The sequence below is a fragment of the Triticum dicoccoides genome, chromosome 3A, assembly GCF_002162155.2.
Source record: "Triticum dicoccoides isolate Atlit2015 ecotype Zavitan chromosome 3A, WEW_v2.0, whole genome shotgun sequence".
Taxonomy (NCBI): domain Eukaryota; kingdom Viridiplantae; phylum Streptophyta; class Magnoliopsida; order Poales; family Poaceae; genus Triticum; species Triticum dicoccoides.
This window is the reverse complement of record NC_041384.1, coordinates 191796170-191868258: the sequence shown is the minus strand read 5'-3', so window position 1 is coordinate 191868258 and position 72089 is coordinate 191796170.

The window sequence follows — 72089 nt, the reverse complement described above, 5'->3', positions numbered from 1 at the left end:
GAGTTTGTTAGCCCGTTCAACCTATCAGTTTGTTTGAGGGTGGTACATGTCGGCGTTCTGGCAATGGGGGTCCCCAGACTTGCTTGCCTGCGACCTGCGGCGTGGCTCAAAGGGGGGCCCATCACGGCCCATCTTCACCAACACAAACCCAAGACCCTCGCGAGGGGCCAAGCCTCGCGGGGCGGACGACGCGGAGCTTCCTCAGGCACGGCCTCGTCAGGCTGGCCCACGAGGAGGCGGAGAGATCAAGGCGGGGTACCTCACGAGGTGCCCGTGACGCAAGCCATGACAACTCAGCGCGCCAGGCGGGTGCCAGCCCGAGCAGCGTCCTCCTTTCCTCTTTGGTGCAAAGGGGGAAAGCGCAGCCGCGGAGTACCGAGGCATCAGGGAAAGGTTGCCACTACGGTGCAACGAGACCAGGACCAGGAGGACTACGAGATGGAGGTCACTGTGGAGCCCAAGACGGTGTCATCACCAGAGCTTTGCGCAGACGAAGACTACTTTTGTCAGGATAGCTGACACTTGCTGTCCCCCTTCAAATTAGCCCACCATTGTTGGCTCCCTTCCCACTCGATATTTGGGAAGAGGACCAGGGCCTCTATAAATAGAACCAGCCACCCACAGAGCAAGGCGTCGGCCGGGGGGAAAGTTGGAAGGAAGAGGCTCGTTAGAGAGGGTCTTGATCAGAGAGAGAGAGAGAGAGAGAGAGAGAGAGAGAGAGAGAGAGAGAGAGAGAGAGAAAGGTGACTGAACTCCTCCCAGCAGTTCATCGCCCCAGCCAAGAACAGACCCTCGCGAGGCTGTTCTTCCTTGTATTGTTCATCACCATCAGCCCAAGAGGCAATCCACCACACCACACACTGGAGTAGGGTATTACACCACAACGGTGGCCCGAACCAACCATGTGTCCCTTGTGGTGTTCTTTCGATAGTTTAGATCCTAGCCTGGCGGAGGGTGCAGGTAGGTAGGAGGCGAAATCTCCGCGCGCACCCCAGTGTTCGAACCTCAAGGGTCTGCCGAAACCCGAAATATGACAATTGGCGCGCCAAGTAGGGGTGCGCCGGAATTCGTCTTCCACCACCCTGTTCTCCTCCGACCATCGCGTCCATGTCTGACGCTCGTCGGGCCCGCGTGGAGCGCCGGGCCGCCCTTGCTTCCCGCGTCGCCCAGACGGCCCCTGTCGGTGGGCGTCCTCGCCGTTCCCCATCACCTGCCGTCAACGCTGCCACCGGCCCGGCGGGGGACGAGCAGCAAGCATCGTCCCAGCATCCGTCCGTGCGGCAAGACGGCCGCACCGCGACTCCCTCGCTCGCCCCAGCTGGATCTTCGTCCCGCGTGCTCCGCACGCCCATGGAGGCTCGAGCTGCGCTCATCGCGCCAAACGAGCTCCTGTGCTACCGTCCCGTCGACGACGTCTACGAAGAATGGCTCGACCGCGTCACCGAGCTCGTCCGCGCCGCAGGGGGCTCTTCCGCGCCATCCGTTCCGCTACACCGCACCCCGCCCCACGCGGGCGACGAGGCTCCGGCGGCACCCCGGTCGCCTACTCCTCAAGAAGACCCCATGGATCCAAGGCGCATGGCCCCTAGGCGGAACCCGCTCCGTCAGGCGCCAGCGCTGCAAGAACAGAGCTGCCAAGAAGTCCCTCGCCCGCAAGAAGCCGCCCGGGCGCTCCCTGCTCCAGCACGTCGCGACCATGCTCCCGCTCCCGTGCTTCAAGACCCCGCGCTGCTCTCAGCTGCAGCGCGTGGGGACATGCAAGACCAAGCTCTCCATCACCCAAGGCCTCCCGTGGCCACACCTGGCTCCAGGCACAATCTCCTCCTGGGAAGTGATGCGCACCCGCTTCATCGCCAACTTCCAAGGCACTCGCAACCGACCACCCGCCGTGAGCGACATGCGCCGCATCAAGCAACAACCCGGGGAGACCCTGCAGAAGTACATCCAGCGCTTCAACAACGCACGCCTCAAGATTCCCAAGGTGACTGAGGAGGCCCTCATCTCAGCCTTCTCCGACGGCGTGCGCAACGTCAAGATGAAGGAGGAGCTGGCGATGCATGAAGACCTATGCACTTCCTTGGAGCTGTTCAACTTGGCAAACAAGTGCACCAGGGCTGAGGAAGGGCGTCTCTCCCTCCTCGAGCTGCCTGCCGCAGACCTAGAAGAGAAGAAGCTCAAGGCCAAGGATGTGAAGCGCAAGGGGGCTGCCATGCTCGCGGCAGAACCAGACACCAAGCGGGGCAGAGATCAGCACGAACCTCCCAAGGGCAGCCGGTACTGTGTGTACCACGACCTCCACACCCACAACACCAACGAATGTCAAGAACTCCGAGCCGTGCGAGAAGGAAGGATCAGCCGTCGCCCCGACCGCGGTGACCGGGGCTACGATCGAGGAGGAGGAAGGAACACAGGACGCTGGGAGGACCGTGGCCCGCGCCAGGGGTGGCGCGATCAACCTCGCGAGGATCGCTGGCAAGACCCGCCTCACGAGGGAGGCTGGAGGGACCAGCCTCGCGAGGATCACCCGCAAGGCAACGCAGGCCTCCCACCGCTGCCGCCGCAGCCAAGGAGAAACGAGGACCGCCACCAGGACGAGGAGGCTGGGGGCTTCCAGGAGCCGTGCGCGATCGCCTGCATCCTGGGCAGAGCTCAAGCCCCAGCCTCTCAACGCGTCTTCAAGCAGTTCGCCCGCGAAGTGAACGCAGTCCTCCCCAGGCTCGAAGCCACGCGCCCTCTCAGGTGGTCGGCGTGCGCCATCACGTTCAGCTTAAGAGATCAGTTCAAGTGTGCGGCTACAGCCGGAGTCCTCCCGATGCTTTGTTCCGCAATTATCAGCAACATGGTAGTCACCAAGACCCTCATCGATGGCGGGGCAGGGCTCAACGTCCTGTCCGTGGAGACATTCAACAACCTCCAAGTGCCCTACACCCAGCTTCAGCCAACCAAGCCTTTCTCCGGGATCACCGACGGCTCCACGGTCCCGATCGGGCAGGTCCGCCTCCCTGTCACCTTCGGGGCACGCGACAACTACCGCACCGAGCTCATCGACTTCGACGTCGCTCACATTCGCCTAACATACAACGCCATCCTTGGGTACCCAGCGCTGGCCAAGTTCATGGCCGCAACCCACCACGGCTACAACGTCCTCAAGATGCCAGGAAGCGGCGGAGTCATCACGGTGCCCTGCGAAGAGAGGGATGCGGTGTGTTCCCTGGAGCGAGCCTTTCAGGCCGCATCACTAGAAGACCCGGATCGTGGAAGCAGGAGGCCTCCCGAGACCGCCCCTAAGAAGAAGAAGACATCGTCCGGCCTGGCCACTTAGGAGGCAGGCCCCTCTGGGCCCGTGCCTGCCCAGGGGGAACCTCCTTCCATCGCATAGGAAAGCGCGCCCGGCGCCCTCCTCAGCCAGGGCTCGGGGGCTCTCCCCTGGAGGGCCACCGACCTAGCTAGGGTCACGAGGGAGGCGCTTGGGCACCACCTGGAGGCGTGTTTCGAAGCACGTTTCCCTCAAGAAGGAGCAAGGCAAGGAGATCCAGACCCTCAGGAGTTCATCAGTAAGGCCATTCAGGAACTACAAGAGTCAAGAGTCATGAGAGGCGGCCGCCGCCTACCAGCAATGGCTCCCCATCCAGGCGAGGATGGCGGGCTGCGCATCTGCATCAACGTACCAAGGCTCAATCGAGTGGCCTCCCTGGAGCGCCTCTGGCCCTCGCGAGTGGGGCGCTGCGGAGGTCCACCCCACAGCCACGTTCGCATGCCTTACGGCTTGCCGAGCGCGGCTGACACGTACCAGCGCCTCATGAGGGGCACCACGGAGGCACAAGAGGCCAGGCGTTCCGCAGCCCTGGTGGAGATGGAGATGGTCCGTGAGGAGCCGCCAGCGCCTCCGGAGCCTCCCGAGACCCCATGGCCTGGGGGCTCATGAGGATCGGCTTCCGCAGCCCACCGAGTCTGCTACACCAACACCCCTTCATCTTCAGCGTCATCAGGTGACATCTTTCAAGTTTCACTTCCAGCTGGGACCGCCCCCAGGGCTGCATTATTCCCAGGCCGCATGGGTCCGTCCCTGCGGCGTGTACCCCTTTTTATTTCGCGTTGTTAGCTTACCTTGTTGGGGGCGCCCCTCGGGCTGCATGATCCCCAAGCCGCTCGGGCCAGGCCCAGTGGCATGTATCCCATTTGCGTTTATTTTCGGTTATGCGTTAGAACCACCATGCTTGATTATTTGATGCCGGCCCACAGCACCTCTTCTTCTCCATGCTGACCACTTGCACGTTAAAGGGGGGGTACCTGAGCATCACGACTCAGGGCTCTTACTGGCTCTCTAGCCCTCACCCTCTGGCCTTGACCACGGCATCACGACCTGGCATACCAGCGACGGCTGAGACCAGCTCGAGGGCTGGGACCCGAGGACGTAGAGTGCAGGCATCTAACCAAATTTGCAGGGACACATCACAAGATAAGGCCCAGTGCCAGGCGCAACCCGCCTAGAGGTAGGGCCCCGTGAGTCCAGCACTGGCTCACGGGTGCCCAGATACACCTCGCCAGGCCCTACCATGCTAACCACTTGTCAGGGCGGGGCTGTACACACCCCGAGTGCTCCTCCCAGAGGGGGCCCCCCTCCCACGTACCAGTGGAAGCACCATGCTCCGCGCTGGCTGACGACACTGCCGAGGAGCGGCTATGCCCGTACACATACGGAAGCGCTATGCTCCGCGCTGGTGATAAACAACTGAGGGTGGCCCCCGGGCCGCATCAACCTCAGGGACTCTAGAGTTCAGTGTCTAGCCTCACCGTAATGCCTCCCCTCGGGAGTGCCGTGCGAGGGGGCTGGGCACGGGGGCTGCGCCTGGGTCACACCCAGGCGCACGCCGCCCAGCCAGGCCCCCCCGGGCCTGGTTCGTCGCGCACCTCTCCCCGAGAGGAGCCAAGGTATGAAGGCTGTTTGAGCGTCAAGGGGGACTCCTGAGCATCGCGACTCAGGAGCCTAACTGGTCACGTAGCCCCTCACTCCTTGGTCCCGTCCTGGTTTCCGGTCGGGACTATTGCTGGGTGAGGTACGCCCGGGGCCGGGCTCTGCAGACGTAGAAAGGTGGATCCACCCCCATCATACCTCCTTACTTGCTGTTCATGCGCCAAGGGGGACTCCTGAGCATCGCGACTCATGAGCCTAACTTGTCACGTAGCCCCTCACTCCTTGGTCCCGTCCTGGTTTCCGGTCGGGACTATTGCTGGGTGAGGTACGCGCGGGGCCGGGCTCTGTCGGCGTAGAACATAAGCAATTAGGAAGGAAAAGCGCAAATTCATGAAATTCAAAAGCAAATATTACAGTCCACACTGTTATCCCAATACCAAACGCAAGTTTAAACGCCTCCCCGAGGCATGATACATGTGCAGTAATTAAAAGCAGGACAGGAGTCACGACGGAGTCACTTGGCGGCGGGGGAGCAGCGCGGAGTGGGTTCGCTTCACGGAGCAGCGGGGTCGGCAGCGCCTTGCTCCAGCTTGGTACTGAAGGTCCGGAACTTCCCCAGCAGAGCTTCTGCACGACCCTTCGCAGCCTCGGCAGCGGCAGCGACACGCTCGCCGCTCACTGGCTCCAGCAGGGTGTCGAGGTCGACACCGGGATCGCGAAGGAAGATGTGGGTGAGGACCCGCGTCAGCGCTGTAGAAGACAGGACACGCGCCTCAGCCTCGGCCGTGGGGCCAAGGCCAAGGGCGACATCTTCAAGAGCATGAACCAGGAAGGGAAGCAGCTTGGCGGGGCCGTCCTCGGCGCCAGCCAGCGGACTCTCCAGGCGCTGTCATAAAGCATCCTCAGCGAGGAGCGAGCCTTCGCCTCCAACTCCGTGAAGGTCGCGCGGTCCTCGGCAAGAACCAGGGCCTTGTCATCCAGCTCGGCCTTCCTCGCCCCCAACTCCTGCTCCAGCGTGCCCAGGCGGTCGCGGCGCTTCTTGAGCTTGGCCTCCCGGCCCTCGACAGCCGCCTCGCGAGCCTTCACGCCTTCTTCCTGCTCTTGGCGAAGGCGGACCTCTCTCGCGAGCTGATCCCGCAGGCCTTGCAGCTCGTCCTCCAGCGCCTTGCAGCGACCACGGACGTCGACCACCTCCCCCAGGGTTGCATCACGAGCAGCCTTCGCCTCAAGGATGGCCTGCTTTTCCTCGTCGCATGCTGTCGAGGCCTGGACCAACGCCGCCCGAATCAAAGCGTCGGAGCGAACCCATCCTGAAGCCAACTACAAACGCCCGGCCACCAAGCGGGGGTCGGCGCCAAGAAGATCCTGCCGCAGTCAGTCCAGCTTAGCAGCCGCACGATCTAGAACAGCAGAAGGAGTCGGAGAGACAGCAGCCGGTGGAGTAGGAGGAGAAGGCGGCGGCACGGCCGCAGCATCCTGAGGCGGAGTCTGCCGCGCCCCGACAGCCGTAGTGGCAGCGGCAGGTGAGAGCACCTCGGGAGCCACTTGGGCCGTGGGGGCTGAGCTCGCCCCAGCCGGCTCAGCCAGGCCTCGCGAGCACGACTGGGCATGAGAAGCCTGTGCGTCGCGGTCACCCTCCTTCGCAGGCAGGGGCGCCGCCACGGATGGAACCTTAGGAGCCCCCTTCGGCTTCTTTGCTGCGGGCGCCAGCCTATCCAAGAGATGCGGACGTCAAGCCTCGGAAGCAGAGCAAGAAATAAAGACAAGAATCGAACACTTACGGGTCGCTGCCAGTGAGCTCAAGCGGCCTCCGGCCAAATTTGAAGCCTGAAAGCCGGTTGGAAGGATCAACCTCGGGAAGCTTGGAGGCGGAAGGTGCGTCTGCGGTTAGCCCCGGGGCCGGGGTAGACCCGCGGGTGATCAGCCCGGTCCTGTCCTTCTTCAGGATCGGGGGCGAGCTCCCTCCGTCCTGCTCATCGTTGTCTTCGTTGTCATCCTCGTCGTCATCGCTCGGAGAGAGCTGGAGAACACGGGACCTGCGCCGGGGGAGGGGAGCCCTCGACTCTCCGTCAGTCGCCTCGGAGTCAGGCCCTTTTCCCCGCTCCCCTCCTTCCTCCTCTTCGCTGGAGTCGTTGGAGGGCACGTCCACCGGTTCCTCGGGAGTCTCCATGGGCACGGGCCCATCCCCGTTGAAGACGGGCATGGACTTCACTACCCACTCCCAGTCGTCGTGAAGGAACAAGGGCGTAGGAGCGCCCTCCAACATCGACCAGAGATTGGAGAACCGCAGCCAGGTCTCCATCGGCCAAGGCCGCGGGGCTCGGACGGGGCCTCCATATTGGAAGTGAGTACTGCCGAAGCGGAGCCAGCTGGTGCTCCAGGAACTCCCTCAGCAGCGACGCGCTGGTCAGCTTCGCCGCCGCCATGTCGGTCGGCCTCAGATCCGCGTCCATCTTCTCCAACACCATCTTCGCGCGGGGATCCGCGAGCTCCGCTCGACCCCAGTCGCTGGAGCTCGTGGGCTGCTCCGTGGGCAAGATCAGCCGAGGGTGGATGCGCCCACCATCCACCAAGATCCACTTGCTCCTGAAGCCCTCAATCCTCTTCCCAGGGTTCGAGATGGCAATGGCGCCACCATACACGAGGAAGCTCGTGCACGCGGAAGCAGGACCGCGAGAGGTCCGGAGGTAGAGGTAGTGGCGCAACAAGGCCACTGAGGGTTGCACCCCAACGTGGGCCTCGCAATAATAAGCAAAGATTGCGAGGATAAGGATGGAGTTGGGATGGAGATGCAGAGCCTGTAGCTTGTAATGGCGGAGGACAGAGAAGAAGAACTCGGAGAAGGGAGGCACCAGGCCAGCAACAATGGCACTTACAAAAAGCGGATAGAAGGTGCTCCTCTGACCCTCAGGGGTGGCGGAGCCGGCCCTGAACACCTTCGCCTCGTCAATGCCCCGCGGCTTCGCCATCCGGCACAACCGGGCAAGGCTCGCCTCCGACACGTTCGGCGGGTCCAGGGCAGACGAGAACCAAGCTGCGGCCGGGGGCTGGCGAGGCACCATGATTTCCTAGGTCGCATGGTCAGAGCAGATCTGGTGATTCCGGAGGAAGGAAGGAGAGGCGCAAGAAAGGGGATCTGAGCAGAAACCGGGGAAAGCAAGAAGCAGGACCTAGGCGGATGCCACTCCTTTATCAACTCGCGCGGTTGATAAGGCGCCCACGTCCAGTCAACCGCCACGCGGCGCCCAAGGCACTTCGCTCTTGCCCTTCCGCCTCCCTACACGGCCAAGTCGGCGTTCTAGGAATGGGGGTCCCCAGACTTGCTTGCCTGCGGCCTTTGGCGTGGCTCAAAGGGGGGCCCAGCACGGCCCATCTTCACCAACACAAACCCAAGACCCTCGCGAGGGGCCAAGCCTCGCGGGGCGGACGACGCGGAGCTTCCTCAGGCATGGCCTCGTCAGGCTGGCTCACGAGGAGGCGGAGAGATCAAGGCGGGGTACCTCACGAGGTGCCCGTGATGCAAGCCATGACGACTCAGGGCGCCAGGCGGGTGCCAGCCCGAGCAGCGTCCTCCTTTCCTCTTTGGTGCAAAGGGGGCAAGCGCAGCCGTGGAGTACCAAGGCATCAGGCAAAGGTTGCCACTTCGGTGCAACGAGACCAGGACCAGGAGGACTACGAGACGGAGGTCACTGTGGAGCCCAAGACAGCGTTATCACCAGAGCTTTGCGCAGACGAAGACTACTTTTGTCACGATAGCTGACACTTGTTGTCCCCCTTCAAATTAGCCCGCCATTGTTGGCTCCCTTCCCGCTCGATATTTGGGAAGAGGACCAGGGCCTCTATAAATAGGACCAGCCACCCACAGAGCAAGGCGTCGACCGGGGGGAAAGTTGGAAGGAAGAGGCTCGTTAGAGAGGGTCTCGATCAGAGAGAGAGAGAGAGAGAGAGAGAGAGAGAGAGAGAGAGAGAAAGGTGACTGAACTCCTCCCAGCAGTTCATCGCCCCAGCCAAGAACAGACCCTCGCGAGGCTGTTCTTCCTTCTATTGTTCATCATCATCAGCCCAAGAGGCAATCCACCACACCATACACTGGAGTAGGATATTACACCACAACGGTGGCCCGAACCAGTATAAACCCTATGTCCCTTGTGTTGTTCTTTCGATATTTAGATCCTAGCCTGGCGGAGGGGTGCAGGTAGGTAGGAGGCGAAATCTCCGCGCGCACCCCAGTGTTCGAACCTCAAGGGTCTGCCGGAACCCGAAATCCGACAGTACACGGATGCATAATCCATCTTGATGCCCAAGTTGGTGCACCAGTTTTTCACCTCATCGGCTGTAAAATTGGAGCCGTTATCAGTGACAATGTTGCGGGGCACACCATAATGGTGTACCACGCTGGATATAATGTCGATCATTGGCCTTGCCTTAGCCGTTTTTACCGGTTTGGCCTCTATCCACTTAGTGAATTTATCAACCATGACCAGTGAATACTTCTTCTTGGGGCTTCCCCCTTTAAGGGGTCTGACCATATCTAGCCCCCAGACCGCGAAAGGCCAAGTAATGGGGATTGTTCTTAAGGTAGTGGGAGGCATATGACTTTGATTGGCGAAAAGCTGACATCCCACACAGTGTTGCACAAGAGTTTGTGCGTCTGCTCGGACCGTTAGCCAAAAGAAACCTATACGGAAAGCCTTGCTTATGAGGGCCCAAGCTGCGGCATGATGGCGGCCTAGGCCAGCATGTATTTCGGCCAAGAGTTGTCGTCCCTCCTCTTCTGAGATGCACCTTTGGAGGACTCCAGTAGCGCTTTTCTTGTAAATCTCACCTTCATGAACTTTATAGGCTTTAGAATGCCGAACTATTCGACAGGCCTCATTTTGATCATCGGGAAGCTCCTGCTTATTAAGGTAGGACAGGAAGGGTTTGGTCCATGGAGCAATAACGGCCATGATTACATGGGTGGAGCATGTTATTTCGATACCCGAACCCCCGATGATATTTGTGTTGTGTTCGGCTGCTGGGGGTATGATCGGGACCGGAGTAGTATTTCCGCTCTCGTCCTACCATACCACGGATGGCTTAAAGAGCCTTTCCACAAAGGTGTTAGGCAAGACGGGATAGCGTTTGGTGTCAATTCGAGCAAGGATGTCCGCGGTCTGGTTACTGTCTCGAGAAACATGATGGAACTCGAGCCCCTTGAACCGAGCCGATATTTTGAGTATGGTGTTTCGATACACCGACATTTTAGGATCTTTTGCATCGAACTCTCTGTTTATTTGGGATATTGCGAGGTTTGAATCACTGCACACCTCTAGGCGTACTATGCCCATGGAGACAGCCATTCGGAGACCATGCATAAGTGCCTCGTATTCGGCTGCGTTAATAGAGTTTGTATAAATGCTTTGCAGTATGTAGCGGACTGTGTCCCCCATAGGGGATGTCAAAATGACACTAGTCCCCAGTCCGGCTATCATTTTAGAGCCATCAAAGCACATGATCTAGTTGGAGTATGTACTGTACTCTTTAGGGAGCTCGGCTTCCAACCATTCAGCGACAAAGTCGGCCAGCACATGAGATTTAATAGCTCGGCGCGGCTTGTATGTTATTTGAAATGATAAGAGCTCAGTGGCCCATTTGGCTATGCGGCCGATGGCATCCCGATTATTTATTATGGCATTGAGTGGTACTTCGGATGCCACCATGATCGAACACTCTTGAAAATAGTGCCGCAGCTTTCAGGATGCCATAAATACTGCATAAGCTATCTTATGATAGTGAGGGTATCGGGATTTGCATGGTGTGAGGACCTCCGATACATAGTATCTGGTTTCTGGCTGGGGAATTTGTGTCCCTCTTCCTCTCGGTCAACGACGAGTACGGCGCTCACTACCTGGTGAGTCACAGATATATAGAGCAACATAGGCTCTCTAACACCTAGGGCGGCTAGGATTGGTTTGCCTACTAACAAGGTTTTTCTTTCTTCCAATCCGACTATACCTGCATCCGTCCATATGAAATGGTCAGTGCGTCGAAGCAGTCGATAAAGTGGTAACGCCTTTTTTCCCAATCTGGAGATGAAGCGGCTCAAGGCTGCCATGCACCCAGTTTGTTTTTGGACCTTCGTTAGGTCTATTGGCATGGCCAATTGTGACAAGGCTCGGATTTTGGCCGGGTTTGCTTCGATTCCTCTATTGGAAATAGTGAACCCGGGCAGTTTTCCGGCTGGAACACCGAAAACACATTTTTCCGGATTAAGTCGTATATCATATGTTCGGAGGTTGTCAAATGTGAGGTGGAGATCGTCCACAAATGATTCGACATGTTTAGTCTTGATGACCACGTCGTCCACATATGCTTCCACTATCTTGCCGATTTGTTTTTCCAAACATGTTTGAATCATGCGTTGGTAAGTGGCACCAGCGTTTTTAAGACCGAAGGGCATAGTGTTGAAACAAAAAGGCCCGTACGGGGTAATAAATGCCGTTGCGGCCTAGTCGGACTCCTTCATCTTAATCTAATGGTATCCGGAGTAAGCATCAAGGAAACACAATGAATCGTGTCCCGCGGTTGCGTCGATAATTTGGTCGATGCGGGGCAGCGGGAAAGGGTCCTTAGGGCACGCTTTATTGAGGTTTTTGAAATCGACACAAAGGCGCCAGGATTTATCCTTCTTCGGCACCATGACCAAGTTGGCTAGCCAGTCCGGGTGCTTGATTTCTCTAATGAACCTGGCCTCGAGTAGTTTGGCTAGCTCCTCTCCCATAGGTTGTCATTTGGGTTCGGAAAATCGCCGTAGCGTTTTCTTGACTGGTTTAAACCCCTTGATTATGTTGAGGCTATGTTCGGCCAGTTTGCGTGGGATCCCGGGCATGTCCGAAGGGTGCCAGGCAAACATGTCCCAATTTTTGCGCAAGAATGCTCGTAGGGCAGCATCGACCGTCGGATCCAGCTGTGCTCCAATGGATGTTGTTTTGTTAGGATCTGTCGGGTGCACTTGAAATTTAACTATTTCGTCTGCTAGTTTGAAAGAGGTGGATTTTTTCCTCTTATCGAGGATCACATCGTCTTTCTCCTTGATATGTCTGCAATGTATTTATAATTTTTGATTATTCCATGCTATTATATTATCCATCTTGGATGTTTTACATGCATTTATATGCTATTTTATATGATTTTTGGGACTAACCTATTAACCTAGAGCCCAGTGCTAGTTTCTGTTTTTCCCTTGTTTTGAGTTTTACAGAAAAGGAATACCAAGCGGAGTCCAATTGACGTGCCAATTTTTGACGATTTTTTATGGACCAAAAGAAGCCCCCGAAGTAAAAGAGCTGGGCTAGAAGAGTCCCGAGCCATCCACGAGGGTGGAGGGCGCGCTCTTCCCCCTAGGATCGCCCCCCAATTCGTGGATGACTCGGAGACCCCCCTTGACGTGAGCCCGATGACAAAAAATCCTATAAATACAGAAACCCCCGAATAGAAATCTAGATCATGAGTTCCGCCGCCGCAATCCTCTATAGCCACCAAAAACCATTCAGGACCCTGTTCTGGCACCCTGCCGGAGGGGAGATCCATCACCGATGGCAATCTTCATCATCCCGGCACTCTCCATGACAAGGAGGGTGTAGTTCACCCTCGGGGCTGGGGTATGTACCAGTAGCTATGTGTTTTCTCTCTCTCTCTCTCTCGTGTTCTTGATTTGGCACGATCTTGATGTACCACGAGCTTTGCTATTATAGTTGGATCTTATTATGTTTCTCCCCCTCTATCTCCTTCTGATGAATTAAGTTTTCCCTTTGAAGTTATCTTATTGGATTGAGTCTTTAAGGATTTGGGAACACTTGATGTATGTCTTGCATGTGCTTATTTGTGCTCACAAATGGGATATCTACTTGATCCACTTGATGTATGTTTTGGTGATCAACTTGCGAGTTGTGTGACCTTCTAAACTTATGCATAGGGGTTGGCACACGTTTTCGTCTTGACTCTCTGGTAGAAACTTTTGGGCACTCTTTGAAGTTCTTTGTGTTGGTCGAATAGATGAATCTGAGATTGTGTGATGCATATCGTATAATCATACCCACGGATACTTGAGGTGACATTGGAGTATCTAGGTGACATTAGGGTTTTGATTGATTTGTGTCTTAAGGTGTTATTTTACTATGAACTCTAGGGCTGTTTGTGACACTTATAGGAATAGCCCAATGGATTGATCGGAAAGAATAACTTTGAGGTGGTTTCATACCCTACAATAATCTCTTCGTTTGTTCTCCGCTATTAGTGACTTTGGAGTGACTCTTTCTTGCATGTTGAGGGATTGTTATATGATCCAATTATGTTATTATTGTTGAGAGAACTTGCACTAGTGAAAGTATGAACTCTAGGCCTTGTTTCGAAGCATTGCAATACCATTTGTGCTCACTTTTATCATTAGTTACCTTGCTGTTTTTATATTTTCGTATTACAAAAACCTATATCTACCATCCGTATTGCACTTGTATCACCATCTCTTCGCTGAACTAGTGTACCTATACAATTTACCATTGTATTGGGTGTGTTGGGGACACAAGAGACTTTTTGCTATTTGGTTGCAGGGTTGTTTGAGAGAGACCATCTTTATCCTACGCCTCCCACGGATTGATAAACCTTAGGTCATCCACTTGAGGGAAATTTGTTACTGTCCTACAAACCTCTGCACTTGGAGGCCCAACAACGTCTACAAGAATAAGATTGTGTAGTAGACATCAAGCTCTTTTCTGGCGCCGTTGCCGGGGAGGTTAGCGCTTGAAGGTATATATTTAGATCTTGCAATCGAATCTTTTAGTTTCTTGTTTTATCACTAGTCTAGTCTATAAAAGAAAACTACAAAAAATGGAATTGAGGTTGCCTCATATGCTTCATCTTTTTAATGTCTTACATGAAAATAAGGATTCCGATGATTGTGCCAAAGTGTTAGAAGAAGAATGCATTAAAATGTTTGGCACTAAATATTTGAATGGTGAGCATGATTGCAATGTTGTTAGTATGAATTCTTTGAATATCCATGATGATATGCAAAGCCACAAGCTTGGGGATGCTATGTTTGATGAAGATGATATTTTTTGTCCCTCTAGTTTTGATGAGCACATTTATTATGATGAAAGCATCCCTCTTATCTATGATGATTATTGTGATTACACGTATGCTATAAAGAATAATGATATCCATGAAACTTGTCATCATGATTTTAACTTTCAATTGGATTATGCCTCACATGATAGTTATTTCATTGAGTTTGCTCCCACTACTATTGATGAAAATAGATTTTTAACAGAAGCGTGATAAAATACTGATTCTTTTCGCAGCAGATTAATGAACAAATTTCTCAGGCTCTCCTAATTTTTCAGAATTTTTAGAGTTACAGAAGTATTCGAGAGTTACAGATTACTACAGACTGTTCTGTTTTTGACAGATTCTGTTTTCTATGTGTTGTTTGCCTATTTTGATGAATCTATGAGTAGTATCGGAGGGTATGAGCCATAGAGAGGTTGGAATATAGTAGATATTACACCAATATAAATAAAGAATGAGTTCATGACAGTACCTAAGTGGTGATTTGCTTTCTTATACTAACAGAGCTTGTGAGTTTTCTGTTAAGTTTTGTGTTGTGAAGTTTTCAAGTTTTGGGTAAGGATTCGATGGACTACGGAATAAGGAATGGCAAGAGCCTAAGCATGGCGATGCCCAAGGCACCCCCAAGGTAATATTCAAGGACAACCAAGAGCCTAAGCTTGGGGATGCCCCGGAAGGCATCCCCTCTTTCGTCTTCGTTCATCGGTAACCTTACTTGGAGCTATATTTTTATTCTACACTGTAACATCCCAAAATTCTAAATTTTGGAATGTTATATTAAATAGATAGATTTGATTGATTGTTTGATTGATTGACTGAAAGTGAGTGAATTCGAACTTTTTGAAAGTTAAATGAGAGGGAATAAAAGGACTTTCCCAAACTTCCATTTTTGCATTTATGATCTCCGTGAATTCAAATTCTTTTCATCATAAAACCCTGGAGAGAAGAGGACATGACTTCTTCCATTTAAATAAATGAAAAGGGTTTTTGAAATATTTGAATTCCATTTGGAAATATTTCCAATTCTGAAACTTTAAGCGACTCAATGATTTTCACGAGAGAAGATAAAATGACTTCTTCAAAACATATGAAATATGAGTTGGGAGTTTCAAAGAAACTCACATTTAAAATCCATTTGCAATTATTTTTCAATTTGGCTTATTTGTGTTTTATTCAAATTATTTTCCTTCAAAAATAAAATATATGGAAAATAGGGTAACATGATTCCCTACGTCAAAAAATTGGAGATAAATAAATTTGAATTCATTTTGGTATTTATAAAATGATTTTTATGAGGTTTTATTGCAACAGTAGCACTCTTTGCTTTATTTAAATTTGTGTGGATTTTATTTGACGTTAGAAAAATGTTCATGTCCTATAAAATATTTTTCTGAAAATTTCGATATATAATATGCCTATATAAAATTTTTATTTTATTTCCGTTATTCAGTTTCCCCTTCTGTTTCTATTTTTTTAACTGTACATGCGGCCATAATTATTTGTCGCCCACGTGCGCCACGTAGTGACATCGGGCGCCCCATCATTTTAATTTTTCTTCTCTCCTACATGGGCAGGCCCAGCCAGCATTTTCATTTTTTTATTTTTTTTCTTAGGCCGAATTTTGTTATAAAAAAACTGCAGCCGCAGCGTGCACGCGCGGCCGGCCGAAGGCCTTTAGGCCCATGCGTGCCGCCTCTTTTCTTCTTTATTTCTTTTTTTTTCATCTATGTTTAGTCCCACATTGCCTAGCCTTTGACCTCTAAGCCTATTTTCCATCAATAAATATAGACCGATAGAGCCTTCAAAAATCATCCGATTCGGGTTAAATCAATATTTTGGTTTGACTTGATTCATTTAAGAAAAATATTTTTCTTCTCTCTGGCGCGACTTTTGGAAGTTGTCTCCTCTCTCCAAAGTTGTCTTTTCTCTGCCTTATAAAGGTATCTTTCTTTGTTTATTTTTCTTCTTATACTTCCATAGTTTATTATTTTTAGACTAATACGATAGAATAATTAAATTATTAGTTAGTCTACATATTTATACGTTAGACCTTAACCGTAGCTATTTTTCTTTCATAAAACAGCTTGACCAAATTTTTTCAAATAGCCATAACTTTTCACTCGTTATCCATATTAGATGAAAACAGCGCATATAGTTTCGTCTTGTTTTCACCTATCGAGTGAACCTGTCACATCAACTGTTCGAAATTTTCAAATTTCGAAATTTGTTTAGATTCATATTCAAACTTCTTTTGAACATAACTTGAGTTCCGTAACTCCGATTTAGTTGATTCTTTCTGATAAGGCCAAATTCACATAATTTGGTACTGTTAGAAATTGTTTTACGTAGCAAGAGTTATTTGCTTGGTTTGATGTTTTCCGAACTGTCTTCTTCGTTCTTCTCGATCTTCTGAGTGATTGATTATGTGTGGTTACTATTGCTTGCTCACGATAGATTGAACGGAGTGTGATGAGTAGAACTATCAAGAGTTATGAGTGCGAATCATCTTCATCAACATTGCAGGCAAGTTCACACTTTGATCATATCCCTTTCATACCCAGTTTTTATGCATTCGTTTCACCCTCAAACATTGCATGGTTAGAATTGATAACATGTGTGTATTGGGAAGTAGTTGATGAGGTAGGAACCTACTGCCCTGCATTCAAACCTTGGGAGTTACTTTTATGTTATGCTCATATTGCTATGCTATGCTCGTAGACGTGGATTGGTTTGAGAGAATTCATGACAGATGTGAGAGTTATTATTTAATGGTTAACTTAAGGTGGCTACTTTAATACACATCTGGGTGGATTGGTTGGAGCACCCAGTGGTTTGCCCGGGCACATGGAGAACCCAGTGTTTGCCCAAGGGGATCCCGGAGGACCCGTGTGATCACCCTATGGAATGCCACCCAGACTCAAAGGGATCATAAGATTATTCATGCTAGAAACTTCCGTCTGCAGCCACAAGCTATTATGGGCTCCAGCATAGTTGAGTAAGTTATGTGAAGCTCTTGAAGAGGTGGATTAACAGGTAGTGGGTTGTAGGTTTGGTATGGTCTGCCCGGAGTAGAGAGTTAATATTTCTGAAAGACTGTGTCTCGGTCATCCGTTTCTCAAACATCATGCAGTGCGAGAAATCCAACGGAGGCGATCGAGTCTTGTGGGGAAAAGTGCGCAAACCTCTGCAGAGTGTACAAACTAATCATGGTTAGCCGTGTCCCCGGTTATGGACATCTTGAGTATCTAGTACTTGGAGTATCTTAAGTATCTCATCATGTTACTTAAATAATTTGTTGGGTTATTGATGTTAATTTGGGATTGAGTTGGAGGAACATTCTCAATATTTTATCAACCAACTTTGTAGTTAAATAAAATATATTCCTTTTGTAGTAGGGAAAAATTGCTTTTCGCAAAAACTTTATAACCATAGAGCCTTTCCACCATCCATATATGCATGTAGTGATAGTTATTATTCATCATTATCCTATGGTGTGATTTTGCCAGTACATTCAATGTACTGACCCTTTGTGGCTGCAACGTCTCATGTTGCAGGATTATCTTACGACGAGTAAGTGGTACGTTAGGGTTACGATTTCTACACTCAACTTTGCCGTTGGTGTTTATGGGAATCCACAACCTTGTTGTTACTTCCGCTATTTGGATTGAGGTAATAGTATTTACGTTACTTTATACATGTGATTTACCTCTGTTATAAATCCTCGAGTATTGTGTGTGTCAGCATACCGATCCAGGGATGACACTTAAGCACAGAGACTTGACCGTGTGATGTCGGGTCGCTACAAGATGGTATTAGAGCACATGTTTACTGTAGGACGTGACCCCTAGAAACTGGCAAGCCCATAGCAAAGATTTTTCTCTACAACTTTCACTTTCAAAAAGATTTTTTACCTCTCTTCTCTTCTGAGATTATTCAAATATCCCGTTTTAGTGAGACCATACCCCCGTTTCCCTTTTGACCACACGAAGATTCGACTGATGAGACCACTCCAAGAAGTACAAGATATCAGACAACCAAGACCATTCGAAATGAAGAGGATTTTACCATCATTATGATAATGGAAACTACAACTTTTGAAGACTCTGAAGACTAGGAGAATTTGAAGACTCTAAAGAATTTCCCGATCAGTATGACTAGGAATACTACCCTTATGGAACTTGGCAGACTATGGAAACTATCAATACCCGAGATCAAGGTGTGTTGGAGAAAGACCGGAACATGAAGCATTAGAACTCAAAGTTTTTGTAAATAAAACCCCAAGCCAGGAGATATCAATTATGGAATAAAAGCTCATGGTAGTAACATGGGCATAGACACGGCTAACCATGGAGTTATGGCCGCTTATGCTATTATCACCGTGCCGAGTTAAGCATTCATTTCTTCAGAAGGATTGGATGGTAGAAGGCTGATGGAGCACCTATCAGCAAGAGAGGAAGTTTTAATCTTAGCTAGTGTATCACCAGGATCTAGAGTATTACATCAAGGATTTTAAGATGGACTTGCAGGAAGCCGTATTTGATGAGAAAGCATTTCGTGAAGAACTTAGGAGCAAGAAGCTGAAGTAGCCAAGCTAGCGAAATAAAACATTGAGATACAGGAGATTCGTCAGGAACTGAAGGACAGTAGGACCATGGTTCATGCCAAGGATGTTGAAACCCAGAAGTTTGGAACGCAACTCCAGAAATATTAAAGGACGTCACAAGAGACTTCGCGTCAATAGAGATGATCTGGCAAAAGAACTTGTGAAAGACAAGCATGATCGGAAGAAGCCATCGGAGACATGAACAAGACTTGAAGAGTTTGGCGATGTTGACTTTTAGAAGACCAAACCCCAGGTATATCCCTAAGTTAGATGTGACGATTGTGAGCTGTCATTTGTTTGATGTTTTTCCGACAGCCACAATAAAAATCTGTCTTTTCAAAACTTTTGTTTGTATTGTGTGTATCCCTCTCTCTCTTACCCCACCCAAAGCCCTGGACCCAATAGAGGATGAATGGAGATGAAACCATATTTTCTTGACCGATGAGTCAATTGGAGATAGACCGATGGATTCAAATCATGGAGGATCATATGGAGAATAACACTATGACCGGAAAGGATATGGCCCAGCATGCTCTTGAGTGCTTTGAAAGAGGTGCCACTACCCGGTAGAGGATGTACCAAACCATCAATGGATGACAAGGAGTAACCACTTGGAAGGAACTTAAGTGGACTTTGTTAAAGTCTTGGCTTGTGTTCCATAAATTGAGGCCTTATGGAAAGGATATGAAGAAACCATGTGCATACAAGCTTTGTGGAGAAATAGGACACAACCATAAAGAAAACAAGGACGAATACCCTCATAATGGGAGGATTTCCAAAGGAGTTAGCCGAGGATCTCAGGGAACTTCGGTTGGAGATTGTTCCCAAAGGTTTTTTTGCAGCAATGGAAGTTCAGTCTACATTGTTGGGAAAGATCTGTGAAGCTCAGAAGGATGACAAAGAGATTGCTGAGGTAAAAGAGAGGATGAGCAAAGGAAAGGCCAAAGGTTTTCGTAAGGATGAGCACGACACCTTATGGTTCGAGGACCGTGTATATGTGCCCAATAATGCAAAGATCAGCAAGTTAATACTTCAGGAGGCTCATGACTCACCATACTCGATTCGCCCTGGAAACACCAAGATGTATTTGGATTTGAAGGAGCGTTTCTGGTGGACTGGTATGAAGAAGGATATTGCAGAGTATGTAGTCATAGGTGATGTATGCCAGAGAGTAAAGGCAGAGCATCAGAAGCCAGCAGGATTACTACAGCCTATGTCGATACCCGAATGGAAGTGGGATAAGCTTGGCATGGGTTTCATTACCGGATTTCCCAGAACCCGATCGGGATATGATTCTGTCTGATTAGTAGCTGATTCGCTTGACCAAAGTGGCTCACTTTATCCCAGTGAAAACCACCTATACAAGTGTGAAGTTGGCCAAGATATATATGACCAGGATCGTATGTCTGCATGGAGTTCCGAGGACCATCATATCAGATAGAGGAACACGGTTTACCTCAAAGTTTTGGAATCAGCTGCACCAGACTTTGGGTACTAGGATAGAGTTCACTACAGCCTTTCATCCACAGACAGATGGATAGACCGAGAGAGTCAATCAGATTCTGGAGGACATGCTGAGAGCATGTGCGCTAAATTATAGATCTAGTAGGGATAATAATCTACCTTACGTAGAGTTCTCATACAACAACATTTACCAAGCCAGTTTGAAGATGGCCCCTTTTGAAGCTTTGTATGTGAGAAGGAGCCAGACACCGTTGAAGTGGGATGAAGTTGGAGACCGTCAGTTGTTTGGACCAAATGTGATCAAGGAGTCATGGCACTACCTCAGCCATTGCCCAAAAAGGAAACCTCGAGACTTGTCAGAAGTAATATGTTTCTGCTGTAATGAAGCAGGGCACTCTACCAGAGATTGTCCCAAAGAGATGGAGCCTTCAGCTAAATAGTTGAGTTTGCAAGAAAGAAATGTAGTAGTAGAAGTAGTGGGAACAACTCTTTTGTATTGAGGTGTTGAGTTGAGGCATGTAAATGAAATGCAGGAGATGATAATAAGTTGAGAATCAATAAATTTAGCACCATTAGTACTGATTTGTATTTTATGAGTTGTTACTCTATGAAGAAAGATTTTGACCATTTTTGAGGATATGAGAAATATGGTCTATGGAAGATTGAAGAATTTTAAGGGTGGTAGTACCCTGTGAGGAGATTTGAACCCTGGAAAGGATAATGATGTTCCACGGAGTGGACTTCATAAGTACGAGTTTTGTCTCGATATGTGGGGTATCCCCTGAAGTATGAAGAGATGAAGTGTTATTGGATATAAAGGAGATATGATGTTGGTATTACGGAATGATTATAACTCCAGGATGAGTCTGAGTAATCATGTCCTAGTTTGGAACCAATAGAAGGAAGGAAGACAGTACAATTGGATGGATTTAAGAATACTAGGAAGTTGAAAGTTGGAATAATGATCAGTTGCCCGATGATAAGTTCAAGGACTAAAGTGATGAGATGGGCCATAACCCACATGCCCCAGGACCTGCCAAGAAGCAAGCACATTCTTGCTGAAGGAAAAACCCTGGAAGAGGATATGCCTTTATCAATAGACGATCTTATAGGAGTTTACGCAAACCTAAGAGTTGTGAAGGAACGATAGATGTTTGTTTGGCTTGCAGAATCATGGAGTTATTCGAACTTAGTTCATCAACAAGAGAAATTCTGCAATGCTTGTCAGGATGACCGAGTGTTAGAATGCGAGATTTGCTAAACCATGTACAAGGTAATGATTTGGGTGCGGGATGGACTGATCACCATACCGACTTACTCTTATTATTCTCCTTGCTATATGGGATGGTAAATCGGAGTGACTTACCTATAGTAGAGAGACTATGATCAAAACCTTGTTTAAGCCCTAGAATGGTATATGTACTTTTCCCTTGTACAAAGCAGTTTTTGCCAACCGTAGGTTATACAGTGAGGATCAACCCAGACCCATTTCCTACAGGCGAAACCATAAATTGTTGACCGCCATGAGATATCGATAGTTTTTTTAGTATTGGCGCCAGACCCGTCAGCTATGAAGACCCAATCTCGGAATAACCTTACCAAGATGAAAGGACAGAAGAATTGTGGTAAAGGTTATGCCACTACCGGAAGAGCCCAGAGAAGGAATTATCCTGAAGATCTGAGAAGACCAACACTGTTAACAATATGGATGAAGTATATGAGTTTTGATGGAACCGTAACCATGCTTCTAAGGGTGGTAGCACCCCAGACCCCCTCCTGTGACAATCAATGGATTTTGAGGAGACCCCAAACCTAACCTATTTCTTTCTAGCCTCTCCGAATCTCGAGGACGAGATTCATTTTAAGGGTGGTAGGTTTGTAACATCCCAAAATTATAAATTTTGGAGTGTTAGATAGATTTGATTGATTGTTTGATTGATTGACTGAAAGTGAGTGAATTCGAACTTTTTGAAAGTTAAATGAGAGGGAATAAAAGGACTTTCCCAAACTTCCATTTTTGCATTTATGATCTTCGTGAATTCAAATTCTTTTCATCATAAAACCCATGGAGAGAAGATGACATGACTTCTTGCATTTAAATAAATGAAAAGGGTTTTTGAAATATTTGAATTCCATTTGGAAATATTTCCAATTCTGAAACTTTAAGCGAATCAATGATTTTCACGAGAGAAGATAAAATGACTTCTTCAAAACATATGAATATGAGTTGGGAGTTTCAAAGAAACTCAAAGTTAAAATCCATTTGAAATTATTTTTCAATTTGGGTTATTTGAGTTTTATTCAAATTATTTTTCTCCAAAAATAAAATATATGGAAAATAGGGTAACATGATTCCCTACGTCAGAAAATTGGAGATAAATAAATTTGAATTCATTTTGGTATTTTTAAAATGATTTTTATGAGGTTTTGTTGCAACAGTAGCACTCTTTGCTTTATTTGAATTTATGTGGATTTTATTTGACGTTAGAAAAATGTTCATGTCGTAGAAAATCTTTTTTTGAAAATTTTGATATATAATATGCCTATATAAAATTTTTATTTTATTTTCGTTATTCAGTTTCCCTTTCAGTTTCTATTTTTTTAAAAAAATTGTACGTGCGGCCATAATTATTTGTCGCCCACGTGCGCTGCATAGTGACATCGGGTGCCCCATCATTTTAGTTTTTCTTCTATCCCACATGGGCAGGCCCAGCCAGCCTTTTCATTTTTTTATTTTTTTTCGTAGGCCGAATTTTGTTAAAAAAACTGCAGCCTCAGCGTGCGCGCGCGGCCGGCCGAAGGTTTTTAGGCCCATGCGAGCCACCTCTTTTCTTCTCTGTTTCTTTTCTTTTTTTCTGACCAAAGAACAGTAGGGCAACAACCCTACTGTATGTCATTTTCATTTATAAAGGATAAAATAAAGAAGTCTTTACAATGGTTGTTGGGGGTACAACCAGAATAATGACAGAAATACAATAAGAAAAGAAGGGAAATCTAAATTATTGAGATTAAATGTTATCAATCCAAGATGACATGCCATCTTTCAGAGATGGTTTAGCTCTCATCATGGTAATTTTGAATGATCTGATGAAATCATACTTGCATTCATTAATTGAGCAAGGAATCCCCTCAAATATCCTTCCATTTCTTTGATTCCAAATGCTCCAACAGCCCACTATCATAATCTCCATAAAATGTTTGATTTTATATCTGTGATTGGCATCCATGATCATATTGTGAATGTCCAAATCTGAGTTCCATTCAATCCCAATATCCCACCAGAAACCTTGACTAAATGGGCAAGTGAATAGGAGATGCATTCTGTCTTCCATGTCTTCAGCATTGCATAATACACAAGTAGTGGAATCAAGATGCATGCTATTTCTAGTTAAAAGGTCACATGTGTTTATCCTGTCATTAAGCATAAGCCAGCAGAAAAATTTATGTTTAGGAAGGCAACATGATTTCCATATCCATTTAAATGTATCAGCAGCATCTTCACCCCTCATAAGGTGTTGATAAATCATCTTGGTCATGCTCTTGTTGCTGCTCCAATTGAAATTCCAACTGTCATGCTCTTGGATGTGCCTGATATTATTTAATTCATCAGAAAGTTGATGAAATTGTTGATGTGCTTGAATGGATAGGGGTAGCTGGAATAAACTATACAAATTATCCATATCCTTGGCATCCTTGACAGATATATTTTCTTTATAGGTAAAAGAATGTAATTTTGGAAACTTTATCTTCAAAATGTCATCATTCCATTCATCTTCCCATAGCATATTGGTATCCCCAGTTTTAATATCACATATGGTCATATCTTTAAAGTCATCATACATTTTCATGCAATCTCTCCACCAGAAAGATCCTTTGTTTCTGTTGGCATGAGGGACCTCATTATTCTGATAGTGAGCCTCCCAGATTAGTTTAACCCAGGGTACATCCATCTTGTTGTAAAATTTGTAAAGATGCTTAATAAGGAAAGCTTTGTTTTGTTCTCTCAGATTCAAAACACCAAGACCCCTTGATTTTTTGGCTTGCATATCATCTGCCAGTTTGCCAAACATTTGCCTCCTTTGTTAATATCATTTCCATACCATAAGAAATTTCTGCTTGATTTATCAACATGATCCAGAATGGTAATATGTACTTTGAGAGAGCACATGGCAAATATTGGCATCGAAGCAACAACAGAATTGATGTAAGTTAGTCTGCCAGAATAATTCATGAATCTAGCAACCCCAGATAATCTTTTGTCAATTCTGGATATGGCAGGGATGAGATCCTGTACTGTTGGCTTTGTGGTGCCCATGGGTAGACCTAGATAGGTGAAAGGAAGGCTTTCATCATTACATCCAAATACTGTGGCAAGTCTGGTGACCTCTTGATGATTAACATTGATGGGAATCATTGAGGATTTGCTAAAATTAACAAAGAGACCAGTGGACAGACTAAACAGATTCAGAAGGTATTTGAGATGATTTAACTTGTCTTCATTAGCAGGCATAATCAATAGAGTATCATCAGCATATTGAATGATTGGATAATCTTGCCCATATGCATGATTTATAGGAAGTGATAATTCCCCATTTGACCAGGCATCATTAATAACAGATTGTAAGAGATCAGCAGTAATAACATATAATAGAGGTGAATGAGGATCCCCTTGTCTGACCCCTCTTCTACAGATGATCTTTTTCCCAGCCACTCCATTAAGTAGGACAGAAGTAGATGCAGTTTGGAGAATATTTTCTACCCACTTGATCCATCTAGGCCCAAACCCTTTTGCTTTGAGCATAGCAGTAATGGTCTTGTACTCCACCTTATCAAATGCCTTTTCAAAGTCTAATTTTAGAATGATGATGGGTTCTTTGGATTGATGGCATAAATGGAGATATTCAAAAGCATAACCCAAACAATCTTGAATATTTCTACCTTTGATAAACCCATACTGATTCTGATGTATAACTGAGGTAATAATTTTCTGAGCTCTGTTATCCATAAGCTTAGTAATAATCTTTAAAGGAAGACTGACCAGAGAAATAGGTCTAAAATCCTTCATATTGGTAGGGTTTGATATCTTTGGAATAAGAGTAATGAAGGCAGTATTGATACTTTGAATGTCACTGTTCCCTTCAAAAAAATCCCAAATCATAGTGTAGATATCTTGTTTAATAATATCCCAGCATTTTTCTTGGAATGCACCATTGAAGCCATCAGGTCCTGGAGCTCTATCAGATGGTATATCCTTCATCACCTGGTCAATCTCCTCCATAGTGAAAGGGGCTTCAAGTGCAGATAGGTCAGATGGCTGAATAATTTCTTCCAGGTTAAATAACATATGAGGCTCAATTGACTTGCCTAGTCTGTCTTTGAAAGATTTCCATATGATAGCAGCCTTATGATCATGATTTTGGACAGGATTACCATCTTCATCATTGATAAAAGTAATGTAGTTTTTCCTGTAACTCTGGGTAGCCATGGCATGGAAATAATCAGTATTTTCATCATCCAGTTTCACACATCTCATTTTAAATCTTGTTTTCCAATATATTCTTTCCACTTCCATTAATTTGGAAATGTGCTTCCTCAATATAATCCTGAAGTTGGCTTCCATAGTGCTGAGTATTCTTTGATCTTCAATGCCATCCAGCATAGATAAAACATAATTACAAGCAGAAATGTTGGTATTGAGTTTGGACAAGTTCTTACTCCATTTCTTGAGACCCATTCTAAGACATTTGAATCTAGCAGCAACATCTTGAGCAGAATTTAACAACTCTTGGTTCTTATTCCAGCATTGTATGATAGTTTCATAAAAACCATCAAATTCGAACCAGTAGTTTTCAAACCTGAATATGGAAGATTTAGGAATATCACTGCCAATCTAAATGTGGATAGGAACATGATCTGATGTAACTCTGGCAAGTGGATGGGCCATAGTGTTTGGGAAAGATATTGTCCAGTTTGTAGAGGTAAATATCCAATCCAACTTTTCCAATAAAGGGTGATCTTGCATATTGCTCCATGTGAAATTTCTACCTTTGAGAGGGATCTCCACAAGATCCAATTGTTGGAGTAGGCTGTTAAACATGAGCATATTGTTTGTGTCCCCTCCAGGTCTATTTCTGTCATGAGGGCTTCTTATTAAATTAAAATCCCCAACCAACATCCAATGGTCCATCTGTGATGCATCCACATAGTGTAACCAATCAAAAAAATCCACTCTATCTTCATTTTGACATGGCCCGTATATATTACTGATATAAAAGATATGACCAGATAGGTTACAAGTTAATTTGACAGTGATTTGATAAGATGATTGGCTGATGACAAATCCACTGAATAAACTGCCATTCCATATAGTGATAAGTCCACCTGACAAACCAACTGAGGGATTAAATGCAAATTGGTTGAATCTTCTAGGTGAAAAGTTTCTGAGATATGCCTAGTCAAATGCCTCTCTTTTTGTTTCTTGAATGCAAATAACACCACAATTACTTTCCTCAATTATGGCTCTTAAATCATCCCATATGGTCCGTGAGTTTATACCTCTGACATTCCAGTTTAAAATATTCCAACTTCTATTCATTAAATTGATCATATGGTAGAAGGCCATAGGGACATGAATTAATCATATCCACATAAATACAGAAGTGTTCACTTGTGGGCAACAAGAATTGTAAACAGAATTTAAGATATGTGCAATTGCCCCATCTTAACAGCTCATAATATAACTGACCATTCAGCCAACTTAAAATGTGTAAAACTAAAATCATGCTACTCCAATCATAAAGCTGGCAACAAGTTTGCCCATCACGGAACTGATCATTCAGATAACTAAAAATGTAAAATAGATAAGTCTTGTTATTCCACCAACATAAGTAAATACTGGAGTTTAACTCCTTGCAAACCAAGTTCATAATTAAGGCATAAATAGCATTCCAAGACCAAGGAGAACTAAATAAAGGCCTAAGGCCAGATAGGGTCTTTTTACAGCAAGACCAACTGATATAAGAAGTAGACTTATTCATAGTCCACCGGGGCCTTCAGCTTCTCTCCAGAGACCTCCTCAAGGGGTATCTGACACTGCTTTGTGGCGATAGCTTGGATGGTGTCCAATGGCAACTCAGGTGGAGGCATGGCATTTGGGTCAACAACTTCATGTTCAAATTCTGCATTTAAGTTCTTCTGGCATATGTTTATGCTCTTCTTGGCCTTGATAGCAGCAGCTTCATTCTTAAAACCAATGCTCAATCCAGCAAGACGATGACTGCGTCTGAGGTCATTTACATCCAAAGGAGCATTATTTTTCTTCTTCCTCTTATTGACAGCAGGAGAGATTATAGCCTCAGGCAGTGGATCAGTCATCACAGGAGGTGGCCCATGCATGTACAGGAGAGTTGTGATTACTAGCTATGAAATCCAGCATAGCTGGGGATGGAACTTGCTCAATTTCTGACATGACAATAGTCTCCGAGTATTCAGGTAGTTCAGAAAATTCAGAATGTTCAGGGAGTTCAAAAATCACCACTGAAGAAACAAAAGGCTCCTGCGGTGCAACAGTAGTCACAGTCATCAGGCACTTCTTAATAGGTCCATGCTCCTCATCCACACACAGTATCTGGCATCTGGTACTAACAACATCGTATTATGACAATTGATTGATCATGTCAGGAGCAGCAGCCATAATTTTGGACATCATGTTGTGCATTGCAATGAAGGCATCAGTGGCATCAACTGCAGGTTGATTTGGCTGGTGCTGTTCAGGGCTGAGTGGGGGAGTCTGAGCCATAGGTATATCCCCATTGTTATCATCTGGAGCATGATGAGCAGCTGGAGAAGCATGATGATGGTCTTGGTCATGGAAATCAGCGTGATGCCATATACCACCGAACGGGGCAAGGGGCATAGGGTGCAGCACACCATCAGGAGGGATCGGATCTTCATCTCCACCCATAGCACCAAGAAGATCAGACTTCAGAATGTACACAGCACTAGTCCAGGGTTGTCCATGGCCAAAGTCATCTAGACTTTCACAGATAACATGACTGAAAGGAATATCTAGCAAATCAGGAACTCTAACTTTGACCAAGATACGAGCTCTATTTGACATGTCCCTGTTCCAGACTAAAAACTTGGCAAAACCACTGACAGACTCCCTAACTTTATCCGGCCTCCAAGCCTCTAGGGGATAGTTCACCATCATGATGCAAGCATCATGCAAAAAAGTGCAATCTCTGTGATTAATACCTCTGTCATGACGAATAACTCTAAGGATCGATTCACCGACGAAGTAAGGACTGTTGGCGATGGCGGTGTCGATGTCGCAAGTGTGCTGAAACCTGACGAAAGCCGCCCCCATCCCGCATCGAGAGATCTCAGTAATGCGGAAACCACGCTCATGGTCAAGAAAATGATGAATGAGCATGGCATCCGTATCAAACTAGAGAGGATCAGGGGGCGGAGCAAGGGAGATGATGGCCCAGTCCCTGGACTGGACAAGGGGCTCACCGCCGAGGAAGTGGTAGGTACGTCGTCGACGATTTCCATCAGCCTTCATGATGGCAGTGCTAGGAGGGAGGAGAGGGATCAGGACTCAAGGGTAGGAGGCCACGGTGTTTGACGAAGGTGAGGAGGCGGTGGAGAACAATGGCGGAGCAGAGCAAGGATGAGCTGATGAATAGGGGGTTTGGCAGGCAGGGCGGTCGAATAGAGGAGGGGGGTGGGGTTTTGGCGAGACGAGTCATCAAGAGGGTTATTGGATTCTGGTAGAGGGTTGGTAGGTTGGTAGGATTTGACCCGATATATAGGAGGATGGCGTTTGGAGTTATAACAAAAACGAGATATATGGCCATATCGATAACAACTACGACAACGGAATTCATTATGGCAATCTGCACAAAGATGCTCATGAGATAAACATTTTCCACAATAAAGACTCTCCCGAGTCGGTTGAATATGATGAGAGATGATAGTCGGGGTGATATGGGCTAAATGGCTGGGTTGTGCCTGGGCTGAAAGATGCTGCTGGGCCGTGCACTGCAAGTTAGCGTCACCGTTGCGGGCTGGACTATTAGGTTGGTGGGCCAAGATAGATGAGCTAGAATTTTGAACTGTAACCAACGCGCCCGCGTTTGGCTCGTGATCCGAGATGGGAGCATGATAGTTGGCGATAGATGTGGAACGTCTCACCGGCGACGTAAGGGAAGGACAACGGCCTATCTGAACCGCGTTTGCACGGGTGAGCATGCGCTGAGGTGATCTAGAGACCGTAGTCCATTCGTGATCATGATCATAGATCCAAGAATTATACTCTCTAATGCAAGCTGGACCACCGAAGCCCCATAGGTAGAAATAACATGAGAAACTAGGGCATTTGAAAGATCTAAGTTGGTAGATCATAAATCCGACTACCTTAGAGATCACAGAAAATTTATAAACTTGTCCACGAAGGTGCTAGACATTGAGATGAGATGGTGATCCACCAACACAAGCCTCAAGCGCAAGACCAACATGCTCAACATTGAGAGGAAAGATGGAATGGCCAAAGGAGACGACAAGGTGAAAAGCATCACTAGGATTTAGACAATGAACAGGAGTAGAGAACCTAGCTCTGACCTTGTTGGCGAAGCCCACCCCTGGGGATAGATCCAGGAGGGGAGGAACCATCTTGGCCGGGGAAGTTCACCAGGAGGGAGGGCCATGGATCGCCGGTGGAGTCGCCCTTGGAGTCACCAGGCAGGAGGGGAGGGGTGGGAGAGCCATTATTGTTGTTTCATCATCTGTTTCTTTTCTTTTCATCTATGTTTAGTCCCACATTGCCTAGCCTTTGACCTCTAAGCCTCTTTTCCATCAATAAATATAGACTCATAGAGCCTTCAAAAATCATCCGATTTGGGTTAAATCAATATTTTGGTTTGACTTGATTCATTTAAGAAAAATATTTTTCTCCTCTCTCGCGCGACTTCTGGAAGTTGTCTCCTCTATCCAAAATTGTCTTTTCTTTGCCTTATAAAGATATCTTTCTTTTTTTATTTTTCTTCTTATACTTCTGTAGTTTATCCTTTTTAGACTAATATGATAGAAATAATTAGATTATCAGTTAGTCTACGTATTTATACGTTAGACCTTAACCGTAGTTATTTTTCTTTCGTAAAACAGTTTAGCCCTGATTTTTCAAATAGCCATAACTTTTCACTCGTTTATCCAAATTAGATGAAACCAGCGCCTATAGTTTCGTCTTGTTTTCACCTATCGAGTGAACCTGTCACATCAACTGTTTGAAATTTTCAAATTTCGAAATTTGTTCAGATTCATATAAAAACTTCTTTTGAACATAACTTGAGTTTCGTAACTCCAATTTAGTTGATTCTTTTTGCAAATCAAAGCTCTTGACCTAACTTTTTGATAAGGCCAAATTCACATAATTTTGGTACTGTTAGAAATTGTTTTATGTTGCAAGAGTTATTTGCTTGGTTTTGATGTTTCCCGAACTATCTTCTTCGTTCTTCCCGATCTTCTGAGTGATTGCTTATGTGTGGTTACTATTGCTTGTTCACGATAGATTGAACGGAGTGTGACGAGTAGAACTATCAAGAGTTATGAGTGTGAATCATCTTCATCAACATTGTAGGCAAGTTCACACTTTGATCATATCCCTTTCATACCCAGTTTTTATGCATTAGTTTCACCCTCAAACATTGCATGGTTAGGATTGATAACATTTGTGTATTGGGAAGTAGTTGATGAGGTAGGAACCTACTTCCCTGCATTCGAACCTTGGGAGTTACTTTTATGTTATGCTCATATTGCTATGCTATGCTCGTAGACGTGGATTGGTTTGACAGAACTCATGACATATGTGAGAGTTATTATTTAATGGTTAACTTAAGGTGGATACTTTAATACACATCTGGGTGGATTGGTTGGGGCACCCTGGAGCACCCAGTGGTTTGCCCGGGCACCTGGAGAACCCAGTGTTTGCCCAAGGGGATCCCGGAGGACCCGTGTGATCACCCTTTGGAATGCCACCCAGGCTCAAAGGGATCATAAGATTATTCATGCTAGAAACTTCCGTGTGCAGCCACAAGCTATTATGGGCTCTAGCATAGTTGAGTAAGTTTCTTTAAGCTCTTGAAGAGGTGGATCAACAGGTAGTGGGTTGTAGGTTTGGTATGGTCTGCCCGGAGTAGAGAGTTAATGTTTCTGAAAGACTGTGACTCAGTCATCCGTTTCTCAAACATCATGCAATGCAAGAAATCCAACGGAGGCGATCGAGTCTTGTGGGGAAAAGTGTGCAAACCTCTGCAGAGTGTACAAACTAATCATGGTGAGCCGTGTCCCCGGTTGTGGACATCTTGAGTATCTAGTACTTGGAGTATCTTAAGTATCTTATCATGTTACTTAAATAATTTGTTGGGTTATTGATGTTAATTTGGGATTGAGTTGGAGGAACCTTCTCAATATTTTATCAACCAACTTTGTAGTTAAATAAAATATATTCCTTTTGTAGTAGGGAAAAATTGGCTTTTCGCAAAAACTTTATAACCATAGAGCCTTTCCACCAGCCATATATGCATGTAGTTATAGTTATTATTCATCATTATCTTATGGTGTGAATTTGCCAGTACATTCAATGTACTGACCCTTTGTGGCTGCAATGTCTCATGTTGCAGGATTATCTTACGACGAGTAAGTGATACGTTAGGGTTACGATTTCTACACTCAACCTTGTTGTTACTTCCACTATTTGGATTGAGGTAATAGTATTTACGTTACTTTATACATGTGATTTACCTTTGTTATAAATCCTCGAGTACTGTGTGTGTCAGCATACCGATCAAGGGATGACACTTAAGCATAGAGACTTGACCGTCTGAGGTCGGGTTGCTACAACCACATGATATGTGTTTTGCTCGGTGCGTCCTTTTCCTTTATTAGGATTTGCTTGCTATTATTTAGAGTAATATTTTGCATCTTTTCCTTCAATAAAAATGTCAAGTATAGCCTTTACCATGCTTATTTTGCAAGTCCGTACGTTGATGTATTAAAAACAGAACGTTTGCTATTATGTTTTGAATATTTGTGAATAGTCAGAACATGATAAAATCTTGAATTTTTTACACAACGAGTAACAACAAATTATCTATAGTGTGGTAATTCTTCATAATTTTTGGAGTTAAATAGGTATGATAATTCTTGCATTCTTTACAGACTATCCTGTTTAGACAGATTCCTGTTATGATTGCATTGTTTGCATATGTTTGCTTGTTTAATGATTCTATTTGATGATAGGAGTATTAAATATGCAGAGATATTTGGTATGCAATGTCAAATTATAATTTTAGTGATTTTCTACAGTAGAGAATGATAAGGTTTAGCATGCATTTATAGTAACTTATCTCACGAGTTCTTGTTGAGTTTTGTGTGCATGAAGTTTTAAAGATTCCAGGAAACTATGATATGAGAGGAATTAAGGAGACAGAAAAGCTCAAGATTGGGTATGCCCAAGGAATCCCTAATTAATATTTCAAGAAGTCTCAAGCATCTAAGCTTGGGGATGCCCCGGTAGGCATCCCACCTTTCTTCATCAACAATTATCGGTTAGCCTCGATTGAGCCTAAATTTTTGCTTCTTCAAAAGATATGTGCTATCTTTGCAATGTCATTTTATTTTGTTTTGCTTGCTGTTTGAATAAAGTACTTAAGATTTGAAATTTTATTTATGAGATGGAGTCTTCACATAGTTACATAATTATTCGAACACTCATTGATCTTCACTTATATCTTTTGGAGTATTTTGTCGTGAACTCTCATGCTTCACTTATATCATTTTGAGAGTCTCTAAACAGCATGGTAGTTTGCTTTGGTTATGAATTTAGTCCTAATATGATGGGCATCCAAGAGGGATATAATAAAAACTTTCATATAAAGTGCAATGAATACTATGAGAAGTCTGATTCCTTATGATTGTTTTGAGATATGAAGATGGTGATATTAGAGTCATGCTAGTGAGTAGTTGTGAATTTGAGAAATACTTGTGTTAAGGTTTGTGAGTCCCGTAGCATGCCTGTATGGTGAACAGTTATGTAATGAAGTTGGAGCATGAGATATTTGATTGTCTTCCTTATGAGTGGCGGTCGGGGACGAGCGATGCTCTTTTCCTACCAATCTATCCCCTAGGAGCATGCGTGTAGTACTTTGTTTCGATAGCTAATAGACTTTTGCAATAAGTATGTGAGTTCTTTATGACTAATGTTGAGTCCATGGATTATACGCACTCTCATCCTTCCACCATTGCTAGCCTCTCTAGTACCACGCAACTTTCGCCGGTACCATAAATCCACCATATACCTTCCTCAAAATAGCCACCATACCTACCTATTATGGCATTTCCATAGCCATTCCGAGATATATTTCCATGCAACCTTCCACTGTTTCATTTATTAGGACACACTTCATCATTATCATATTGCTTTGCATGATCATGTAGTTGACATTGTATTTGTGGCAAAGCCACCGATCATAATTCTTTCATACATGTCAATTTTGATTCATTGCACATCCCGGTACACCGCCGGAGGCATTCATATAGAGTCATATTTTGTTCTAAGTATCGAGTTGTAACTCTTGAGTTGTAAGTAAATAAAAGTGTGATGATATTCATTATTAGAGCATTGTCCCATGTGAGGAAAAAAAGAAAGGCAAAAAGGAGAAGGCCCAAAAAAACAAAAAAAATGAAAGAAAAAGAGAGAAGGGGCAATGCTACTATCCTTTTACCACACTTGTGCTTCAAAGTAGCACCATGATCTTCATGATAGAGAGTCTCCTATGTTTTCACTTTCATATACTAGTGGGAATTTTTCATTCTAGAACTTTGCTTGTATATTTCAACGATGGGCTTCCTCAAATGCCATAGGTCTTCATGAGCAAGCAAGTTGGAGGCACACCCACTTAGTTTTCTTTTTGAGCTTTCATACACTTATAGCTCTAGTGCATCCGTTGCATGGCAATCCCTACTCACTAACATTGATATCTATTGATGGGCATCTCCATATCCCATTGATACGCCTAGTTGATGTGAGACTATCTCTTTCTTTTTGTCTTCTCCACAACCACCTTCTATTCCACCTATAGTGCTATGTCGATGGCTCACGCTCATGTATTGCGTGAAAGTTGAAAAGGTTTGAGAACATCAAAAGTATGAAACAATTACTTGGCTTTTCATCGGGGTTGTGCATGATTTGAATATTTTGTGTGACGAAGATGGAGCATATCGAGACTATATGATTTTGTAGGGGTGAACTTTCTTTGGCCATGTTATTTTGCGAAGACATGGTTACCTTGTTAGTATGCTTGAAGTATTACTGTTTTTATGTCAATATTAAACTTTTGTTTTTAATCTTATGGATTTTAATATTCTTGCCGCAATAGAGAAGATTACATTGATAAATATGTTAGGTAGCATTCCACATCAAAAATTATGTTTTTATCATTTACCTACTCGAGGATGAGCAAGAATTAAGCTTGGGGGTGCTTGATATGTCTCCAACGTATCTATAATTTTTGATTATTCCATGCTATTATATTATCCATCTTGGATGTTTTATATGCATTTATATGCTATTTTATATGGTTTTCGAGACTAACCTATTAACCTAGAGTCCAGCGCCAGTTTCTGTTTTTCCTTGTTTTGAGTATTATAGAAAAGGAATACCAAACAGAGTCCAATTGACATCCCAATTTTTGATGATTTTTTATGGACCAAAAGAAGCCCCCAAAGTAAAAGAGTTGGGCTAGAAGAGTCTTGAGCCATCCACGAGGGTGGAGGGCGCGCCCTACCCCCTAGGCTCGCCCCCTATCTCGTGGATGACTCGGTGACCCCCTGACGTGAGACCGACGCCAAAAATTCCTATAAATACAGAGACCCCCGAAAAGAAACCTAGATAGGGAGTTCCGCCGCCGCAAGCCTCTGTAGCCACCAAAAACCAATGGGGACCCTGTTCTGCCACCCTGCCAGAGGGGAGATCCATCACCGATGGCCATCTTCATCATCCCGGCGCTCTCCATAACGAGTAGGGAGTAGTTCACCCATGGGGCTGAGGGTATGTACCGGTAGCTATGTGCTTGATCTCTCTCTCATGTTCTTGATATGGCACGATCTTGATGTATCGCGATCTTTTCTATTATAGTTGGACCTTATGATGTTTCTCCCCCTCTATCTCCTTCTGATGAATTGAGTTTTCCCTTTGAAGTTATCTTATCATATTATGTCTTTAAGGATTTGAGAACACTTGATGTATGTGTTGCATGTTCTTATCTGTGTGACAAATGGGATATTCACGTGATCCACTTGATATATGTTTTGGTGATCAACTTGCGAGTTCTGTGACTGAGGGAGTCCTGGATTAGGGGGTGTTCGGGGAGCTGGACTATACCTTTAGCCGGACTCCTGGACTATGAAGATACAAGATTGAAGACTTCGTCCCGTGTCCGGATGGGACTTTCCTTGGCGTGGAAGGCAAGCTTGGCGATGCGGATATTCAAGATCTCCTACCATTGTAACCGACTCTGTGTAACCCTAACCCTATCCGGTGTCTATATAAACCGGAGGGTTGTAGTCCATAGGCAATCAACTCCATACACAACAATCATACCATAGGCTAGCTTCTAGGGTTTAGCCTCCTTGATCTTGTGGTAGATCTACTCTTGTACTACCCATATCATCAATATTAATCAAGCAGGAGTAGGGTATTACCTCCATCGAGAGGGCCCGAACCTGGGTAAAAAACATTGTGTCCCTTGTCTCCTATTACCATCCGGCCTAGACGCACAGTTCGGGACCCCCTACCCGAAATCCGCCGGTTTTGACACCGACATTGGTGCTTGCATTGAGAGTTCCTCTGTGTCGTCGCCTTTAGGCCCGATGACTCCTTTGATCATCAACAACGATGCAGTCCAGGGTGAGACTTTGCTCCCCGGACAGATCTTCGTCTTCGGCGGCTTTGCTCTGCGGGCCAATTCACTCGGCCACCTGGAGCAGATCGAAAGCTACGCCCCTGGCCATCAGGTCAGGTTTGGAAGCCTAAACTACACGGCTGACATCCACGGGGACTTTATCTTCGACGGATTCGAGCCACAACCAAGCGCGCCGCACTGTCTCGATGGGCATGATATAGCTCTGCTGCCGAACAGCGCCTTGGAGGCCGCACACGCATTCGTTTCGACCATTGATTCGGAGCCTACTGCGCCGATCGAGGATCAGCGGTTGGACGCTGCCTCAGGGGCTGCGATCTCATAGGCGATCGAGTCGAACTCCAGCCCCGCACTCTGCACGACCCGTGACTCCGAGGATCTAGACTCCTCCCCGGACTCCAAACCCCACGCGCCCCTGCCAATCAAATCCAATTGGGCGCCGATAATGGAGTTCACCGCCGCAGACATCTTTCAGCATTCTCCTTTTGGCGACATCTTGAATTCTCTTAAGTCTCTCTCTTTATCTAGAGAGCCCTCGCCAGACTACGGTCAGCGGTGGTGGAATACGGACGATGAGGAAATTTAAAGCCAACCCACCACCCACTTTGTAGCCACTGTCGACGATCTAACCGACATGCTTGACTTCAGCTCCGAAGACATCTACGGCATGGACGACGATGTAGGAGACGAACAGGAACTAGCACCTGTAGGGTGCTGGAAGGCCACCTCGTCATATGACATATATATGGTGGATACTCCAAAAGATGGAGATGGCGATGGAATAGTGGGGGATGACGCCCCCAAGAAACAGCCAAAGCGCCGGCGTCAGCGACGCCGCTCTAAATCCTGCCAAAGCAAAAATGGTGATTCCGGCACGGGAGATAATACTACCCGGGATAGCGCCGAAGGACACCCACCTCAGCAAGATTCGGCACAAGAAGATGGAGAAGCCAGCCCTCATGAGAGAGCGGCAGACCGAGAGGTCGAGGATGATAACTATACGCCTCCCTCCGAAGACGAGGCAATCCTCGATGACGACGAATTCATCATACCATCAGACCCCGCCGAACAAGAGCGTTTTAAACGCAGGCTTTTAGCCACGACAAGCAGCCTCAAGAAAAAGCAGCAATAGCTTAGAGCTGCCCAAGATTTGCTAGCTGACAGATGGACTGAAGTCCTTGCGGCCGAAGAGTATGAACTCGAACGCCCCTCCAAGAGTTACCCGAAGCGCAGGCCGCTACCCCGATCAGAGGAGGAAGCACCTACATCACCAGTGCATGACATGGCAGACCGGCCACCTCGCGGCCGCGACAGAGAGGCCTGTCGGCCCTCCACCCAAGCCATGCCCCAACGCCGCTCAACTAAGGCACGGGAAAATGCGCCCGACCTGCAAGACATACTAGAGGATAAGGCAAGACAAACAAGATCGATCTACGGATCGCGCAGGCGCCCTACGGCACGTGACAATGATCTTCACTCCGGATACAACAAATCCGGTTGGGCCGAACACAACAGACATAGCTCTTCTGAGCTGCGTCGTGATATAGCCCAGTACAGAGGCGCCGCACACCCGCTATGCTTCACGAATGAAGTAATGGATCATAAAATCCCAGAGGGTTTCAAACCCGTAAACATCGAATTATACGATGGCACAACAGAACCGGCGGTATGGATCGAGGATTATCTCCTTCACATCCACATGGCATGCGGCCATGATCTACACGCCATCAAATACCTCCCGCTCAAACTTAAAGGACCGGCCCAGCATTGGCTTAACAGCTTGCCAGCAGACTCAATCGGTTCTTGGGAGGACCTAGAAGCCGCATTCCTCGACAACTTCCAGGGCACTTACATGCGACCGCCGGATGCCGACGACTTAAGCCACATAATTCAGCAGCCAGAAGAATCGGCCAGACAATTCTGGACACGGTTCCTAACAAAGAAAAACCAGATAGTCGACTATCCGGACGCAGAGGCCCTAGCAGCCTTCAAGCATAACATCCGCGACGAGTGGCTTGCCCGGCACCTGGGACAGGAAAAGCCGAAATCCATGGCAGCCCTCACGACACTCATGACCCGCTTTTGCGCGGGAGAAGACAGCTGGCTAGCTCGCAGTAACAACTTATCAAAGAACCCTGGTAATTCGGATACCAAGGACAAAAGTGGCAGGACACGTCGGAATAAGCAAAAACACCGCGTTAACAGCGAAAGCAATGAAGACACGGCAGTCAATGCCAGATTCAAAGGCTATAAATTCGGTCAGCGGAAAAAGGCATTCAAAAAGAATACTCAGGGCCCGTCCAGTTTGGACCGAATACTCGATTGCTTGTGCCAGATACATGGCACCCCCGAAAGGCCAGCCAATCATACTAACAGGGATTGTTAGGTGTTCAAGCAGGCAGGCAAGTTAAGGGCCGAAAACAGAGACAAGGGGCTGCACAGCGACGACAAGGAGCCCAAGCCACCGAACAACAATGGACAGAAGGGCTTTCCCCCACAAGTGCGGACGATGAACATGATATACGCAACCCACATTCCCAAGCGGGAGCGGAAGCGTGCGCTACGGGACGTATACGCGATAGAGCCAGTCGCCCCAAAGTTCAACCCATGGTCCTCCTGCTCAATCACTTTTGATCGAAGGGACCATCCCACTAGCATCCGTCATGGCGGCTTTCCCGCATTGGTTCTCGACCCAATCATCGACGGATTTCATCTCACAAGAGTCCTCATGGACGGCGGCAGTAGCCTGAACCTGGTTTATCAGGATATAGTGCGGAAAATGGGCATAGATCCCTCAAGGATTAAGCCCACAAGAACGACCTTTAAAGGCATTATACCAGGTGTAGAAGCCAAGCCAGGTGTAGAAGCCAATTACACTGGAAGTGGTCTTCGGATCTCCGGACAATTTCTGAAGCCAAGAGTTAATCTTCGATATAGTCCCGTTTCGCAGTGGCTCTCACGCCCTGCTCGGACGAACCGCATTCGCAAAGTTCAATGCGGTGCCGCACTACGCATATCTCAAGCTCAAGATGCCAGGCCCTCGAGGAGTAATTACGGTCAACGGAAACACCGAACACTCCCTCCGTATGGAGAAGCATACGGCGGCTCTCGCAGCGGAGGTACAAAGTAGCCTTCTCAGGCAATTCTCCAGTCCGGCCATTAAAAAGCCAGACACTGCCAAGCGCGCCCGGAGTAACCCACAGCAGGACCGCCTGGCACACTCGGAGCAAGCGTAGCAATGCGGCCCCCACCCCAGCTTTCACGACATAGCGAAACAAGTACCTCGCGTACATAACTACGCCCTTGAAATACCATGGGCACAGGGGAAGGGGCACAATAATGGCACACCCAAAATACGGCTTAAAACGTACTAGGGGCTGCCGGATTCTTTTTTTAATTTTTTCTTACTTTCAGGACTCCATACTTCGGATGACCTGTTCGACAATTCGACTGCCGCACAAACGATGCAAGATCCAGGGAGGCAGACAAGCCATGCCGCATTATGGAACTCCCAGGTGGTCTCTGTTACGAGCGGTATACCTGTTTTAAATACAATTCCGTGGCCTGCCCCTGGTCAGGACATACTAAATAGTCCAATATCTTTTGCTTACCGCACTATTTGTATCGTTCGGCTTTGATAAATAGCCTCTCTATAAACAATGCTTAGGTTTTTGTCTATTTTTTGCATTACTCTCTTTTATATATGTTCATCAATGACATGTTGCACCCGTACACTATGGTACGGCAAGTACGCCAGGGGCTTCAGTACCCTTTAATGTGGTGTGAGAAGTCCGTACACTTTCACAAGTGCGGCACCCCGAACTTATAGCACTATATGCATCGGCTCCGAATCATGATTTGGGTCAATAGTTGGGTTTGCCCGGCTCCTATGTTTTGGTGCCTTACGTTCCGCTATATCGGCTAAGGTAGCACTAGGAGAACCACTGCGATTGTGCCCCGGTTGAGCTGGGTTAAGCACCTCAGTGGAGAAAGCTAAAACTGACTGTCATGATGAGGCGAGAGACCGGTCACTGTTCGAGAGGTTTTTCAAATCCCTAAAGACTTATGCCGCTTCGAGAGAGGAGCCGGATTTGTCCGGCCAAGGCGTGGATAGCGCCCCGAACTCGGTCTTCCGAACTAGGGGCTTCGCCGAAATTTAAAATTATAAAGTTCTATGGCTAAGTGAGAGTGTTCAAGCATTATAGTCCGATTGCCTGGTTCGTCGTGCTGAGCGCCTCCCTCGAAGGACCCAACCATGGGAAAAAGAGCGCTCAGGTTTATCACCGAAAACCCCAGCACTAGTGGCATGGGGGCAGAAGCCGACGACTGGCCATCTCTCAATTTTTGATAAACGGCCGCACAAAAAATAATATTTTAAATTCAATAAGCATTGCTTAGCGCATATGAACAAGTTTTCAGCGCACAGGATAAACACGAGCGAGTTCATTCAAAAATTACATCCTTGGTACACTCATCCGCCACAAGGCGGGCACCCGCAAGAACATCCTTATAGTAGTTCTCGGGCTTGCGATGCTCCTTCCCCAGCGGCGGCCCGTCCCTCACAAGCTTCTCACCGTCCAGCTTACCCCAGTGCACCTTTGCTCGGGCAAGGGCCCTACGGGCTCCTTCGATGCAGACGGACCGCTTGATGACCTCGAGCCTTGGACAGGCCTCCACCAGCCGCCGCACCAGCCCGAAGTAGCTCCCAGGCAGGGCCTCTCCGGGCCATAGCCGAACTATGAAGCCCTTCATGGCCTGTTCGGCCGCCTTGTGGAGCTTGACCAGCTGTTTCAGCTGGTCGCTCAAGGGCACAGGGTGTCCGGCCTCAGCATACTAAGACCAGAACACCTTCTCCGTCGAGCTGCCCTCTTCAGCTTGGTAGAATGCGGCGGCGTTGGATACGCTGCGGGGGAGATCTGCAAATGCCCCTGGAGAGCTCCGGATTCAGGTAAGTAACAAGTAGTTTACTTTTATATTTCTGCTTTGCATAAAGAATGCCTTACCCGCTTCTATCTTTTTCACCTCCTCCAACCCTTGGAGGGCCTTTTGGGCTTCGGCCTTGGCAGACTTGGCAGTCTCAAGGGCCGCCGCGAGCTCGGACGCTTGGGTCTTTGACTCAAGCTCCAAACTCTCATGTTTTTTCATGAGATCCTGAAGCTCTTGCTGCACCTCGCCGACCTGAGCCCCAAGTTTCTCTTGCTCGGTGCGCTCCGCGGCCGTTTTCTCTTCGGCCTCGGACAGCGCCTGCTTGAGGGTCGCCACCTCAGTCGTGGCCCCTATAACAAGCAGTGCAATCCTGTTACTTTTTTGCAATCACGCCTCTCTATAGGCATTTTTTCTGTAAGGTATTTCTTACCTTCTTTCTCCTCGAGCTGCCGCTTGGCAAGGCCGAGCTCTTGCTTAGTCCGCTCGAGTCCCTGTTTCAGGGCACCCACCTCCGCAGTCAGTGCGGCGGTGGCTAGCAGCGAAGCCTGCATACGCATATCGACTCTTTGTTGTTAGACTCCTTCGAAATTTAATAGATCCTATATTCGGCTTTTCTTTCCGAACGCCAAACAGAGCATCAGGGGCTACTGTCTATGCGGTAATATTTTTACATATTTTTACTTACCTCGAAGCCTGTTAGAAGGCTAGTGCAAGCTTCAGCCAGTCCGCTCTTGGCGGACTGAACCTTCTGGATCACCGTACTCATAATAGTACGGTGCTCCTCGTCGATGGAGGCGCCTTCAAGCACCTCCAGCAGATTGTCCGACGCCTCCGGTTGGACGGAGGCTGCCGACTCAGAAGGCTTGCTCCTCTTGGAAGGAGTTCGCCTGCCGTGGTCTGCAATCGTTGAAGATTCCGGCACGGTGTCCGTCTCAAAGCCGGACTTGGAGCCCTGGGGGGTCTTGTCCCCTTTACTCCTGGAGTCCGGGAGGTTTCCTTGCGGCTCCTCCAGGACCACCTCCTCCTGCCCCGGAGCTTGTCGCGACGCCACTTCGGCGTCGTCCGCAGTGCGGGGGGAGATAGCGGGCGGAACTGAGTTCATGTCCGATGAATCCAGGGAGCCGCTCGACGACTCGTTGAGTTCGGCCCGGGGTGGGCTGCATGATTATATTCGACATTAGGGAAAGCTGTGCAACGAAAGGAATATCATGAGTTGCTCTGGTATCCGAACACTTACGATTTCGCCGGACGCCTGGCCCTGTCCGGCCACTCCTCTTCGTCCTCGTCGGCGTCAGGGGCGTCGTCCGGCGGAGGGGTTTTCCTCTTCTTGGACCCTTCGGCCTTCCCCCTTGGGGCGTCCTTCCTTTTCTTTCCTCCCTCCGTTGGGGGGGGAGAGTTTTTCTTCCTCCTCCTCGTTTTCACGGGAGGAGGGCGTCTCGGACTCGTCGGATGACGAGTCCGACAACACCACGTTGCGGGCACTCTTTCGAGTCCCCGTGGTCTTCTTCTTCTTGGCCTTCTTTTCCGGCACCACATAAGGCGCCGGAGCCAGCAGCTTCACTAGTAGAGCTGGGGCTGGGTCTTCGGGTAGCGGAGCCGGACAGTTAATCGGTCCGGATACCGCCCGGCAAGCCTATCAAAGGTAAGGGAGTTTAGATCCCGCATAGAGTTAAACTATGAAAAAAGCTGAACATCCTGTAAAAGGTGAAAATAGCTTACCTCGCTAGCGTGACGCTGCGAGCTGTATCCGCGGTCCTTAGAAGAGGATGCGGGAACCTCGGCACCTTTGATTAGCGCCTTCCAGACGTCTTCATACGTCGTGTCGAAGAGCCTATTAAGGGTTCGGTGTTGTGCCGGGTCGAACTCCCACAGAGTAAAGTCCCGTTGTTGACACGGGAGGATTCGGCGAACGAGCATGACCTGGACTACATTTAAAAGCCAGATTGACATGTTTACCAGGGACTGGATGCATGTCTTTAGTCCGGTCACCTCTTCCTCGTTACCCCATGATAGGCCCGTCTCTTTCCAGGACATGAGCCGCATGGGGGGTCCGGATCGGAACTCGGGGGCTGCGATCCATTTCGGATCGCGTGGCTCGGTGATGTAAAACCACCCGGCTTGCCACCCCTTTAGGGTCTCTACGAAGGAGCCCTCGAACCACAGGACGTTGGAAATCTTGCCCGCCATGGCGCCTCCGCACTCCGCCTGGTTGCCGCACACCACCTTGGGCTTGACGTTGAAGGTCTTGAGCCAGAGGCTGAAATGGGGGCGGACGCGGAGGAAAGCCTCGCACACGATGATAAACACCGAGATGTTGAGGATGAATTTCGGGGCCAGATCATGGAAATCCAGGCCGTAGTAGAACATGAGCCCCTGGACGAATGGGTGAAGTGGAAAAGCCAGTCCGCGGAGGAAGTGGGGAAGGAATACTACCCTCTCATGGGGCCTTGGGTTGGGGAGGAGCTGCCCCTTCTCGGGAAGCCGGTGCGCGATGTCTTTGGACAGGTATCCGGCCTTCCTGAGCTTTTTGACGTCGCCTTCCGTGACGGAGGAGACCTTCCAGTTGCCTCCCGCTCCAGACATCGCTGGAGAAGGTCGAGGTGGGAAGTGCGGGCTTGGGCGCTGGAGCTCGAGTGCGCAGGAGATGGGTAGGCAAAGGAGGAAGAAGGCGTAGGTAAAAAAGTGGATCCTTATCCCCTTATATGGGCGGATGCAGTTGTGCGTCCCCACCTGCCTAATAAAACTCGCTTGCCTCCCGAGCGCTGTGATAAATGGCGCAGTTGGGTTATCCACGTCCGTATTCATGAGAATCCCGTAAAGGGGGGTACACGATCTCTGCTTTGACAAGACGTGCCAAGGAAACCGCCTCGCAAAACATGCTGAAGTGGAAAAGTAAAAATTATTCGAGTACAGGACTTGGCCGCAGTGTGATGACGCACTGCGGAATACGTCGGCAGATTTGATTTGTGTCAATATTATTCTCTCTATGGCAATATGTGGAAACTTATTTCGCAGAGCCGGACACTACTCTTGGTGTTTACAATCTTCTACGAAGGACTTGGAGGAGGAACCCGCCTTGCAATGCCGAAGACAATTTGCGCGCCAGACTCGTCGTCATTGAAGCCTGGTTCAGGGGCTACTGAGGGAGTCCTGGATTAGGGGGTGTTCGGGTAACCGGACTATACCTTCAGCCGTACTCCTAGACTATGAAGATACCAGATTGAAGACTTCGTCCCGTGTCCGGATGGGACTTTCCTTGGCGTGGAAGGCAAGCTTGGCGATGCGGATATTCAAGATCTCCTACCATTGTAACCGACTCTGTGTAACCCTAACCCTATCCGGTGTCTATATAAACCGGAGGGTTGTAGTCCGTAGGCAATCAACTCCATACACAACAATCATACCATAGGCTAGCTTCTAGGGTTTAGCCTCCTTGATCTCGTGGTAGATCTACTCTTGTACTACCCATATCATCAATATTAATCAAGCAGGAGTAGGGTATTACCTCCATCGAGAGGGCTCGAACCTGGGTAAAAAACATCGTGTCCCTTGTCTCCTGTTACCATCCGGCCTTGATGCACAGATCGGGACCCCCTACCCGAGATCCGCCGAACCTTGTGAACTTATGCATAGGGGTTGGCACATGTTTTCGTCTTGACTATCCGGTAGAAACTTTGGGGCACTCTTTGAAGATCTTTGTATTGGTTGAATAGATGAATCTGAGATTGTGTGATGCATATCATATAATCATACCCGCGGATACTTTAGGTGACATTGGAGTATCTAGGTGACATTAGGGTTTTGGTTGATTTGTGTCTTAAGGTATTATTTTACTATGAACTCTAGGGCTGTTTGTGACACTTATAGGAATAGCCCAATGGATTGATCGGAAAGAATAACTTTGAGGTAGTTTCGTACCCTACAATAATCTCTTCGTTTTTTCGCCACTATTAGTGACTTTGGAGTGACTCTTTGTTGCATGTTGAGGAATTGTTATATGATCCAATTATGTTATTATTGTTGAGAGAACTTGCACTAGTGAAAGTATGAACTCTAGGCCTTGTTTCGAAGCATTGCAATACCGTTTGTGCTCACTTTTATCATTAGTTACCTTTCTGTTTTTATATTTTCATATTACAAAAACCTATTTCTACCATCCATATTGCACTTCTATCACCATCCCTTCGCCGAACTAGTGTACCTATACAATTTACCATTGTATTGGGTGTGTTGGGGACATAAGAGACTCTTTGCTATTTGATTGCAGGGTTGTTTGAGAGAGACCGTCTTCATCCTACGCCTCCCACAGATTGATAAACCTTAGGTCATCCACTTGAGGGAAATTTGCAATAAAAAATACCCCGAAAATAGAAGTTCTCCAAATGTCCTGAAAATTTTATATGTTTTTTTCTAGAATATTTAAGAATTATTGGCACTGAGAACACACAAGGGGGACCCACCACCTGGCCACGAGGGTCCAGGGTGTGCCCCCTGCCTCGTGGACCCCACATGGGCCCCCTCTACTATTCTTGCACCCACACACTTCGTCTTCCTCCAGAAAAAATCATCCACCATCTCAAACCCGAGTTCTAGCTCATCTTGCTGCCATTTTCGATCTCCTTGCTCAAAGTTCCATTCACAAAACTGCTTTGGGGGATTGTTCTTCGGTATGTGACTCCTCCAATGGTCCAATTAGTTTTTGTTCTAGTGCTTTATTTATTTCAAATTTTTGCTGCTTAGGTGACCTTGTTCTTGATCTTGCATGTCAAATTTCTATGGTCAAAAGTAGTTTTATTGCATAATATGGCCTCTAGGCACTTGTAGGAGTAGCTGGTATCAATCTTGTTGAGTTTGGTTCACTTTTATTTTGAGTTACTAAAAATTTCAGAAAAATTTTAGAGGAAGAAATATGTTTAGGAAAATGTACCAAGGTGGTTCCTCAAGAAAGCAGACACCTAGGCTCGCTATACGTGAGCCAGACTATGAACTACCGAGGGAAGCTCAAGTGCGGCCTTGCGAATGGCCATCAGAGGAGTTTATGATCCGTGCAGGCATCAAGGAAGAATTTGACGCGTATGTGCGGAACACTTATCTTGAGGGCTTCGTGTCAAATAAGTGCCCTCAATACCGTTACCTAACTGATTCATTTGTGAGAAGTTTTAAATTTACATCCTCGCACAATTCTCACACTGTTTTATTTGATCTTTATGATAAACCATAAACCATGGACCTAGAAGATTTTAATACTACTTGTAAACTCCCGCACTGGGCAATGTTAATGAACCTCGCAAATCTGAATATAAAGACTTTCTTGCTAGTATTACCATGGGGGAATCTAGGGAAATCACAAGCTACCATAGGGAGCATTCATTTTCCTTCCATACATTATTTTGCTCTCTTCGTGGGTAGATGCATTAATGGTATAGATGAGGCTTGTCACATGTGCGTTCCAGATCTTAGTGTCCTCAAGAGTGCGGTATTAGGTGATAAACAATATAACTTGGGGGCTATTGTTGCACGTAGGTTGCATCTTAATAGTTTAAGTGGAGACTGATTTGGTGGAATTTATGTAACCCGTGTAGCTAATTTTCTTGAGATACCCATACATGAGAATGATATTGAGTTACCTCCTGCTTATCTAGATTATAACGCTATGGTTCGCCATCAGTTTGTTGAGAGGAATGAATAGTTCCTCCAGTACTGACTAATCTTTGACAGACGGCGCACCATCCATGTTGCTCTCCCTGCTCCTGCCTTCTTTGACTTTTAGAAAAAAAATGGAGACATGTTATAACCAGGGAGGAGGCGAATGAGTATAAGAGGAGGATGGAGGCAACTCGCCTCCAAGCTACAGCTTGTGAGGCAATATCCGCTACATCTCAGTACGACCCCAATTACAATTTCGGACATCCGCCAGGCCAGCCGTGGCCATAGACCAACTTAGGCCAAAAACCTAAGCTTGGGGGAGTACGTATTCCTCACCGACATTACATTCATGTTCACACACTCATGCCAGTTGTCGGTGCTCATACTTTTTCATTGTACTATCCATGGTAGTTTGTTTTGTTTTCCAGCATTCTTCTAGTGTGTTTGAAAAACCTTAAGAAAAACCAAAAAAAATTAGTTGTAGCTTTTAGCTAGTTTACTTTTCATGCCTGTAGTAATAGTAATTAAAAAGAAAACACAAAAGATTTCTCGTTCTTCTTTTGCTTGTTGGGAGTTTTCCCATGTTAATAGTTTTGTTTCTTTTCTTTTCTTCGGCGGTCCAGAGGAGAAGACCATGATTAAATGTTGAGTGGCTCTCATATGCATTATTGTTTATCTAACAAAGAGCCCATATTACCTTGTCTTCTCCTGTATATTGAATGCTTGCAGATTCCAGCTTAGTCCAATGCACCTGTGTCACAGCCCTAGATTTTTCCTGTAAATAGTTGCATCAGAGTGCATCATGCATCATGTTTAATTTCAAGAAATTTGGAATTGAGGGAATTTTCAAAGCCTCATATTAAATATAAGGGCTAAGAACCCAAAAATCTCATTCATTGTTTCCAAAAAATCCTTCATTGATGTTTGACAATTTTGGCAAGGGTTTTAGTCCAAACCAAAATTAATGAACATTTTAAAGGATTTATTTTTGGGACTCTGAATTTAAATTAATAGTTATTTGAATTTGAATTATATTCATATAATTAGAATATAACTTCAAGTGCCACAGAAATGTTTTATGTGCTTTGGAAAAGTCCATCTAGCAACATAAAAATATTTCAGAGGAGTTGGCACTGGTTTTGAATCTTGTTTGAATTTAAAACAATGGCCAAATAAATAAAAAGAAAACAAACAGAAAATAAAACAGAGAAGAACAGAAGAACTAACCTGGGCTAGCTTACCTGTAGCAGTAGCCCACCTAGAGGCCCAGCCCACCAAGGGCAGCCTCGTCTTCTACCTCTTGCTAGTAGGCAGAGGAGAAGCTGGCCACGGCGAGCCTGTGCAGGCGCCACGCCGCACCCGTCTGGCTGCTTCCCCGACCAGCACGACGAGTGGGATGCGATCCACTCTGCCCCCTCGCTCACTCCGCCTCCTCGCAGCTCTCTCTCACTCCCCTCTCTGCTCTCTTCCCGAGCGGAGCCCGTCGCCACCGCTCATCGCCTATGTAGCCACAGCCTCCCCCTCGACCTCTCTCTATGCTCTGAAGGACCGCCATGACTGCCTCTTCCTCCTCGATGACTCACGCAAGCCCGGACGCCCTGTAGAGCGGCCTTCAACGCCGTCTTCTTCCTCGATGCCGTGGATCGCCGCCGTCAATTTCGCCGCGTACAGGACCTCCCCGAGCACTCTGAGCGTCTCTGCGAGATCAACGTGAGCCCCCGCATCATCTCCCACTGTTTTCCTCTCGTTTTCATCCTAGAGCTGTGGCCCCTTCGACCGAGCGCCGCCGTCCGCCATGGCCGATGCTCTGCTTGATGCCGAGCTCGTTCCCCCTTGCACCGTTGCCCATCGTGCTCCGGGTGTTCCACTGACGATGCCCCGCCGCCCCGTTGGGTCGCTAGCAACTCGCAGCCTTGTGCCCGAGCACCACCGCAACACGGCCGCCGCCCCGCTCGTCGCTGTTGTCACTAGGCCCCACGCCGGTGGCTGCAACGACTACCATTGGACGCGACACACTGTGGGCGTCCCAGCGAACCCACCCGAATGACCAGCCGTGGCCGGAAACGGCAGGCCGGCGATCGCCGCCGTGCACTGCTTAGCGCCAGCGATTAGTCGTCGGTTAACCCGTCATTAGCTTCCTAACCATCTAGGTAACCACCCTTTGACCCACTGACAGCAGGCCCCAAACGTTTAATTAAACGGCTAACGAAATTGGTTAGAGTTAATCAGATTCCAGTGGTCCCACGCGTCAGCATTGACCTTGCTGACGTGGCGTTTGACTGGGCCCACCTGTCTGTGACTCGAACCAGCCCCGAGACACTGACGTGTGGGTCCAAGACGTTAGGTTTGACCTGGACTGGCGTTGTTGACCGGCTAACGTCGTGCAGTCGTCATGCTGATGCAGTAATGCATTTTCTGGTTTTAGTCTAATTTAAAATACCCAGGAAATTCCAGAAAAGGCCCCAAACTTCTAAAATTCATAGAAAATTATCTATAACTCCAAATAAGATAAATAATATATGAAAAATTATTAGAAAAATCTAAAGAATCTGTTTATGGCATTTTCATGCATGTTTGAACAAGTTAACCTCACTGAATAGGACAATTCATGATTGGAAGAAATGGTAATTAATTTTGGAGTTGGAATTTGCTATAGGTTTGAATTCCACTTCAACGAATATGACTAACTATTGCACTAGGTCAATTCAGTACTTTAATATGACATATCATTCATATGAATGTGCATTGCATTGATTGTGGTTCCTTTTCTATTTGCCGGTGTTGTTCCCCCTCGGTAGATGTTGTTCCAACGCGGTGATCGTTGACACTGATGAAGACCCAATGTTATCTTCAGAAGTGCCAGGCAAGCAAAACCCCCTTGTTCATTCCGATACAATCCCACTCTCTCGCTCCTGCTCTCTTTTACTGCATTAGGACAACACCGTTTCAACTATTTCATGTTGCGGTAGCTGAACCCCTTTCCTCTGCATGACCTGTCATTGCCACAGTAAATAGATGAAACCCACAAGCATGAGTAGGAATTGTTTGAGCCCTGATGTGCCTACTCATTCATGTTTGTTGTCATGCCTGCTACTGCTTAGAGTTGAGTTCAGTCTGATTCATTGGGAATGAATTGGAACGTGGTGAACATGTCCTACGTTGAGAGCTAAGTGTGTGAACACGATTTGGTAAAGGTAGCGGTGAGAGGCCATGTAGGAGTACATGGTGGGTTGTCTCATTGTAGCCATCCCCAGGAACTGAGTCCTGTGTTTGTGATCCATGAACAGTTACTACCACACATTGGGTTCCGGTAACTCGGCCCCTCTCGGCTTATTAATCAACTCGATCTCTGTCCAGGAGTTGCAACTAGTTTCTGGTGTTTGTAGGTAGTGTTAGTAGTCTACCAAGTGGCACCCGGTACAGGTGGGCTTGGGACAGACTAGGCACAGTGGCATGGTGTACCAAGGGGCACCCGGATGGTGGGCTTGGGAACCCTGCACACATCGTTTGGGGCCGTGAGCGACACCCCGGTCGGATCTCCTTGCGGATGGAACCCGAATAGGCGATAAACCTGGACTAGAGACTTGTTGGTTAGTCAGGTCGTGGCCGACTCCCTCGCCCGGTTTCCGCTTGAAGGTTGCTGAGGTACATGATGTGTACAGGGCGATAAGTGGCGAGAGCGTGTGTGAAGAAGTACACCCCTGCAGGGTTATCATTATCTATTCGAATAGCCGGATTCCTCGGATATGGAAACTTGGACCCCTTGCATAGTTCATAGACAAGCAAAAGTGGATACTCTAAAATGCGCAAGATAAGTGTGAGTGCCATGGATGGCGTTCTCGCAGGGAGACGGGAGCGAATCCATAGTGGTGTATTGATATGGTGAATATGTGGACTCGTGTGCGCCACCTCAAAAGAGTTACTTGCAGTCGTAGTTCAGGATAGCCACCGAGTCAAAGCTGGCTTGCTGCAGTTAAACTCCACCACCCACTTTGTTGATACAGATGCATATGTAGTTAGTTCTGATGTAAGTCTTGCTGGGTACATTTGTACTCACGTTTGCTTAATTTATGTTTTGAAGAGAGACGTTAGTATCACTAGTAGTTCCACTTGGACTTCGACGTTTAGCTTGTTAACTCAGCTACGACCTTGTACCTTGGGAGGGTCTTGTAGATAGTCAGGCTTCTCAGCCTTTTTCATTTGTAGATGTCTGTACTCAGGCATGTTAAGCTTCCGCATGTGCTTTGACTTGTATGCTCTGAATGTTGGGTCATGAGACCCATGTTTGTAATATCTCACTCCTCGGAGCCTAATGAATAAATACTTGAGTCGTAGAGTTATGTTGTGATGCCATGTTGTATTTACACATGTCGAGCATATTGTGTGTATGATTGAAATGCTTGGTATGTGTGGGATCCGACAACCTAGTTGTTTATCCTTGGTAGCTCTCTTATGGGGAAATGTAGTCTTGTGCTTCCATGAGCTATAGTAGTCCGCTACAGCCCAGTTCACCGGAGTCCTGCTAGCCATGCACTACAGCTCAGGACACTTGACTGACCGGCATGTGTTTCACTTCGTTCCTGTGTCTGTCCCTTCAGGGAAATGTCACGCGGTGACATCCGGAGTCCTGCCTAGCCTGCTATAGCCCGGGTTACCGGAGTCCTATTAGCCCAGTGCTACAGCCCAGATTCACACGCTACTGACCGACATGCTCGAAGTTGATTCATGTATGCCTGTCCCCGTAAGTTAGTGCCACCTTGGGTTCACGACTAGTCATGTCGGCCCGGGTTCTCTGTCATATGGATGCTAGCGACACTATCATATACGTGAGCCAAAAGGCGCAAATGGTCCCGGGCCATGGTAAGGCGACACCCGTGGGAATACCATGCGTGAGGACGCAAAGCGATATGAGGTGTTATAGGCTAGATCGGTGTGACTTAGAATCGGGGTCCTGACAGCTTTGGTATCAGAGCCTGACTGCATGTAGGATTACCAAGCCAAACTGGTCAAAGTCGTGTCTAGAAATGCTTTAGTTATATAAGGGAATTGATTGTGGAAGGGAATGTAAGGCTCTTTTTACTCCTTCCCCTCATGACCTTCTGATCTAAGTCATCTTATCTTTTCTACGGGGTTAAGTACTAGGCTTCTCTTCTATCTCTTAGGATGACGTGTTACTAAACCGTAGTTGCCTAGGATTGTTGAGTTCAAGTATCAGTTCAGTTCCTACTACTTCCATATGTTCATAATTGGTCTCAGAACCTTGATATTGTGATGTTGAGTGGTTATGCCACCATTTTTGCAGGATGTCTCAAATCATTTTGAGCATTTATAGCCGTTATGCTGTCCGAGTCATCCCAGGTTTCTAAATAGTATGATGCATTTGCAAATCCCTTCTTTCCCTTCCCGATGTCCCTTTGGGCCAGTTCAACCACACTAATCGTTCTGTTGAGGTACTCCATTGCCTTGACATATATGTTGGAGCTATTATTATGACCCTAGTTGTTTTAGGGAGTCACCTAGTAATCTAGCTATGTTCTGTGTTCCTGGTGTGATGATTCTGGCCACCATTCTCGAAAGCATCCTGTGATGCCATCTAGTACTAGGCATTCTATTTCCGGGTTTTTGAACTCGAGATTCACCCTACTTATCTCATGTTGATAGTGTTGCTAGTTCCTTTAGGATATTAGTAACCTTTGCATTAGTCCTCGAGGTCCGTGGTAGTTCCGTCTTCCAAACACTACGAACCGCTTATGGCAGAAGTTCGTTGAACCAAAAGATCACAACCAGAGTGCTCTTGATGAGTTCTCCATTCTGCATTGTGAATCTATCAGTCCTACCTTTCTGCATCGGTTGTCCGGAAGAAATGTTGAGCTTTGCTCGACATACTAATCTATGCATCCACAACTCAGAAAGTTATATGTTCCTTTGAGTTGTCCCTCTTCAGTTATATTCCGACCTTCATCTATCAATTGATAGTCAAGAGTATGCATGCATTCGTTCATCGATGCCTATTATTCTTGTGGTCCGTCAAGCCATTCTATTCCGGAATTACTAGGGGAAACAAACTCCAGTACCTCGTCCATTTCTGGGATTGGGTCAAAGTAGTTGTATCGCAGAGCAAAATGCCAATCCAGCTTTTGTTCTGTTCTACCCTGAAGTATTGCCCTCTTGATGCCAGGAATGTCATGATAATTGCACCAACTCTTATAAATTCTTTATGCAGTGATACTTCTCGCCATCATAATTCGCTCCTTGGTTCCATGTTGTTGCAACCGGAATCCCGACAAGTGAACCATGATGTGTGAAATCAATACTCCTGGCAACTAGTTGCTTGGTAGTAAATGGGCAATATTCTCATTCTTAGCGTGTTGGGTTTTGACTCATCATTCTAAGATAGATTGTGCTACCTAGTCCTTATTTCCGGTGCACTCTTCGATCAATGAGTTAGGATTATTCAATCCCTCATTCTTTTGATCATATCATCTTGCCCTGAAAAGCAAGATTATTCTCGAGCTTAGTAACATATCGGTGGTTCGTGATGTTCCGAAAATCTTCTTGGAAGTATTACCAGGTTGTCACCTGACCGCTATGTTGAGTCCGTGATCATGTTGGTTTTCCTCTAAACCACCCAATCTACAAGAATCTGTGTTGGATATCCCTGAGCTAGTTGGTTGAGCTAGACAACAACTTGGAGAGCTGGAAGATAAAGGTTTGCTTAACTTAGTTCATCTCTAAGGGATATCTTCTGTGTGTGTTTGTGTGTTGAAGAAAGATGGTATTTTCATTGATTGACCCTCGTGGTCAGTTAATGGACCTATCATCTTATCCAATCTTTGATTCGAGTATGGGCTATCCTCAAATCAAATCAGAACCAACAGTATTCGTAATGTTGTCTTACTCGTGGTTTTTCCCTCGAGCATACATCATTATATCTTTTGGGTCTGACCAATGCTATAACCTTGTTCACATAGTTGTGGAATTTCATCTTCATGGAAATCTCGATGATTGTTGTTGAGCTCATCATCAACATTTCATCTTGTCCATGATTCATGTTGAACATCAACCTAGTGTTGAAAACTTTGTAAGCAATGCCTTCATGTTCTGTTCATGAAGCTTATGCGTGGATGGAAGAAGTGACTTCCTCAAATTCATGTGCTTTAGGTGTAAGTTGCCACCATGATTTGAGAAAGGTTTGTTTTGCTTCCTCTAGAATCATCCCAAGTCAGTCATGCATGTGCGAAGTATTCTATGGTTTGATAGATTAGCTACCTTCATTCCATATGTATTCCTAGCACACCAAGCCACTGATTGATTTGTTCAAGGAGAAGAAGTTCTTTCTCAAGAGCATGCCTTATGCAAGGACTTCAATATCCTCGTTGATGGTTCCCAATCGGAACTCGATAGTGTTTTATCGTAAGACTTCTACGTGGTCATGCTTGTCTTGGACAGCATGTTCACATGTGTGTAGCAGAGCCAGCTCATGTTTTAGAGCTTACTACCGTAGTTCATTTCCTGAGAATCTCGCAATGACATCTCGTTGGTTTGTGTTGCAAAACTATCTTTTCCAGGCATGCTGTCTAAAATATTCTGTTACCAACCAGATCTGAATCTCAGGCTGATATGATGGTTGGAACATTCCCAGCATTTGCATTTTGTTCCCAGCTTGCACCCACCTTTATGCCATCCTACTATGGTCTGCCTTCTTAGTAATTGGTATTCAGGGTCATCCTCAAAGTGGTCTTACCTTGGGTCCCATCCATTTCCGATGATAAGCAAAAATCATCCATTGCGTTGTCTTCAACAAGGTAGTCCACATCATCCATTCTAGTATAAGTATGCCATTTCTTCAAGCTCCTTCAGACGATCGTTTGTGATTGCCTTAGGCTGGTATAAAGAGTTTCAATGATCTTTGTATCAAAAGTAATTCTATTTGCCACTTAAGGGAATAATTCTATGAGTCACCCTCTCTAAGGTGCCCTGATATGGAATCATAGCAATTCATCTCCTTGCTACTCTGAAACCATGCACCATCTACTTAAGCGTGGAATTGTTGCCTACCAAGTTGAACCTCTATCCCTCTCCATCCCTCTCATTGTGTGTCTCGTGTCTCAGCTCAAGAGACGTTCTTTCGTCTCACTCCGTGAGTTCATCCTGACTTGCTCGATCTTTGAGAAGATCGATTCTGGTAGAGTTCCCATTCCTTTGGTCGTAGTGTTTTGCTGAAGATCTCTAAGGCAAGGACGTCAGAGATCAATATGAAGAAATGAATCAACATCTTCGAGAAGGGCAGTTGGATCATGAAGTTTGTGAGATTAGTTAGTGTTCCCTTTGTCTTCTTACCTCACGTCTTGAATCTCGGGACGAGATTCTTGTTTAGTGGGGGTGAGTTGTCACAGCCCTAGATTTTGCCTGTAAATAGTTGCATCAGAGTGCATCATGCATCATGTTTAATTTCAGGAAATTTGGAATTGAGGGAATTTTCAAAGCCTCAAATTAAATATAAGGGCTAAGAACCCAAAAATCTCATTCATTGTTTCCAAAAAATCCTTCATTGATGTTTGACAATTTTGCCAAGGGTTTTGGTCCAAACCAAAATTAATGAACATTTTTAAGGATTTATTTTTGGGACTCTGAATTTAAATTAATAGTTATTTGAATTTGAATTATATTCATATAATTAGAATATAACTTCAAGTGCCACTGAAATGTTTTATGTGCTTTGGAAAAGTCCATCTAGCAACATAAAAATATTTTAGAGGAGTTGGCACTTGTTTTGAATCTTGTTTGAATTTAAAACAATGGCCAAATAAATAAAAAGAAAACAAACAGAAAATAAAACAGAGCAGAACAGAAGAACTAACCTGGGCTAGCTTACCTATAGCAGTAGCCCACCTAGAGGCCCAGCCCACCAAGGGCAGCCTCGTCTTCTACCTCTTGCCAGTAGGCAGAGGAGAAACTGGCCACGGCGAGCGTGCGCAGGCGCCACGCCGCACCCGTCTGGCTGCATCCCCGGCCAGCACGACGAGTGGGATGCGATCCACTCCGCCCCCTCGCTCACTCCGCCTCCTTGCAGCTCTCTCTCACTCCCCTCTCTGCTCTTTTCCCGAGCGGAGCCCATCGCCGCCGCTCATCGCCTACATAACCACAGCCTCCCCCTCGACCTCTCTCCGTGCTCTGAAGGACCGCCATGACCGCCTCTTCCTCCTCGATGACTCACGCAAGCCCGGACGCCCTATAGAGCGGCCTTCAACATCGTCTTCTTCCTCGATGCCGTGGATCACCGCCGTCGATTTCGCCGCGTACAGGACCTCCCCGAGCACTCTCAGCGTCTCTGCGAGATCAACATGAGCCCCCGCATCATCTCCCATTGTTTTTCCTCTCGTTTTCATCCTATAGCTATGGCCCCTTCGACTGAGCGCCGCCGTCCGCCATGGCCGATGCTCTGCTTGATGCCGAGCTCGTTCCGCCTTGCACCACTACCCATCGTGCTCCGGGTGTTCCACTGATGATGCCCCGCCGCCCCGTTGGGTCGCTAGCAACTCGCAGCCCCGTGCCCGAGTACCACCACAACACGGCCGCCGCCCCGCTCGTCACTGTTGTCACTAGGCCCCATGCCGGCGGCTGCAACGACTACCATTGGACGCAACACACTGTGGGCATCCTAGCGAACCCACCCGAACGACCAGCCGTGGCCGGAAACGGCAGGCCGGCGATCGCAGCCGTGCACTGCTTAGTGCCGGCGATTAGTCGCTGGTTAACCCGTCATTAGCTGCCTAACCATCTAGGTAACCACCCTTTGACCTACTGACAGCAGGGCCCCAAACGTTTATTTAAACGGCTAATGAAATTGGTTAGAGTTAATCAGATTCCAGTGGTCCCACGCGTCAGCATTGACCTTGCTGACGTGTCGTTTGACTGGGCCCACCTGTCTATGAATCGAACCAGCCCTGAGACACCGACGTGTGGGTCCCAGACATCAGGTTTGACATGGACTGGAGTTGTTGACCGGCTGATGTCGTGCAGTCGTCATGCTGATGCAGTAATGCATTTTCTGGTTTTAGTCTAATTTAAAATAGCCAAGAAATTCCAGAAAAAGCCCCAAACTTCTAAAATTCATAGAAAATTATCTATAACTCCAAATAAGATAAATAATATATGAAAAATTATCAGAAAAATCCAAAGAATCTGTTTATGGCATTTTCATGCATGTTTGAACAAGTTAACCTCACTGAATAGGACAATTCAAGATTATGGAAGAAATGGTAATTAATTTTGGAGTTGGAATTTGTTATAGGTTTGAATTCCACTTCAATGAATATGACTAACTATTGCACTAGGTCAATTCAGTACTTTAATATGACATATCATTCATATGAATGTGCATTGCATTGATTGTGGTTCCTTTTCTGTTTGCCGGTGTTGTTCCCCCTCGGTAGATGTTGTTCCAACGCGGTGATCGTTGACACTGATGAAGACCCAATGTTATCTTCAGAAGTGCCAGGCAAGCAAAACCCCCTTGTTCATTCCGATACAATCCCACTCTCTCGCTCTTGATCTCTTTTACTGCATTAGGACAACACCGTTTCAACTGTTAGATGTTGTGGTAGCTGAACCCCTTTCCTCTGCATGACCTGTCATTGCCACAATAAATAGATGAAACCCACTAGCATGAGTAGGAATTGTTTGAGACCTGATGTGCCTACTCATTCATGTTTGTTGTCATGCCTGCTACTGCTTAGAGTTGAGTTCAGTCTGATTCATCGGGAATGAATTGGAACGTGGTGAACATGTCCTACCGTTGAGAGCTAACTGTGTGAACACAATTCGGTAAAGGTAGCGGTGAGAGGCCATGTAGGAGTACATGGTGGGTTGTCTCATTGAAGCCGTCCCCAGGAACTAAGTCCTGTGTTTGTGATCCATGAACAGTTACTACCACACATTGGGTTCCGGTAACTCGGCCCCTCTTGGCTTATTAGTCAACTCGATCTTTGTCCAGGAGTTGCAACTAGTTTCTAGTGTTTGTAGGTAGTGTTAGTAGTCTACCAAGTGGCACCCGGTACAGGTGGGCTTGGGACAGACTAGGCACAGTGGCACAGTGTACCAAGTGGCACCCGGATGGTGGGCTTGGGAACCCTGCACACATCGTTTGGGGCGTGAGCGACACCCCGGCCGGATCTCCTTGCGGATGGAACCCAAATAGGCGATAAACCTGGACTAGAGACTTGTTGGTTAGTCAGGTCGTGGCCGACTCCCTCGCCCGGTTTCCGCTTGAAGGTTGCCGAGGTACATGACGTGTATAGGGCGATAAGTGGCGAGAGCATGTGTGAAGAAGTACACCCCTGCAGGGTTATCATTATCTATTCGAATAGCCAGATTCCTCGGATATGGAAACTTGGACCCCTTGCATAGTTCATAGACAAGCGAAAGTGGATACTCTAAAATGCGCAAGATAAGTGTGAGTGCCATGGATGGCGTTCTCGCAGGGAGACGGGAGCGGATCCATAGTGGTGTATTGATATGGTGAATATGTGGACTCGTGTGCGCCACCTCAAAAGAGTTACTTGCAGTCGTAGTTCAGGATAGCCACCGAGTCAAAGCTGGCTTGCTGCAGTTAAACTCCACCACCCCCTTTGTTGATACTGATGCATATGTAGTTCGTTCTGATGTAAGTCTTGCTGGGTACATTTGTACTCACGTTTGCTTAATTTATGTTTTGCAGAGAGACGTCAGTATCACTAGTAGTTCCGCTTGGACTTCGACGTTTAGCTTGTTACCTCAGCTACGACCTTGTACCTTGGGATGGTCTTGTAGATATTCAGGCTTCTCAGCCTTTTTCATTTGTAGATGTCTGTACTCAGACATGTTAAGCTTCCGCATGTGCTTTGACTTGTATGCTCTGAATGTTGGGTCATGAGACCCATGTTTGTAATATCTCGCTCCTCGGAGCCTAATGAATAAATACTTGAGTCATAGAGTTATGTTGTGATGCCATGTTGTATTTACACATGTCGAGCATATTGTGTGTATGATTGAAATGCTTGGTATGTGTGGGATCCGACAACCTAGTTGTTTATCCTTGGTAGCCTCTCTTATGGGGAAATGTAGTCTTGTGCTTCCATGAGCCATAGTAGTCCGCTACAGCCCGGTTCACCGGAGTCCTGCTAGCCCAGCACTACAGCTCAGGACACTTGACTGGCCGGCATGTGTTTCACTTCGTTCTTGTGTCTGTCCCTTCAGGGAAATGTCACGCGGTGACATCCGGAGTCCTGCCTAGCCTGCTACAGCCCGGGTTACCAGAGTCCTTTTAGCCTAGTGCTACAGCCCGGATTCACACGCTGCTGACCGACATGCTCGAAGTTGATTCATGTATTCCTGTCCCCGTAAGTTAGTGCCACCTTGGGTTCACGACTAGTCATGTCGGCTCGGGTTCTCTGTCATATGGATGCTAGCGACACTATCATATACATGAGCCAAAAGGCGCAAACGGTCCCGGGCCATGGTAAGGCGACACCCGTGGGAATACCGTGCATGAGGACGCAAAGTGATATGAGGTGTTACAGGCTAGATCGGTGTGACTTAGATTCAGGGTCCTGACAACGTGCACTATTATTATTAACCACACCGTTCGGTTGTGCAAGTGAAAGGCTATACTAACGATATATGATGGACTGATTGAGATGAGAAAAGCTGGTATGAACTCGACCTATCTTGTTTTTGTAAATATGATTAGTTCATCGTTCTTGATTCAGCCTATTATTAAGTAAACATATTTGCGACAATTAGAGATTATAGTTGCTCATGCCATGCTTAATCAGCTAGGAATTTATAATGGTTTACCTTGTGTGCCAACATGCTATTAAAATGGTTGTGACGTGGTATGATAGGGTGGTATCCTCCTTTGAATGATTCGAGTGGCTTGACTTAGCACATGTTCACGCATGTAGTTGAAACAAAATCAACATAGCCTTCACGATATTTATGTTCATGGTGAATTATATCCTACTCATGCTTGCATTCTGTGTTGATTAATTTTAATGCATGTTCATGATTGTTGTCGCTCTCTAGCTGGCCGCTTCCCAGTCTCTTTCTAGCCTTCACTTGTACTAAGCGGGAATGCTGCTTGTGCATCCACTTCCATAAACCCCAAAAGTTATTCCATATGAGTCCACCATAGCTTGCTATATGCGGTATCTACATGTCGTTCCAAGTAAATTTGTATGTGCCAAACTCTAAACCTTCAAATGAAATTCTGTTTTGTATGCTCGAATAGCTCATGTATCAACTAGGATTGTCTATATCTTCCATGCTATGCGGGTTATTCTCAAGAGGAGTGGACTCCGCTCCTCAATCACGGGAAAATGGCCAATAACCGGGATGCCCAGTCCCATGCTCAAACCAAATCAAAATAACTGCAAACAAAACTCCCCCGGGATTGTTGAAAGTTGGAGGCACCTGTTGTTTCGAACAAGCCATGGATTGATGTTTGTTGGTGGGAGTATAAACTTTACCATTCTGTTTGGGAACCGCCTATAATGTGTGTAGCATGGAAGATATCGAGATCTCTCGGTTGTTATGTTGACAATGAAAGTATACCACTCAAAATATTATTTATCTCTATTTCAAAATCGAGCTCTAACACCTTTACAAATCCCTGCTTCCCTCTGCGAAAGGCCTATCTATTTACTTTTATGTCGAGTCATCATTCTCTTATTAAAAAGCACAAGTTGGAAAGCACCGCTGTCATATGCATGCATTACTATTATTTTATATTGAGTATGACTGTGACTGGATCTCTTTTACCATGAAATACAATGTTTAGTCGGTCCTTGATCTTCAGAGGTGCTCTGCATTTATGTTTTGCAGTCTCAGAAAGGGCTAGCGAGATACCATCTTGTTATATCATATTATGATTGTTTTAAGGAAGTGTTGTCATCCGAGATTTACTATTATTGCTCGCTAGTTGATTATGCCATTGATATGAGTAAACATGAGACCTAAATGTTATTGTGAATATGGTTAGTTCATAATCTTTGCTAAAAACTTGAATGTCGGCTCTACATATTTACAACAACAAGATCAAACAGAGTTTGTAAAAGTTTTTCTTTATCACTTTCAGTTTGTCAACTAAGTTGCTTGAGGACAAGAAAAGGTTTAAGCTTGGGGGAGTTGATACGTCTCCATCGTATCTACTTTTCCAAACACTTTTGACCTTGTTTTGGACTCTAACTTGCATGATTCGAATGGAACTAACCCGGACTAGCGCTGTTTTTAGCAGAATTGCCATGGTGTTATTTTTGTGCAGAAATAAAAGTTCTCAGAATGACCTGAAACTTCACGGAGAATATTTTTGGAATATATAAAAAATACTAGCAAAAGAATCAACATCAGGGGGGCCACACCGTATCCACGAGGGTGGGGGTGCGCCCCCTATCTCGTGGGCCCCCTTGAGGCTCCACCGACCTCAACTCCAACTCTATATATTCACATTCAGGGAGAAAAAAATCAGAGAGAAGGATTCATCACATTTTACGATACGGAGCCGCCGCCAAGCCCTAATCTCTCTCGGGAGGGCTGATCTAGAGTCCGTTCGGGGCTCCGGAGAGGGGAATCCATTGCCCTCATCATCATCAACCTTCCTTCATCACCAATTTTATGATGCTCATCACCGTGCATGAGTAATTCCATCGTAGGCTTGCTGGACGGTGATGCGTTGGATGAGATTTATCATGTAATCGAGTTAGTTTAGTTAGGGTTTGATCCCTAGTATCCATTATGTTCTGAGATTGATGTTGCTATGACTTTGCTATGCTTAATGCTTGTCACTAGGGCCCGAGTGCCATGATTTCAGATCTGAACCTATTATGTTTTCATGAATATATGTGAGTTCTTGATCCTATCTTGCAAGTCAATAGTCACCTACTATGTGTTATGATCCGGTAACCCTGAAGTGACAATAATACGGACCACTCCCGGAGATGACCGTAGTTTGAGGAGTTCATGTATTCACTAAGTGCTAATGCTTTGTTCCGGTACTCTATTAAAAGGAGGCCCTAATATCCCTTAGTTTCCAATTGGACCCCGCTGCCACGGGAGGGTAGGACAAAAGATGTCATGCAAGTTCTTTTCCATAAGCACGTATGACTATATTCGGAATACATGCCTACATTACATTGACGAACTGGAGCTAGTTCTGTGTCACCCTATGCTATAACTGTTGCATGAGGAATCGCATCCGACATAATTATCCATCACTGATCCGATGCCTATGAGCTTTTCACATATTTTTCTTTGCTTAGTTACTTTTCTGTTGCCACTGTTACAATCACTACAAAACCAATACTGTTACTTTTGCCACCATTACCGTTACATCCATATTACTTCGCTGCAGATATTAAGTTTTCCAGGTGTGGTTGATTTGACAACTCAACTGCTAATACTTGAGAATATTCTTTGGCTCCCCTTGTGTCGAATCAATAAATTTGGGTTGAATACTCTACCATCAAAACCTGTTGTGATCCCCTATACTTATGGGTTATCAAGGCTCATTGTGGTTACTTGGTTGATTTTGGCGAGGTCGCGGAGCGCCCTTTTGTGCCGACTATTTGAAGAGAAGGTATCGAAGACCATAAAGACGTTAAGATCATCATCCTCCAAAGAATGCTTCTCTAGAGTAATGTTGGTGAGGATAGCCTCACTGCTTTTAGCCACTTGCCGGAGTACCCAACATGCCCGCAGGCTGTGAGTTGGTTCGGTACTCGGCGTCGCATGTATATGACAAGGTTTGCCGAGGAGTTCGTCAAGAACTGTTTTGTGCCCCGTGAGGGGTTTGTTTTTCTTGCCAATGGGCTTATGATCGGATGCCTCGTAGGGGTGTATCCGTTTTGCCCAAGTGGTGGACCGCTTAAAGGCAGTAGGTTCCAACCAGGCTTTCTGGGCCCTCCATGTGCTTTCCATCGCATAGTACTTCTGTACTAAGTGTGATAATTCTGTAAAGGTCTGTATGTGGTGGCGGCTAAGGGCATTCAGAATTCCCTCGTCCATGCAATTGCGATTAAAAACTGAAACTGCTTCGTCGTCTCAGCAATCTTTGATCTTGTTTTTAACAAGGATGAATCTGGCCCAGAAGTGATGGACCGTTTCTTGAGGTTGTTGTCGTGCATACATTAGGTCACATATGTCTGTAAGGTCTGAATTAATTGGAGAGTACTGATTGTGGTTGGTGGGTGGGTTAAAACCCGAATCCCGACCCACGATCGAATCTGGAGCTTGAAAATCTCCAAAGTCACTAGTTCGGGTCCAGGAAGATCCAAGTACTTTCCGGGCTCTATGTCCGACCCTGAGTTCGGAGGACGTGAAGTCTCATCCTGAGGGAGGGTGTCCAGCTCGAGGGGCTCGGAGATTGGGACATAGCTGGTGTTTAACTTAGGGTAAGAATTGTTTTTGGCTCGTTCCTCAATAACCGCTACCAGATGGGTGATTGGTGGGGACTTGATCGATTTCCCTCTGATCGGGTTTGATCCCGATCCAATCATAGTTTATTGCAAGCCCAGTGCGGCGATGCAATCTAGCAGATCGTTCAAGGATGAGAAATCTGTCAGATCCATCTTTTTGGAGTGTTCGAGGCCAATGCGGAGGTGATGTTTGGCGATTGTGGGGGCCGACGTTGGCTTAACGCCCGTGCAAGCACCCATGGTGAAACTGCCAAGTTGGAGGACATATCCCGAAGTTAGGTTCCTCCCAGAAGTGATATCATTATTGTTGACAAGGCGAGCCATTGATCCTTCTACCGACAACACAATGGAACTCTCAATGAAAGAACCAATGCCAGTGTCAAACCAGCCGATCTCGGGTAGGGGGTCCCGAATTGTGCATCTGAGGATCGAAGGTAACAACAGACAAGTGGGACACAATGTTTACCCAGGTTCGGGCCCTCTTAATGGAGGTAAAACCCTATGTAATGCTTGATTTTATTTGATGATTATAGGGGTTACAAGAGTTGATCTACCTCGAGATCGTAATGGCTAAACCCTAGCTGTCTAGCCTATGAGAATTTTGATAGCCTCCATGGACTAAACCCTCCGGTTTATATACACACCGGAGGGACCTAGGGTTGTACAGAGTCGGTTTGTGGGGGAAGGAAATAACATATCCGGACACTAATCTTGTCATCCACGCAAAGGGGGGTCCTAACCGGACATGGGGAGAAAGTCTTCTACTTGTATCTTAATGGACCATCAGTCCGGCCCACATCAAATAGCCTGGACACCCGAGGACCCCCTAATACAGGACTCCCTCAGTGGCAGCTCCGGCAACTCCGGTGGCCGGTCGCCGTTCGCAGCACCCTGACAACGAGCTCATGAGAAAGTGCTCACCTTTGGGTTTTCTGGTGGCAACAAAATTGTTCGACGGTAGTAGCAAAAAAAATTGACTGGTTCCAGCAAAAATAGCTCGTCACTGTCGTCACCTCGTCACCATTGAAGCAAAATCGATCATCATTTATAGCTTTTGTGTTTGCCAGTTCCAGCAAAAACAGCTTTTGTTTCTAGCTTGGGGCTTCTCTGGTAATACAACGGTTGTAGCACAACACAGTCACCGGGTGAGGGAGTCCTGGATTAGGGGGTCCTCGGGCGTCCGGAGTATCGTACGTGGACCGGACTGATGGGATGTAAAGATACCAGACCGAAGATAATCTCCCGTGTCCAGACGAGACTCTCCTTGGCGTGGAAGGCAAGCTTGGCGTCCCAATATGAAGATTCCTTTTTCTGTAACCGACTTTGTACAACCCTAGTCCCCTCTGGTGTCTATATAAACCGGAGGGTTTATTTCATAGGGACAATCATAATTAGATAGGCTAGACTTCTATGGTTTTAGCCATTACGATCTCGTGGTAGATCAACTCTTGTAACCCCCATACTCATCAAGATTAATCTAGCAGGACGTAGGGTTTTACCTCCATCGAGAGGGACCAAACCTAGGTAAACATCGGGTTCCCTGTCTCCTGTTACCATCAACCTTAGACGCACTCTGCTGTGTCGTCGTCAAGAGGTTCGATGGCCCCATCAATCATCCACAACAACATTGCCCAGAGAGAAACCTTCCTCCCCGAACAGATCTTCGTGTTCGGCTGCTTCATACAGCGGGCCAACTCGCTTGGCCATGTAGAGCAGATCGATAGCTACGCCCCTGGCCATCAAGTCAGATTTGGGAGCTTGAACTATGTCGCGGACATCCGTGGAGACTTGATCTTCGACGGATTCGAGACCACGGCAGTAGCCACTCCCTGTCACCGTGATGAACATGACCTAAATCTATCATCGAACCACACCCAGGAGATAGAACCTGCAACTACTCCGGCTCTAGATCCGGAGCAGATCACGCCATCCAAGGACGGGAGGCTCAACCCCGCCACGGAGGCCGCAGACTCAGCGGCGTTGGAGCCGCACATAGACCCAACCTCAAGTGAGATATGTGCTACCAGAACCTCAGACACATTTCCGGCTACAGGTTCTAAAGCATGTGCATCCGCGCACGACGAGCTTGATCGGGTGTCGATCGTTGAATTCAGCTCCGCGGACATCTTCCGACACTTGCCTTTAGGCGACGTGCTAAACTCATTAAAAACACTCACCTTAGCGGGGGACTCACAACCGAATTATATCTGGTTCAAACTCGAGGCTGATGACGGAGAATTTCTCTTCCCACCCCGACCACTTAATAGCCACTGTCGAAGACTTTACTGACATGCTCGATTACGGCTTCGACGACATCGACGGTATGGATGATGATGTCGGAGAAGAAGAGGCCCAAAACCCGCCGTTTACCGGACGCTGGACGGCCACTTCCTCGTATGACGTATACATGGTGGATGCACCAAAAGAGAATAGCGGCGATGATAAGGAAGATCGAGTTGAGGATAAACCTCCCAAGATACAGCCAAAGCGCCGGCGTCAGCGGCGCCGCTCTAAGTCATGCCACACCAAAGACAGCAACACCGGCACAGGAGAAGATAACACTCCGTACGGTGTCGAAGACAATGAAGACCCCGGTGAGGCAACTTCCTAACAAGATGAACGGGAAGACGGGCAAGTTAGCCCTGATGAATAGGCCACACACGAAGACTCAGAGGACAGTAATTACCTTCCGCTCTTCGAGGATGAGGCGAGCCTCAGCACGGAGGATTTTATCGTGCCTGAGGAACCTCTCGAGCAGGAGCGCTTCAAGCGCCAGCTGATAGCCACTACAAGGAGCCTGAAAAAGAAATAGCAGCAGCTTCAAGCTGATCATGATCTTCTCAATGATAGATGGACTGATGTCCTGGCAGCCGAGGAATATGCCTCAAGCACCCAGTCAAAACTTACCCAAAGCGCAAATTGCTACCTCAGTTCGATGACGAGGTGTTAGAGCGCGTACCATCATCGCGCAATGCGGCTCACCGACCAACATGTGGTCGGGATAAAGCGACAACTCAAGCCGAACACCAGCCTGCCGTACCTCACCGTAAAGGCAGAGATAAAACAACTCGGGGATACAATATGACCTACGGCAAGACTTGGATAGTAGAGCAGGTCAGAACAGATCGATCTATGGATCACAGGGACGTGCCCCGACACGTGATAATGACTATCTAGCCGGACGCAATAGTCATTGTCACGCCCATGCCGAGAACCGCAGACGGACTCCATCCGAGCTACGTCGTGACATGGTCCATTATGGAGGCGCTGCTCACCCACTTTGCTTCACCGACGAAGTAATGGAGCATGAATTCCCAGAAGGGTTTAAACCCGTAAACATCGAATCATACGATGGGACAACAGACCCCGCGGTGATGATCTCCATGCCATCAAATACCTCCCACTAAAACTCAAAGGACCAGCCCGACACTGGTTGAACAATCTGCCTGAAAACTCCATCGCCAGCTGGGAAGACTTGGAAGAGGCCTTCCTTGACAACTTCCGAGGTATGTATGTTCGACCTCCGAATGCTAGTGACTTAAGTCACATAATTCAATAGCCCAGAGAGTCAGCCAGGAAACTCTGGACTAGGTTCTTAACTAAAAAGAACCAGACCGTCGACTGTCCGGATGCCGAAGCCTTGGCGGCCTTTAAACGCAGCATCCAGGATGAATGGCTCGCCCGACACCTCAGCCAAGAGAAGCCGAAGTCCATGGCAGCCCTTACGGCATTTATGACCTACTTTTGCGCGGGCGAAGATAGCTGGCTAGCCCGTAGCAATAACAGTGCAAGCGAACCTAGCACCGCGGAAGCCAAAAATAGCAACAGCAAGCCCCGACGCAATAGACACAAGCGTCGAAACAACGGTGATAATACCGACGACACGACGGTCAATGCCGGATTCAGCGGCTCCAAGTGCGGCCAGCGGAAGAAGCTATTCAAAAGGAACAATTCGGTCCCATCCAGCTTGGAATGCATACTCGACCGCCCATGCCAGATACACGACACTCTTGACAAACCAGCCAATCACACCAACAAACTGTTGGGTAGTTAAACAGGCCGGCAAGCTAAATGCCGAGAACAAGGAGAAGGGGTCGTAAACCAAAGATGTCGGATCTGGGGTTCCAGCAGACCCTAAAGGTTCGAACATTGGGGTGCACGCGAAGGATTTCTCCCTATCGATCCACGCCCTAGCTCTCTAAGATTTTGCGGAAAAACTTGACGAACTCACAACACAGAAAGACACAATATTTATACTGGTTCAGGCCACCGTTGTGGTGTAATACCCTACTCTAGTGTGGTGGTGGTGTATTACCTCTTGGGCTGAGGATGAACAGTACAAGGGTAAGAACAGCCTCCCGAGGTGGAAATGTTCTTGTGCTTGGTGTGCTTGTGTGGGTGAGATGATCTTGGATCTGCTCTCGACTTGTGATGGTGTCGATCCTCTATTCTCACTCGTGCCCGTTCTCACCCGTCTCTCTACTTGTGATGGCTAGTTCTACTTATATAGGCCCTGGTCCTCTCCCCAAATATTGAGCTGGAAGGGAGCAACCAATTCGAAAGGGGACAGCTAGGACAAGCTATCCTAAAAAAAGGTGGTCTTCACCTGCAAAAGGCTCTGGTGATGACACGGTCTTGGGCTCCATGGTGACCTCTGCCTAGCCGTCCTTTTGGTCTTGATCTTGTTGCACCAATATGGAAACCTTTGCTTGATGCCTCGGTACTCCGCGCCTGCGCTTGCCCCCTTATCACCAAAGAGGAAACAAGGATGCTGCGCGCGCTGGCGCCCGCCTGGCGTCGATCATCATGGCTCACATCACGAGGACCTCGCGAGGTTTTCCTTGCCTTGATCTCTCCACCCCTCGTGAGCCTGCCTGGCGAGGCCGCTGAGGGAGTCCTGGATTAGGGGGTGTTCGGATAGCCGAACTATACCTTTAGCCGGACTCCAGGACTATGAAGATACAAGATTGAAGACTTCATCCCGTGTCCGGAAGGGACTTTCCTTGGCGTGGAAGGCAAGCTTGGCAATACGGATATGTAGATATCCTACCATTGTAACCGACTCTATGTAACCCTAACCCTATCCGGTGTCTATATAAACCAGAGGGTTTTAGTCCGTAGGACAACATACACATCAACAACCATATCATAGGCTAGCTTCTAGGGTTTAGCCTCCTTGATCTCGTGGTAGATCTACTCTTGTACTACCCATATCATCAATATTAATCAAGCAGGACGTAGGGTTTTACCTCCATTGAGAGGGCCTGAACCTGGGTAAAACTTCGTGTCCCTTGCCTCCTGTTACCATCTGGCCTAGACGCACAGTTCGGGACCCCCTACCCGAGATCCGCCGGTTTTGACACCGACATTGGTGCTTTCATTGAGAGTTCCTCTGTGTCGTCGCCGTCAGGCTCGATGGCTCCTACGATCATCGATAGCGATGCAGTCCAGGGTGAGACCTTCCTCCCCGGACAGATCTTCTTCTTCGGCAGCTTCACATTGTGGGCCAATTCGCTTGGCCATCTGGAGCAAATCGAAAGCTACGCCCCTGGCTATCAGGTCAGATTTGGAAGTTTAAACTACACGGCTGACATCCGCGTAGACTTGATCTTCGACGGATTCGAGCCACTGCCGAGCGCGCCGCTCTGTCACGACGAGCATGATTTAGCTCTGCCACCGAACAGTGCCCTGGAGGCCGCACCCGCGTCGGCTCCGATCCCTAATTCGGAGCCAACTGCGCCGATCAAGGATGGGCAGTTGGACGCCGCCTCGGGGGCTGCAACCCTAACGGCTATTGAGCCGAACACCAGCCCCACACTCCGCGAGACTCATGATTCCAAGGAGTCGGACTCCTCTCCGGACTCCGAACCAATCGCGCCTCTGCTAATCGAATCTGATTGGGCGCCGATCATGGAGTTTACTGCCGCGGACATCTTTCAGCACTCTCCCTTTGGCGATATTATAAAATCACTAAAGTCCCTCTCTTTATCAGGAGAGCCTTGGCCGGACTACGGTCAGCGAGATTGGGATGCGGACGATGAAGAAATTCAAAGCCCACCCACCACCCACTTTGTAGCCACTGATGACGATTTAACCGACATGCTCGACTTCGACTCTGAAGACATTGACGGTATGGACGCCGATGAAGGAGATGATGAGGAACTAGCGCCTATTGGGCCCTGGAACGCCACCTCGTCATATGACGTATACATGGTGGATGCACCAAAAGATGACGACAAGGAGCGGAAGGACGCACCGAAGGCTTGTTCCCTCGAAAAGCAGTCAAAGCTGCGACGCAAGTGCTGCCCCAAATCCCGCCTCGACAGGAATAGCGATCACATAGACCCAGCGCTGGAGCAGGGCGAACCGCTGTCGGACAACGGTAATCCGAATAATCAAACCGAACAAACAAATCCTATCAAGGATAATGGTCCGGACGACATAATGCCAGACAGACACCCGGAGCAGCAGACTGCCCGTAAACGGCTTGTTGCCACCGCGAGGAGCCTGAAAAAGCAGAAGCAAAGGCTCAAGGCCGCGCAGGACACACTCCAATTCAGATGGAGTAAAATACTCAGCACAGCAGCAAGGTACGGCGACAATCGCCCCTCCAAGAGCTACCCAAAGCGGAAGCTGCTACCCGAATTCGATGAGGAGGCCTCAGAACCTCCACAACCAAATATCAAAGCAGCCACCTGGTCGGATAGACGACCCCTCTACCAACACAGAGCGGCATACAACGCCACTCACAATACAATACACGACCCATGTGAGGGCTCGCACCCAAAGGACGGCGCAACCAGATCCATCTATGGACCACACAAGCGCGCCCCAGCATACAATGCAACACAACAAACATCCGAACAACGCGGTACACCCAGCTACAGGGGTGCCGCACACCCCCTATGTTTCACCGATGAGGTGCTGGACCACGAATTCCCAGCGGGATTCAAGCCTGTAAACATAGAGGCATACGACAGAACAACATACCCTGGGGTCTGGATTGCGGACTACATCCTTCATATCCATATGGCTCGAGGAGATGACCTCCACGCCATCAAGTACCTACCCCTCAAGCTCAAGGGGCTAGCTCGTCACTGGCTCAAAGGCCTCCCCGAAAGCTCCATTGGAAGTTGGGAAGAGCTCGAAGACGCCTTTCGTGCAAATTTTCAAGGGACCTATGTCCGACCTCTGGATGCGGACGATTTGAGTCATATAACTCAACAGCCCAGAGAGTCAGCCCGAAAGCTTTGGAACAGGTTTCTCACTAAAAAGAAACAGATTGTCGACTGTTCGGACACCGAAGCCTTGGCAGCTTTCAAGCATAGCGTCTGTGACGAATGGCTCGCCAGACACCTCGGCGAAAATAATCCGAGAACGATGGCCGCATTAACAAACCTCATGACCCGCTTTTGCGCGGGTGAGGACAGCTGGCTAGCCAGATGCAGCACCAGCGACCCCAGTACATCTGAAGTTAGAGATGGAAACGGGAAATCACGGCGCAACAGCAATAACAAACGCCGAATTAAAGAAGACAGCACGAAGGGCACGACAGTAAATGCCGGATTCAAAAGCTCTCGGCCAGGTCAAAAGCCGCCCACTAAAGGCACCAGGGATGAACTGTCCAGCCTTAACAAAATTCTGGACCAAGTATGTCAGATCCATAGTACCCCTGGTAAACCTGCTAATAATACCCACAGAGAATGTTGGGTCTTCAAGCAGTCCGGCAAGCTCGACGCCGTACATAATGGGGAGGATACACCAAGTGAAGACGAGGACGAGCCTCCCAAGCAAGAAACGGCAAACAAAGGAAATTTCCACTAGAAGTCAAAACATTAAACGTGTTACACATAATCAAGGGAAAGAACAATGCGGCACGCCCAGGAAAGTATACCCAAGTGCCTATCACCACGAAGTCCAGCCACTGGTCATCTCAACCGATCACTTTCGACCATCGCGATTACTCAGCAGGTATCCGACATGCAGGATGGACTGCCCTGGTATTAGACCCAGTAATTGGCGGATATCACTTCACAAGGGTCTTGATGGACGGCAGCAGTAGCCTAAACCTAATATATCAGGATACAATCCGCGGGATGGGGCTAGACCCAACACAAATCCACCATAGCAATACTACCTTTAAAGGAGTAACGCCAGGCCCAGGGGCTCATTGTACGGGTTCCCTCCTACTACAAGTTATATTCGGCTCCCCCGATAACTTCCGTCGCGAGCATTTAACTTTCCACATTGCTCCGTTTCAAAGTGGCTATCAAGCATTGCTCGGACGTGAAGCTTTCGCTCTCTTTAACGCAATACCACACTACGCCTCCCTCACACTCAAGATGCCCGGTCCATGTGGCATCATTATAGTGCACAGAAATATCAAGCGATCTCTGCGCGCTGAAGAGAGTGAGGCTGCCTTGGCCGCCGCACACTAAAGGCGCCCGGACAAGAAAAAGCATCCAATAGGTCGTCAAGAGCTCAGATACAACTAATCAAGTCTGGCGCCGCTATTTATATGGAAATAAGTGGTCACACCCCTATTTGTCAATACAAGGGGCTCAACACGCACAGACAAGTGGCAATTTCTTATCATCTTGAATTATACATGGTTTCTTTAATAACTATCCTTTTGCACGACAACTTTTTCACTTAACTTCCTCTCTTTTACAGACGATCATCGTGCTACACCCGTCCAGGATACGGCACAACGGAGACACAGGCGCAGACGTGCAGCAGGGACCCGCTCCAAGGATTCTTTTTAGATTAAGACCCTGCGTAAACCTTTTTTACTATCTCTTGTTGATACACATCCACCGTTGAGAAGGATGCTGACGTCTTGGCATGTGGCCACGCCAGAACAATGCACGTACCTGGACACAAGGGGCTTCTTACAAAGGCCATTATTTAGGCCCGGTTTATACCACAAAGACCGAATACCTTAGGGAGTGTTTGGCGTCGCGAGTTTGGCCCTATATGCATCAGCTCCGAATCAT